This window comes from Nicotiana tabacum, chromosome 15, assembly GCF_000715075.1.
Source record: "Nicotiana tabacum cultivar K326 chromosome 15, ASM71507v2, whole genome shotgun sequence".
NCBI lineage: Eukaryota > Viridiplantae > Streptophyta > Magnoliopsida > Solanales > Solanaceae > Nicotiana > Nicotiana tabacum.
In genome coordinates this window covers 119,354,490-119,426,578 of record NC_134094.1, presented here as the reverse complement: position 1 = coordinate 119,426,578, position 72,089 = coordinate 119,354,490, and the positions used below count along the sequence as shown (strand labels likewise).

At 37.6% G+C, this 72,089-nt stretch overlaps 5 protein-coding genes and 1 non-coding gene across 7 annotated transcripts; 4 read left to right on the top strand and 2 right to left on the bottom strand.

The window, feature by feature from the left end:
• The first annotated feature begins 23,092 nt into the window (after window positions 1-23,092).
• Window positions 23,093-23,527, top strand: LOC142169824 (uncharacterized). Its single transcript, XM_075231745.1, has one exon. It carries the CDS (start codon window positions 23,093-23,095, stop codon window positions 23,525-23,527), a length of 435 nt encoding a protein of 144 aa, XP_075087846.1.
• A 3,909-nt stretch (window positions 23,528-27,436) lies between these two features.
• LOC107821662 (aquaporin TIP2-1-like) lies at window positions 27,437-29,699 on the top strand. The gene is made up of 3 exons (XM_016648096.2): window positions 27,437-27,721; window positions 28,147-28,397; window positions 29,086-29,699. Exons 1-3 carry the CDS (start codon window positions 27,595-27,597, stop codon window positions 29,452-29,454), a joined length of 747 nt encoding a protein of 248 aa, XP_016503582.1. The 5' UTR covers window positions 27,437-27,594; the 3' UTR covers window positions 29,455-29,699.
• A 1,836-nt stretch (window positions 29,700-31,535) lies between these two features.
• On the bottom strand, window positions 31,536-31,609 carry TRNAN-GUU (transfer RNA asparagine (anticodon GUU)). The gene has a single exon. It is a non-coding gene; the product is annotated as a tRNA-Asn (tRNA).
• A 1,153-nt stretch (window positions 31,610-32,762) lies between these two features.
• Window positions 32,763-38,865, top strand: LOC107821661 (tRNAse Z TRZ4, mitochondrial). Of its 2 annotated transcripts, XM_016648094.2 has the most exons (12): window positions 32,763-33,171; window positions 34,283-34,372; window positions 35,394-35,438; window positions 35,539-35,593; window positions 35,731-35,774; window positions 35,882-36,376; window positions 36,472-36,740; window positions 36,845-36,992; window positions 37,097-37,147; window positions 37,419-37,768; window positions 37,859-38,378; window positions 38,478-38,865. In XM_016648094.2, exons 1-12 carry the CDS (start codon window positions 33,049-33,051, stop codon window positions 38,790-38,792), a joined length of 2,505 nt encoding a protein of 834 aa, XP_016503580.1. In that variant the 5' UTR covers window positions 32,763-33,048; the 3' UTR covers window positions 38,793-38,865. The 2 variants fall into 2 exon arrangements, with proteins under 2 accessions (XP_016503580.1, XP_016503581.1); XM_016648095.2 differs by lacking the exons at window positions 32,763-33,171; window positions 34,283-34,372; window positions 35,394-35,438 and having other exon boundaries at window positions 35,541-35,593; window positions 35,869-36,376.
• A 725-nt stretch (window positions 38,866-39,590) lies between these two features.
• On the bottom strand, window positions 39,591-44,263 carry LOC107821659 (uncharacterized). Its single transcript, XM_016648093.2, has 4 exons — window positions 44,106-44,263; window positions 41,993-42,081; window positions 41,739-41,836; window positions 39,591-40,015 (listed from the first exon to the last, which is right to left on the bottom strand). Exons 1-4 carry the CDS (start codon window positions 44,113-44,115, stop codon window positions 39,913-39,915), a joined length of 300 nt encoding a protein of 99 aa, XP_016503579.1. The 5' UTR covers window positions 44,116-44,263; the 3' UTR covers window positions 39,591-39,912.
• Window positions 44,264-63,654: 19,391 nt separating this feature from the next.
• On the top strand, window positions 63,655-64,835 carry LOC107821658 (dehydration-responsive element-binding protein 3). Its single transcript, XM_016648092.2, has one exon. The coding sequence runs from the start codon at window positions 63,917-63,919 to the stop codon at window positions 64,646-64,648; it is 732 nt and encodes a 243-aa protein (XP_016503578.1). The 5' UTR covers window positions 63,655-63,916; the 3' UTR covers window positions 64,649-64,835.
• Window positions 64,836-72,089: the final 7,254 nt, after the last annotated feature.

Below are 72,089 nucleotides of genomic sequence, written 5' to 3'. Positions count from 1 at the left end.
TGTAACTTTTGTCGGGTTCCGAGACGTGGGTCCCATAGGCGATTTTTGGGTTAAATTTAAGATGTTTGTAGAAAATTTGTATTCTTTTATGGAATTTATTCCTACAATTTGTATTGATTGAATCGAATTAATTATGCCTAGATTCGAGCAGATCGGAGTCGAAAAATCGAGGAAAGGGCATACTACTTGACTGATTGAGCAAAGTTTGAGATAAGTGTCTTGCCTAACCTCGAGTGAGGGAATTACCCCTTAGGCATCGAGTCTGATGTGCCATATTGTGTAATTGAAAACCATGTACGTGAGGTGACGAGTACGTACTTGGTTTATATGTGCAAATTATATCGGTTGAAATTCGTAGACGCTCTTAAGTATTAAGTTGGAAAATTGTTGTAACTTATTAAATCCCTTATTTGTCATGCCTCATTCCTTGTTTGCCGAGGTTGTTTTTATATGATAATTTGGTGTGATTTCTACTTGACTTTTATGTGAACTCTGTGTTTGTTTGAGTTGCCATTTTTATGGAAAACACTTTCATTATTGATTTTACCTACAGATAATTTAAATGAAAAATTTAATTAATAAGATGAATTACTTTTCAGTTCACGTTGTTGAAAATTTGGTATTGAATTATAAAGGTCGTGAATCATATTGAGGCAAAGTGCCAAATTGTGAAATATTATTCGGTTGAGTTGTTCACTCCCGAACATTTTGTTAAGATATTGTGCACATTATGATCGAGTCGTGGCTCCTTATTGTGGAAAAATAATATGTTATAATATTTGAGCACTTGATGTGGAATTTGTGATATGTTGTAATATTTGAGGACTTGATGTGCAATTTATGATATGTTGTAATATTTGATGGGCAAATTGTGATATGTTGTAATATTTGAGCACTTGATGTGCAATTTGTGATATGTGGTAATATTTGGGTACTTGAGGTGCAAGTTGTATTATGCTGTGATATTTGGGCACTTAAGGTGCGATTTGTGAAATATTGTGATATTGATACGCATGCGGTGAGATAAGGGTGGCTTGAAATACGTGGCTAGTAGGGGAACTACTAGAAGTCATGCGGTGTGATAAGGGTGGCTAAAACGCGGGATGCTATTTCGGGAAAAAAATTATTTCTTTAAAATTTAATGTGAAGGCTCCCGCAGTGATATAAGGAAATGAAAGATTGTGAATTTATTTATGATTTAGGACTACGAGGCGGTACCTCGGGAGTACCCTTTTGTTGATATTTCTCTATGGTTATACTTGCCTTTGGTTATTTTGTTTTTGCGTAGTTTGTAAATTCTTGTGTTCTCCATGATGTATTATTTCACTTAATATTAAGTGATTTATATTTCTTGATGTATTGTGTTGACCTTGACGTTTCGTACGAGACTTTGAGGATTTGTATTTTTGGGTTGTACTTATTTTGATGATTGAGTTGTTTTAAGTGAAAGAAACATTGTAGTATGTTTTAATTTAATAAATTTATATCCAAATCAGTAGTTCATCTGATGTTTTATTTTAATAAAAATGTCATTTTCTTCACTCAAACGATTTCTAAAATAAACTTACCCTTTTGTTGATTTCTTACTTGATTTAAAGATTTTTACCTTACTTTATTGAAAATAAATTGATCCTGCATTTCTTATATGCAATGATGATAATAATATTGGCACGTGAACTGTTCGTGCAGCTGTGATATGAAAAGTGGGCATGAGGTGCCGGAAAAATATGATGATTTATTTATGGGCATGAAGTGCCATGGAAATATGAAAATGGGCTCAGACCCGTATTTACGAAAAATATGAAAATGGACTGAGACCCGTATTTTTATAATTATGAAATGAGGTGTCACATGGTGACTATTTAATTGAAAAAATTATATTCAAAATATTTATTTAGAAGGAATTTGATTCAAAAAGAATTATATTTGTAGAGATTTAGTGAAAATATTTTATATTCGAAAGATGTTTATTTGAGAAAATTATATTTGAAAAAGAGTTTTATTTGTAAGAATTATACGTGAAACTTATTTAATTGAAGAACTTGATTTAACTGGGTGTAATTGTATTTATCAATTGTTGAGCAATATTAATGGTGATTTTATTGTCTTACTGTGCATATCACTGGTTGTTTTATGTTGCCCTTATTGTTATTTGTTTCCTATTATTTTGTATATCATATTGCACATGTTATTAGACTAGTGAGTATCTTGACTGTACCTCGTCTCTACTCCATTGAGGTTAGTCTTGATACCTACTGGGTACCGACCGTGGGGTACTCATACTATACTTCTGCACATTTTTGTGCAGAGCCAGGTATTGGAGATATCGGACTTGGGCAGAGTTTAAGCGGGATCATAAGAATTCAAGGTAGAGTTGCTTGGTCATCGTAGTTCCTTGGAGTCTTTTTATTTCATTGTACTGTTAATTTTTAATCAAACGGTATTGTATATTCGGTCCTCGTGATTATCCCATGTATTCAGTTAGAGTTCGTGACTCAGTACTACCAGTCTTGGGAGGTTGTTACATTCATATTTGTTTCTCTATTAGTATTGATTACCTTTTTAATTTAAAAAAAATGGCTTGAAATGTACTTATAATCGGCTTACCTAGTCTTAGAGACTAGGTGCCATCACGATGCCTGTGGTGGGATTTTGGTTCGTGACACGCGTGGAGCTGTGATATAGCAACAAGTGGTATTCTCAATTAATAGAATTAATTGAGCGAGGAAGGCACGGGAGAAACACCCACGAGACAGTACATAGAAGAGAACCGGACCTGACAGTTGTGAAAGAAGAATCGAGGACAGAATGAATAAGGATAAAAAATAAGGGAAGATACATGAACCAAAAGTAAATAAGGAAGGAGAATCGGAACAATTATAAGGCATTTATAGCGATATATATGCTAGTTACGACTATCTGTGGTAATGGGAAACTAATACAATTAATGCCCATAAATAATTCAAATTATGAGAGAAAACCGTTATGATTGTACACTCCTATATAAGGATACATAATTTTATTTGTAAGGAGAGATTCCAAGTACTATTGAAATACATTCTATACTTCTCTGCTTTATCGACGTTTTCAGCCTTGATTTTAGACATTGACTATCGTCTCATTCCTTATTTCTCTTTGTCAATTTTCTCTACCGCTTTTATTATTTTCCTAAATATTATTGTGAAAGTGAAGTATAACTTGGTTATCCGTAACTCGTTTTCTTCTAAACATAGACTTTGACTAAGAAATCTATTTTTTTGGTTAAACAAATTGGTTCCGTTACAGGGAAACTGATAATCTTTTCACTTTCCAAATTCTTTTTCTCACAACCGACTATGTCAACTGTTAACGAAAATAACCAGCTGAACCCAGAGGAAGGAGCAACTCCACCACTTCTCTCTCCACAAGGATCTCCTGAACAGTTCCGTGAGGGGTCACCTCAAAGATCTACTTCACACGCGAATGATCAACAAGGAGACGAACAGATTGTCGAACAAGACGCTTTAAGCAATTGATTACATAACACGTGAACAGTGCTCTTCAAGCCTTTGTTAGGGGATTGCCAACTGCGCCACAAACTCCCCCACCAGCCAATACCGCAACCTTGGAAAACCCACGCTCGGGGCTTGACAATTCTGGGAGTGGAGGAACTTCCAATGAATCTCGTGATGGAAGGTCAAGTACGCCAAATAGTTCTGATTTACAAAGTTTGGTACTAACTTTGTAGAAACAGTTGAAAGAGCAAAATGATCGCATAGAGCAAATACCCGGCGTACCTCCTGTGATTAAAGGGGTAGATATTGATAAATATTCACAACAACCCTGGAATCCAAGTGCAACACCTTTGTCGATTCCAAAAAAGTTTAAAATGCCTCATATTCCAAAATATGATGGAACAACTGACCCTCGAGATCACGTAATCGCATTCACAACTGGCGTGAAGGGCAATGATTTAACCAAGTAGGAAATCGAATTAGTTTTGGTTAATAAGATTGGTGAAACACTCATGAAAGGAGCATTAATGTGATAATCTCTTTTACCTGAAAATTCTATTGATTCTTTTGCTGAGCTTGCAGATTCATTCATAAAAGCACATTCGGGAGCTCAGAAAGTTGAAAAACGGATGGAAGACACCTTTAAGGTAAAATAAGAAAACACAGAATTACTCAGGGAGTTTGTGGATAGATTCCAACGGGAGAGGATGATATTACTACGAGTACCTTACAACTGGGCAGCCATGGCATTCGCTAGGAATCTAAACGAGAAAAGTTCAGAAGCCATGAGGAGACTACATGAAAGTTTGCAAGAATTTCCAGCAATAACTTGGAATAACGTGTACAACAGATATAGCACGAAGCTGCGGATAGAAGAAGATACGGTTGCACAGCCAATGGTTGATAAAAGAGCAGGATCGAGACGTTCAGAATCAGAAAAAAGGATTGGAAAAATTTGGTACGAGCCTTACATGGGTCTTACAGGTCGAGATTCTTAGTCCAAATAAGAAAACATACGATCTGAATCGAGATCAAGTAAAAAAGAAGCGAGTTCTTCATCTAGATTCAGAAATGAACGGGATGTACGAGGCAACGACTCCAATACACATGCGAGGGTTGGAGATTACAGTTTTAATGTTAGTACCTCCGAGTTGGTAGTTGTTTTAAGAGGTATAGGATATAAGGTACGGTGGCCTAAAGAAATGAGGCCAGATCCGAGCAAAAGAAATCCAGATTTCTAGTGTGAATTTCACAACGATAATGGCCATAGAACAACAGATTGCAGGTTACTACAGGGAGAAGTCGAGCATTTGTTGAAGCAAGGTTATCTAACTGACCTGTTGAGCGAGAAAGGTAGACAATCATATATGAAGAACAGACAAAAATCCCTGAAACCCCCATCTCCAAAAAGAACAGTTAATGTAATAACCAGGGGAGATGAGGTCAATGGTGTGACATATACAACTTCAAAAAAGACGTCAAAAGTCACAGTCACTAATGGGAAGCGAGTTCGCCAAGTATTGGATAGAAATAGTATAACATTTGATGACGAAGAAGCGGACGACTTGATGATTCCTCATAATGACGCACATGTAATATCTCTACTTATACACGATACTAACGTAAAACTAGTTTTGATTGATCCAGGTAGTTCCGTGAATATAATTTTACTAAGGGTGGTGAATGAAATTGTCACGACCCAAAATCCCACCACAGGCGTCGTGATGGCACATAGTCTCTAAGACTAAGTAAGCCGATTATAATTACTAAGAATACTCCCCCATCACTTCTGGGATCAAACTTACCTAGGGAGTATTTTCCATTGTTGTGCACAAAGCACTTGCATCCGAATGCCCTAAGATGGAATATATTTGGTTTTCTCCCTTAAGTTACTCATAGGGAGTCTTCTCAACAAGAGATCTAAGCATGCACCTATTTATGATGTAGCATGTAATGTTCACACCTATTTCCATTTTGGGGTAATTTACTAGCAAGTAGCATAGTCCTATCCATTTTCTCCATTGTCCTATTCTTTCTTTCAACTACTCCATTTTGTTATGGAGTCCTAGAAGTAGAAAAATTATGATATATGCCATGCTCATCACAAAATTCAGCAAATTTAGCATTTTCAAATTCAGTACCATGATCAGACCTAATTGATGCAAGTTGATTACCTAGTTGTTTCTGAGTTTTTCTAACAAATAAAGTGAACATATCAAATGCTTCATCTTAAGATGTTAAAAATAGTGTTCAAGTAAACCTAGAGTAATCATCAACAAGCACCATAACATATCTTTTACCACTTCTGCTCAATGTTCTCATTGGTCCACAAAGATCCATATGGACCAGTTCCATCGTCCTGGTAGTACTTACCATTTTCTTGCTTTTAAAAGAGGATCTTACATGCTTCCCCATTGCACAAGCCTCACAAACTTTATCTTCCTTGAACTTAATATTAGGCATCCTTATCATTGAGTCCTTGGAGACTAGTTTGTTGAGTTGGCTTAGACTGGCATGTCCAAGTCTCTTGTGCCAAAGGAGGGATCATTATCCAACACGCTTAAGCAAGTGAGTTCATTATCTGAAAGTGTAGACAGATCCACAACATATATATTGTTCACTCTTTGTCCTTGCAAAACTATCTTGTCAGTTGTAAGATTAATCACAAAGCATTTTGTAGAGGTGAAGGCTACCATGTTACCTCTATCACACAATTGTGATACACTTATTAGACTATACTTCAGTCTATCTGTCAAGAGGATATTCTCAATATAATGAGAATCAGTCTTGCCTACCTTTCCAACTCCAATGATCTCACCTTTCTTTCCATTTCCAAAGGAGACATTACCTCCTTTAAGGTCCTCAAGTGAAAGGAATTGGTTCTTGCTTCCTGTCATGTGTTTTGAGCAGCCATTATCCATGTACCATATTTGGATGCTCCCCTTCACTTGGACCTACAAAAAGAAATCAGGGATTAGTCTTAGGAACCCAAACTAATTTGGATCATTTCTATAGGCATAAGGTTAAATCACATTCTTTTTATCCTAACTTGGCAGCCTATTTTTCCCTAGAATAAATTTTTTGTTCTTTGACTTGCCTTCTCTTTTGCAATGCATTCACTTTTATAGTGACCATTGTTATCACAGTGTGTGCAAATCTTATTCTCAGGGAGTGTGAGGTACTTTCTTTTGGGATCCCACTTAGGTGCAGAGTTCCCAAAGCCAAGTCCTCTTCTGTTGCTACTATGATGTTCTTGTAGCCATGAAAGTGCATCAGAGGATCTGTTCCATTTATAAGTTCTGTCTAGCTCATGCTTGACCTTGTTCAGATCCTCCGTTAGGACTCTTACCTGTTCATCCCTCTTATATAGCTCATCTTTTACCTTTCCTAAATCTTTTTCTAGTGTGAGTTGTGTGACACTAGCTATTTCTTTACTTGTTCCTAACTTCAATTTCAGATTATCAGATCTAAGTTCTAAGACAGTTGTGTCAAGCGCATGAACCTGGTTCTTCAAAATAATATTTTCTTTTTCAGTTTCACAAGCCCTAATTTCCAGGTTTTTGCACTTTACTTTTAAAAATTTACACTCTTTTGACAATTGTTCTTTTTCAGAACTTATATTCTTAGATTCATCAATTAAAGTTAGCAATAGTTCTGGTAGTCTATCTTTAGAAAGGAACTTAATTTTATCCTTTTGGTCCAGAAGACTTATCTCAGATTCTTCATCAGGTTCATCTTCTGATTCTTGAATTACTATAAGAGCTCGTTCAGTATCAGCATCATCATCAATGTCCTCATCAGAACATTTTTCCCAGGCAGTAACCATTGCTTTGGATGGACCTTTGTTGTATTTCTTCTTATCATGAACATGTTTCTTCTTTTAGATCTTTCCTTAATCCACTCGACTTCCCACATAGGACAATTCTTGATCATGTGGTTCTTTTACCACATTTGAAAAATTCATTAGTCATCTGCAAGTGATCTATTCTCCTCTCATTCCATAAGCAATAGTAGTGATCATTGGATAGTGGTGGCCTAGTGGTGGATTGCTCTTTACAATTTTCAGGTAGTGCACTCATATTGATCTATTCCTAAGGTATTAGCCTTTTCAAGGATAACCTTCTCTGATACTAATTGATATTTTGTACTTCAATACTACATAAGAGGGGGGGATGATTTGTGTGGTGCCTGATTTTCAAGTGCACTAGATTATCGAAGGACCTAGTTCTTCTATGCGTTCCTTACACTACAATTGCGAAATAAATAATGCAGAAACTAAAGAACACAAGGATTTTTACGTGGAAAATACCCGGTTCAAAAGGTAAAAAAATTACGACCTACTACCCAGTAGGATTTTTCCCAAACACTTCACTACAAATCTGAGACAACAACAAAGTTTACAAACTCTTGCAAACCTAAGAATTACCTCTAACCCTTGTAGCAACCACCCAAGGTTGTTGCGACTACTTCAAGTTAACTCTAACTTGAAAGATATAACTCAGGTACCTAGTACAATCTGCTTCTTGGAAAGCTGAAAGTTATAACTCAAAATGCCTACTATAATTTGAAATAGAAATAAATAAAGACACATAAAACTTTTTATGGAGTTGGTTCTTCAATCTGGTTTATGTAGCTTCAGGATCACACTCTTAAATTTCACAAGAATTGCTCACAAAATGCCTTGCTATTTTGCTCTCAATTCGTGCTTAACTTTAGTATGTGTGCATCACCTGTAAAAGAGAACAAAACTGATATTTATAGAGTTAGTAGAATAAGGATTAACTAGAAGTCTAATGCTTTACTCTTTCTTGGTGGAAGAATTCTAGTTATTTTCAACTTCTAACTCTTTCCTTATCTTGGATAGAATTCTCTTCAAGTAAGGAGTCCTGCTCCTTATCAAATATGCAACATTTTCGTTCAGAGATTATCAGAAATAACCACTTATACTTATCTCTTTCACGTACATGCCTTTTGCTTGATTATGCCCGTCACATGTGTACACTGTCTATGGACCTGGTTCATGCATGTGTTCCTTTGTCAATCATCAAAACCAAAACTGTTCAGGACAACAAATTTTCTATTTTTGATGATGACAAACTCAATGCTTTTCATAAGCATGGAACGTGTTTCAACTCAGCTCAACATCAACACAATGTTAGAATACTTTTCATTTAAAGTCACAAATCATCAAAGACCAGGTTCATTAGGTTATAAACATCACAGTCCAAAGCAAAAACACACCTTATATGCTGGAAGTTCATACACAGGTGCTCCAATCTCCAATATATTATGCTGAAACTTTCCATGTACTATGCATATTATGCTGGAAGTTCATACACACATGCACCAATCTCCAGTATATTATGCTGAAACTTTCCGTTTTGCAGCAAAATAGAGATTATTTTTTAATAATTTTGCAAACGTTGGTTATTTTTCAATTACTAGTCCGAAAACTGGCTACCCGTGCTATTTTCACATGTTGGTCCCATTATATCTTGACCCGAATAGTTCAGTTGTACATCCATTTCAAAGAGAGGTTAAGCGCCGCAAACGGACTGTCCAGTTTGTTCGCAGCCCAGGTACTAGGATCTTGTTTCTGGCTATATCCCCACCGACAATCCCATGTAATGATGTAAACCCAGCCATTTGAATCTTTAAGGAATTTCAGTTTTGTGATAAAGATTTATGTTGTATATATATCAGCGGAGCAAAATAATTTTTCAAATGTCAACATAATTGGCCGGCATTAATATGTAACGTGTTTTCTTCCACTTCTATTTTTCATGCTATTGGACCACATTTACTGTAGACGATTATTTGTTGTTAGTATTTAAGTAACATGATAAACTATTAATATAAAAATATTAAATCCGATAGGTAAATAAGGATCTTCTTTTTTCTAGGACAAGGAGCCATCCTCTGTATATTTCCCGCTTAATGTGGCAACAATGAAAATTTTGTTAGCTGCTTAGTTTGTTATTTAAAAACGTAGTCGCAAGTGGCGGAGTCATGAATTTTAGTAAGGGATTCCAAAATATAAAAGAAGCAAAACTATGAAGAAACCAAGTAGATTCAATAAAATATTTTTGACCTAGTATAATTTTTTGGCGAATATGAATCCCTTCTATCCTTGGCGCCGCCCATGGACGTGGCAACGACTTACGGACACAGTAGCATCAAGGTATATTTATAACTTTAGTATCCCAATTTTTCCTTTGGTCAAGATTATTGATTCGCTCCAAAAGAGAAATACCAGAGAAAATCTAAACTTAAACGCTAGAGATCTACACAATCAAAGAATTCAAAGATATTGTAGTAGTTGAAGAGACTGATGATTGATGCTGCAGTACACGAAAATGGTTTTGTACACATAGAAGTCCATTTCGTGCGTGTGAAACTACTTGTTTCATCAATGTAGCTCGTTCTAACCATTTAGTGATTTCTATGATTACAACTTAGAAAATGATGTACCCAAGTTAAGTTTTTCAATGCTGAAAGATCACCAGTGACGGTGTGAAACCAGAATTTTAAATATGGTTCTTAATTCTAGAAGATGTAGCTTATTGGTTCTTAATAAATTATATATACATATTCGGTAAATTTCTAAATACAAATATAGGATTTTGGACAAAGCTAATGAGCTATGCTGAATCCGTAACTAAAACTCTAGCTCCGTCGTCAATAATACATTATCCTAAATTTGAAACTATGGTGACAGATGACCGCCTAATGGAGGATATGGTCGGTCCGAGAAGTGAACTGCATTGCTATTAGGATTGTGTTTACCCGTACAATGGTACAGTAAATTTATACGTGATTTCTAGAAAAGTGAACTAATTTGATCCTGAAATAATGCAATAATTGAAGAAATGTACAATACTTTGCCTTAAAACGTAGATGAAACAACAGAGATGACAATTCCGGAATAAGGTTTCTGGGCACAACAATGATGAGATCAAAAAGCGAAAAAGTAAGATTGTATTAAGCTTTGTATAGAATGTAGTGTAAGTTTAGCTAGAAAATTCGTATACTTTATAATGATAATTGGGCTCACTATTTATAGTTGTGTCTAGGGAAGGAGGTCCAAGGATCGTGCCCTCATTTAATGTCAATTATGAGGGTCATTGATAAATATGTAACGGTGAACATAAATGTTAAATTCTCTGTAACGGGTTGTCGCTCATAATGCTGCAGAATATTCCTTATTAAATGCTACCGGGCACAGAGCATTTAATACACATTTATGAACGTTATCCCTTCTGGTGACAAGCGGAATGGTTGCGTTCGGTCTTCGGCTATCCCCGTCTTGGGTTCCACATGTCTTTTCTTTAGATGACCACGTGTCATATCATATTTCACCCTATACCGATAGTCCCCCTGCGTTCCGGTGACATAACTTTGTGTTACCGGAAAGTTGGTAGAAATACTCTTTTGGCGGGAATTACTATAACTCCCTCTGAAGGCTTCTGACGGTTGATTAGATGTATGTCTCTCCGTATTTAATGCCCCGAACATGCGTTATCCCACGATTCAGCAAAACTTTTGCCGATTGTCGAGGTAATCATGGCCATGAATTTAGCCGCCAAAATTTTACTTATACGCATCACTCATTTCCTTTGCACTTCATAATTTCTCGAGCTTCTCATTTGCATCTTTGTTCTCCATCCTTTCTCTAATTCTCTTCAAACAAAAACCTTTTACTTCTTCTTATTCAATGTCTTCTTCCTCCAAGCATGCCGGTTCTTCAAAGAACAATAACAAAATCGAGGAATCTGCTCCTCCAACGGTGGGTTCCATCATCCCAAGAAGACTCAGTACCACAAAGGACTTTGAAGAGAAATTCCCTACTGCTAACCCTCGTACATGGGATGTTAGTAGGTACCCTTCTTCCATTCGTTCTTCCAGTATTCCTGTTGTAAAAGAAGTTTGTCGCTGCCATGAATTGGATATTATTGCTCTTGATCTATCGGAGCGAGTGACCCTTCCCAAGGAAGGCTTTACCTACTTTTACACGTATCCCTTTACTTTGGGTGCGTTTTCTTTAAGTGGAGAGCTTGATTCCATGATTGTGGAGTTTTGCCTTCGCTACCAGGTGTGTTTGGCATAGGTAAGTCCTTCAGTATGGAGGACAATCGCTTGCCTTCGACGCTTGTGCCAGGAGATTGGAGAAGAGCTAACATTCGCTCGTATGATGAATCTCTACTCTCCCAAAATTTTCCGTGGGGGTATGATAAACCTCTGCAAACGTGGTTACTATGCTCTGTTGACTAGCATAGATGATGATAACGACCGTGGGTGGACGGAATGGTTTGTTGCAGTTGCCACCAATAATATCATTCCGACAATAGCTTCATCCTTTCCGGCTGCTTGGAACCGCACTCGTAAGATCTTTATTTAATATATTTTCTTTCACTAAATATTCTTCTATGGCCGTATCGACTCTTCACCCTTCGCATGTTTCAGCAACTCGATGGATCCCACCAGTGGTGGAAAGCTTGGACCGGTGGGTTCAGAAGATCTTGGACGTCATAACGCCCGAAACTTGCTTGTGGAAAGAACTGGCCCTTAAATACGGGTGGAAGGCCAAAAATTATGGTAATTTTAACTTACCTTGCTTCCATTTTTTTTGTATATGGAGAACTTGGTCAAACCCTTCTGACTTATTCACGAAATTAGGTCTACCTGTGGGCTCTGTTGTTGTCCCTAAGGAGGACGTCTTGGCTGACCCTGCTGATGCAGCGAGGATGCTTCATTAGGCACTTACTCGAACGTGTATCTCTGGGCCTATTTCGGGCGCTAACACTTCTTTATGGAGTCCCCGGCCAAAGGATAAACAACCGAAGAGAAGACGTTCCTCCGCAGCTGGGGAAAAGAATAAGAGGGCAAAAACCGATGCCCCTGAGTCATCTCCGGTGGCGATGGTGACTGGTCCTCCTTCCAGGTCGGCCATAGACATCGTGATGATTGATGATGATGATGAAGCTAGTGATGAGGGAGCTTTTCTACATATAAGGCGACGATCCCCATCATCTCAATAGGATGCTTGACCTGTTGATGTAGTTACACCAATCGTGGATGATGTCTCGACACTTTGGGGAGAATTTGATTTGGTGGATAATGCCAACTCCCGTTTTCGGGCCCCAAGTGTTGTGTCTGGTACTGCGGGGATGAGTACCGGGCCCATGTCATCTTTGGTTGGCGATCATCCATCCACCAGCACTGCATTTGATGCAACTACTTCTCACCCTTTGACTACATCAACTTCATCTCCACCTTCACCAACACCAGCAACTGCTACATCATCTCTGACGGCCGCACCTAACCATGGAGAGGGTGTTCCTCTTCCCCAGACCCCAATTCATGATAATTTGGGGGAAAATTATGCTGCCCCTTCTGAAGATCCACAAAGAAGGAGGAATGTTACCCTTTCAGTCTCTACCAAGTAACCTACTCTCCTGGCCGGTAGAGCTTGCTAACTATCTGAAGCCTTTGGCTTCAGAAAAAGATTGGGAAAAAATTCAAGCACTTTCGAGGGAGTGTTTGTTGAACAATGCCATGCACAATACCGCAGCGGTGCGTTCCTTTCTTACTTTGTTATTTCTTCTACTTTTGTATGAATGTATTCTATGTTTTACTTCTTCTTGTTTTGTAGGCCAACTTTCTTACTTCTAAGGGACTTCAAAGGTTGACTCGTGAGAAGGAGGAATTTACTTCTGAACGGAATCAGCTTTTAGTGGAGCGGGACGAAACTGTTCTCCGCCTCTGGGAACTAGAAACCAAAGCTACTGAGGCCGTTGTTTTGGAGGGTCGTTTGTAGCAAAGCAAGCAAGAAGTGGTAACCTTTAGCCAAGAAATTACCCCACTGAGGGTTAGATTTGATGATTCCAAGGCCATATGGGCTGAAGTCCAGGACGTCGTTCTTGCTGCAACCGAGGCGAGGTTGCTACTGCCAAAACAATGACTGACTTAGAAGCAGCCTTGAACTCCAAAATCGAAGAGTTTGCTACTGTGGGGGCTAAACATGCCCAGTTAGAAGAGAAGTACAAGATAACTACCAAGCACAATATGCTCTTAAGTTCTACCGTCTGTGACCTTGATGTTAGCCTTAGATCTGCTAGGTCCGCTTAGGAAAGCCTTTCTGTCGAGGTTATCCAACTCAAAGTATAACTTAAGCGCCGAGCGGCTTCCCTCGTTGTTGAAAAAACTTATGCCATGTACAACATGAGGAGAAACACATTGGAATAGGCCAAAGCTGGTATCATTGACTTTGATGCCGAAATTGCTAAGGCCCGAGAGCTTGAGTTGGCTGCTAAAAATAGACTCCCATCGCAGTTTGATGCTCCTAGTTCTTCTGGTTTCGGTTCTGAGTTTTCGGGAACAGAAGAGGGATCGGAGGGTGACGATGCTAAAGACCAGATTGGGGAAAACATCGAGCCATCAGTGGACCCACCTACTTCTCCCGGGGATGCGGACACTTCTCTTCCTCCTAGTTCCGGAGACACTGCAGTTTAGATTTTCTTTTCTTTTTCCCATTTTTTACTTTTACCGTTTTGGCACGTTCTTGTAAATAAAGACATATTTTTGTTTAAGTAATGTTTGAGTATTACTTTCGTTTGAACATCCATGCAAGTCTTTAACCTTTGCATTTGCTTAAGAATTCTGCGCACGTTTTTCTGTTTGCGCTTTACTATGTGTAGTTTCGGATGTATTTTCCTCGAAGCACATTGGTTCCCAGCATTATCCCTTTTACGTGAGGGTTTCTATAAGTATTTGTTTAAGTTTACTTTTTGCGTCCTTTCGTGTATGTCTTCGGGTGCATTTTTCTGTCACGATCCAAAATCTCACTTGTCGTGATGGCGCCTATCTCCATACTAGGCAAGCCGACAATCTTAATAAACTCCCATATCTTTTATTTTTAAAAACAAAGTGATTAAATTCAGCGAAAGAAAATTCAAAAATATATATATAAACACTCACAAAACCCGGTGTCACTAAGTACATGAGCATCTAAATGAATACAAAGTCTAACTGGTAAAAATCACTATCTGAAATATAGAACAGTACAATAACTAAACATGAAGGGAATCAAGTCTGCGGTCTTCAAGCAGCTACCTTGAGAGTCTCCAACGGAAAGAACTCTGAATTCTAACAATCGTCGTATCCGGGAGCACCTGGATCTGCACACGAGGTGCAGAGTGTAGTATGAGTACAACTAACTCAATAAGTAACAAGACTAACCTCTGGGCTAAAAGAAATGATGAGCTCCGCAGGTACAGTCCAGTATAACTAATGGTACAGAAATGTAGGCATGCTTTCAAGTTCAACCGTCAAACTCAGTATAAGTGAAATAGATCAATATTGTATGATATGAGGAATATGACATCTCAGTAGAAAGACCTCATGTAAATACTGGTCACAAATTATCCAGTCACTCGGTACGGTTTATGGCCAATCCAGCCCAGAGTGTTCCAGCCCGTATATTAATACACATCGACTGATAGTCAGTCACCCAGTACCGTATAAGGCCAATCCAGCCTTGGGATAATTTTATCCCCAAATATAACTAATATAGACAAGATCCATGTCCAGGTAAACTAATTACAATACAAATAAGTAAGGCAAGTTCATGCCCTGGGAAATCCATCCTGAATATATATAATTAGTAAGTAAGGCAAGTACATGCCCTGGGAAGTCCATCACGAATATATATAATCATCTACGCTCACTGGGGGGTGTACAGACTCCGGAGGGGCTCCTTCAGCCCAAGCGTAATACAAAGCCAATGTGGCCTACTGCAAGCGAGCAATCCCGATCTGTATAATAACAAAGCCTATAAGGCCTGTTACAGGCGGGCAGCCCGGATCCATAAAATAGTAAAGCCAATAAGGCCTGTTGCAGGTGAGCAGCCACGATCCGGAACAATAATAATGTATAAAGCCATTCTGGCATGCTGCAGGTGGGCAGCCCCGATCCATATAATAATGATGTATAAAGCCATTATGGCATGCTGCATTGCGTAGCTCAATCCCATCACAAGACACTATGTGGCCCAAGAATGACACTAAATCAAGCTAGAATTCACACTTAGAAAATTTTGCATACAATTTCTTCTCCCTCAAAGTCTGAAGCACGGTCCTCAGGTGCTGCTCATGATCTTCCCAAGACCGGGAATATACCAGGATGTCGTCAATAAACACAATGAAGAAGGAATCAAGATAAGGACGGAATACACTATGCATCAAATGCATAAAGGTTGCTGGTGCATTGGTCAGCCCAAATGACATGACAAGAAACTCATAGTGACCATATCGTGTCCTGAAAGCAGTCTTCGGAATATCCGGTTCCCGAATCTTCAACTGATGATAGCCAGAACACAAGTCAATCTTGGAAAACACCCTGGCACCCTGTAACTGGTCAAATAAGTCATCAATACGAGGCAATGGATACATGTTCTTCACTGTAACCTTGTTCAACTGCCGATAATCAATACACATACGCATAGAATCATCCTTCTTCTTCACAAATAAGACAGGAGCACCCCAAGGTGACATACTGGGCCGAATAAAACCCTTATCAAGAAACTCCTGGAACTGCTCATTCAACTCCTTTAATTCAGGAGGAGCCATACGATATGGAGGAATAGAGATGGGCTGAGTGCCCGGCAACAAATCAATGCCAAAATCAATATCTCTATCGGGCGACATGCCTGGAAGATCAGCTGTAAACACATCTGGGAAGTCCCTCGCTACTAGAACTAACTCAACTATAGGGGTATCAATACTGACATCTCTCACATATTCCAAATATGCATCACACCCCTTCTCAACCATTCGATGAGCCTTAAGAAATGAAATGACTCTGCGGGGAGTATACTCTAAGGTACCTCTCCACTCTAATCTCGGCAAGCCTGGCATAGCCAGCGTCACGATCTTAGCGTGACAATCAAGAATAGCTTAATGAGGCAACAACCAGTCTATGCCCAAGATAACATCAAAATCTACCATACTGAGTAATAACAAATTGGCTCTGGTCTCAAAACAACTAAGAGCAATCAAACATGACCGATATACGCGGTCCACAATGAGAGAATCTCCCACATGAGTAGATATATAAATAGGGGAACTCAAAGAATCCCGAGATATCCCCAAATGTGGAGCAAAATAAGAAGACACATATGAATACGTAGAGTGTGGGTCAAATAATACTGATGCATCCCTATGACAGGCAGGGACGATACCTATGATGACTGAATTTGAAGAAACGGCCTCTGAACGTGCTGGAAGGGCATAGTACCTGGCCTGGCCTCCCCCTCTAGGGCGACCTCGACCTCCCCGACCTCCACCTCAAGTTGGCTGAGGAGGTGGGGTGGCAGCTGGTGCTGGAAGAATGGCCGGAGGACCCGGTGGAGCACGTGGAGGCTGATAAGTCTGTGGAGGTGCACCCCTCCTGGCTCTGGGGATATCTCTAACCAGGTAACAAATGTCACCACACTCAAAACAACCTCTCGGAGGATGCGGCGGCTGAGACTGACTCGGACCTGGCCTGCTGGACTGGCCGGTAATAGCACCTCGAGTAGGAGGCATACTGGATACTGGCGGTTCATAATAGGGCTCCTGAGGTCTAGGAGGAGCTGGGACACCGCTGGCTACTGGAAGAGCTGAATGAATAGGGCGACTCGTAAAACCCCTACCATAGCGTGCTGCTGGTGCACGAGCTCCTGAATAATGACCAGTCTCTCGAGACCACTTGGCCTCTCTCTCCTCTCTGTCCCAGGCGAACATGCCCTCCACTCTCTTGGCAATGCTCATTGCCTACTGATAAGTGATGCCCATCTCCAACTCCATGGCCATACTAGTCTGAATACTGGAGTGGAGGCCCTCAATGAAGCGACAAACCCTCTCTCTGACTGTAGCAACCAGAGCCGGTGCATGGCGAGCTAACCCACTGAAATGGACTGCATACTCCGACACAGTCATAGCACCCTGACACAACTGCTCAAACTCTGCGCGCCAAGCATCCCTAAGGCTCTGAGAAATATACTCACGCAAGAACATCTCTGAAAACTGAGTCCAAGTGAGTGAGGTTGCCTCGTCCGGACTACTCAGCTCATAGGCACGCCGCCACTGATATGCTGCTCCCCTCAGTTGGAAAGCGGTGAAAGAAACCCCACTCGTCTCCACAATGCCCATAGTACGGAAAATACGATGACACTCCTCAAGAAAACCCAGAGCATCATCTGAAGCTAGTCCGCTGAAAGTAGGTGGGTGGTACTTCTTGTACCTCTCAAGTCTGAGTTGCTCTGCCTCAGAAGCAGCTACCCTGATCTCATGCTGAACCGGAGCCACTGGGGGAATAGGAATATATTCTGGGGCCTGATTAACCTGAACCCTCTGCTCAGGAGTGCGGCCTGCGGGAGTCTGTGCCCCTCCCTCGGCCTGAGATGTAGCGGGAGCTATCGAAAATAGTCCAGCTTGAGCCAGAGTGCTGAACATGCTCAAGAACTGAACTAAAGTCTCCTGGAGGGCTGGAGTAGCAATAGGGATCTCCAGCGCTGGCCCTCCAGCTAAGCTGCTGGGGGCTCATCTGACACAGCTCTCGCAGGTGCTCGGGCTGCACCACGTGGTCATCCTCTACCCCGACCCCGGCCTTTGGCGGCTCTGGCAGGGGGCTCGGGTGCCTGATCGTCGGTCCTCCCATTGTGGGTCCTCACCATCTGTGAGAAAGAACAGAATAGAATCTTAGAATTTTTTTGGTGTCAATAACTCATGCGACAAGGAAATCAAAGAAATATGATTGTTCTTAACAGTTACATAGCCTCCCGAAGATAAGTACGGACGTCTCCGCACCGATCCGCGAGACTCTAATAAACCAATTTGGGACTCGCGACTCCTATGAACCTAGTGATCTGATACCAACTTGTCACGACCCAAATTAACCCTCTGTAAGGTGTCGTGATGGCACCTAGTCTTTACAACTTAGTAAGCCTAATATTATGAAAAATATTTAAAAAAATATAACATTTTAAAGATAAACAACATATTATAAATAGCCAAGAGTAGCACCACTCGGCATATACAAAATAATTTCCCAAGACCCGGAATATCACTAAGTCACAAGCTGCTATAATCTAAGTAGCTCTATACAAAAGTCTGAAGATAATAAAGAAAATCTCTAGGCGAGGGAGTAGAAGGGGACTCCGAAGATCTGCGGACGCAAGCAGTAGTACCTTGAAGTCTCCTAAAATCAGCAGCACGCACTAACCCCGAGGTTGATAGCTCGCACCTGGATCTGCACACGAAAACATGTGCAAGGAAGGGCATGAGTACACCACAATGGTACCCAGTAAGTGCCAAGCCTAGCCTCGGTCGAGTAGTATCGAGGTCAGGTCAAGGCCTTACCGGAGTAGATATAATAATTTAAACAGTAAAAGATATAAGTAAAATTTATGGTGACACAGTTAAAGAGATTTTAGAAAATTTAACAGTTAAGTGAGCCCTCGGCTCAAAATAAGGTAAACATAGTGGGAAATCTCTTGGGATACTGTACCGTAGTTCCGAATAAATATGCAGTGCAGGGGAGGATCTCCTGGAATACGTCTGTAGTCCTAAAGTAAATATGCGGTGCTGGAGGATCTCCCGGAATACGTCTGTAGTCCCAAAGTAAATATGCAGTGCTGGGGGATCTCCCGGAATACGTCTGTAGTCCCAAAATAAATATGCAACACAAGATGAAATGGCAGGTATGGCATCGAGTTATATAGTTTAGACTGAACACAGATAAGTAAAATAGGGATTTAGCTAAGCATGACACACAGAATGTCAAATAGGCCGTAAAAACACGTAAGCATGCCTTTCTAGTCTAAACTACACAACTAAACATATTAGTACACTTTAATAAGAGAAGCAATTTATGAGTTAAAAGGATAAACAGGATTTTTGCAATAATAGCCTGTGTATGTACTCGTCACCTCACGTTCGATTGCGCCCACACACCAAATAATATCAAGATATCATAAGGGGGAAGTCCCCAACACAAGGTTAGGCAAGCCACTTACCTCGAACCGTTCAAATCAACTCGATATCACATTCTTGCCACGAGTATCCGACTCCAAATTGCCCGAATCTGTTCAAAACAGTACAATACCATCAATACGCGCTAATGGAATGAATCCCACAAGAAAAACTACAAAATTAGGCCAAAATCCGAAATTGGCTCAAACCCGGCCCCGGGCCCACATCTCGAAACCCGACAAAATTCACGAAACTAGAAAGTTCATTCACTCACGAGTCTAACCATATTAAATTTACTAAAATCCGACACCAAATGGTCCTCCAATCCATAATTCAAACTTCCAAATCTCTAGCCTCCAACTTCCAATTTCCACCTTAAATACACATTAACTAGATGGGAAAATACATGGCAAGGCAAGATTATTGACCAAAAATAAGCACAAGGAACTTACCTCAAGAAATGCCTCAAAATTATCTCAAAAATTTCCTTAACCCGAGTTTGCAAAGCCAAAAAAGATAAAAATCGTGAAGCCCTTTGGTTTTAATCACTGCACAGGTATTTTCGCACCTGCGGAACCTGGGCTCGCACTTGTGGGTGCGCTTGTGCAGAGAACGTGCGCATCTTCGCAATTCACTTTCCCCCCTCTACCTTCGCACCTGCGATAAAAGGGCCGCACTTGCACGCGCGCGCCTGCGGACATCCCTTCCGCTTCTGCTCATCTTGCGCATTTGCGAACAGCCTTGAGCATTTGCGGGCATCGCATATGCGGAACTTCCTCGCACCTGCGACCCCAAGCCAACTCCAGCTCTTCTCGAATCTGCGCCTCCATCTTCGCGTGTGCGGCTCGCGCACCTGTGGTCTCTTTTCCGCAGGTGCAAAACACCAGAACCAGCAAAGACACCAAATTTTTCCTAAGTCCAAATTTCTTCCCGTTAAGCGTCTGAAATACACCCGAGGCCCCCCGGGACCTCAACCAAACATACCAACCACTCCTAAAATACCCTACGAACTTAGTTGAGCCTTTAAACCACGTCGAACAACACCCAAATCATGAATTAAGCACGGATTCAAGCCTAAGAATTTAAAATTTTCCAAATTCTACAAATGACGCTGAACCGCATCAAATCAAGTCCGAATGACCTTAAATTTTACACACAGGTCACAAATGACACTACGAACCTACAGCCACTTTCGGAATTCAATTCCGAGCTCAATATCAAAATTTTCACTATCGGCTGAAATCGCCGAAAAACTAACTTTCGCCAATTCAAGTCTAAATCTACTACAGACCTCCAAAACACATTCCGGACGCGCTCCTAATCCCAAAATCACTCAACGGAGCTAACGGAGTCTACAGAATTCTATTCCGTATCCGTCTTCACACAGTTCCGACTACGGTCCAAACTCTAAGGCTTAAACTCATAACTAGGGACTAAGTGTCCCATAACTCCCCGAATTCCATAACCAAACACTCCGGCAAATCCCAAAAGCAGAAAAAAAATATGGGGAAAGTAGATATTAGGGGATCGGGGCTCTAATTCTCAAAACGACCTGCCGGGTCATTATAAAAAATCACTCAGAGTTTCATCATCCTCGATGTTAAACTCAGCATAACAAGCAACCCCTTTGCGGAGTGACAGAATACGGATATCTTCTTGTTACTTTAAGGTTCACCGAACGTTTGCTTGCACTCATTTTTTTTTACATAATAACGATACTAATCTATCATACTCCATTGTAAGTGGAATTTAACATGACACTATGGAGATAAACTATAGCTTACTGAGTTATTCGCCACCACAACCTCACCCCCCCCCCCCCACACACACACACAATATAATGAAACCCTAATTCTTCACTCTTCAGACATTATGACAAAATGCAAAACAACTTAACGAAGAAAAATTTAACAAGACTTGAGAATTTTTCTAAATGGATTTTTATAAAATCCTTAACATTTTTAAATAAGGCAATGCCCAATCCGAGGGGTCGAATATTTTGAGGTATAGCGCCTTAAATAAGGGTGCTATACCCATTTAAATTATTGTTATATCAGTTAAGCGCAGAATAATTATTGGTGGGCCCACAAAATATGTATAGCGCCTTAATAAATGGCGCTATACCTGGCCGTCTTTTCATATTCAAATATAGCGCCCTTTAAAAGGGCGCTATATGTATTTTGGTCATTAACTTTTTTTCTATCTATTTTTGTGCCTTGAGTCCAAAAATGCATTATGTTGGTTCCGGACTCCACTCAACGTTCGAAAGAATAGTGCTTAGGTAAATAAATTTTGTGACTTTGATCTCGTTAGCATCTCTTTTATTTAGAGTTCATTTCTTCTTCTTCTTCTGGAAATTACATTTACTAATGTGAATTGTTCTTTCAATCAAAAGCTATTTATCATATATGTACTTGGTTATTTTAATAATGCAATTGTTTACTACAAGAAAAATTTATGGAAAATGTTATTAGTAATACTACAATTATGTTCTAGGTCTAAAGCAATTGAGTATGATTAGTTATAAGTGATCTTGAGTTTATCAGTAGTTATCTTTAAAATGTTCTAAATATGCATAGGTGTGAAGATTAACCTTCTATTTTATATATTTCATATATTTTCTGACCTTTAGTTGTAGATTATAGTATCCGTTAGTTCCTTTATTTTATTTCTTCACCAGTTTTGCGACCTTTAGTGGTAGATTATATTTCGGTAATTCTTTTATTTCTGTCGCTTGTTTTCGGGATAGTGTTGTGTAGTGACTCCTAGATTATAGTGGCTTTGGTGAACGATGGTAGGGTAAGGTCTTGTCCTCGGGGGTGTCAGCGCGGGGGAAGGGGTGCGGGGAGTAAGGGGGTAAGAGGACTAAGGGAGATACTAGGCTGAGAGTGGGGTCTTGGAACATAGGAACTTTGACTGAAAAATATGTAGAGTTAGCGAATATTCTCGAGAAAAGGAAGATTAATATAGCTTGTGTACAGGAGACTAGGTGAGTAGGAGATAAGGCGCAGGATGTGGGCAGTTTCAAACTTTGGTATTCTGGGAGTGTGGGGGAAGAAACGGGGTAGGTATCTTGGTTGACAAGGACCTCCGTGAACTAGTGGTGGAGGTTAGGAGAGTGAATGACAGGTTGATGACTATTAAGCTAGTTGTTGGAGGTTTTACTTTGAACATAATCAGTGTGTACGCACCCCAAGCAAGCTTGGATGAGGAAGTCAAGAGGCGTTTCTGGGAGGATTTGGATGAGATGGTGTATGGTATCCCGCATACCGAGAATCTTTTCATATGAGGAGATTTTAATGGCCACATTGGAGCGACGTCTAGGGGGTATGATGATGTGCATGGTGGCTTTGGGTTTGGAGATAGAAACGGAGGAGGAACGTCTCTGTTGGACTTTGCTAGAACATTTGATTTGGTGATAGCAAACTCGAGTTTCCTGAAGAAGAAGGAGCACTTGGTCTCCTTACGGAGTTTGGTGGCCGAGACTCAAATTGATTATTTACTCTGCAGGAAGTCTGATAGAGGTCTTTACAGGGATTGCAAGTCATCCCGAGTGAGAACATCTAAACCCTTCATAGGCTCCTGGTCATGGACCTTGAGATCACAAGGAAGAGGAGGAAGAGGGCGATGTATAGCCAATATAGGATAAAGTGGGGAGCCTTGACGGAAGCTAAAGCGCAGGAGTTAGGGGTCAAGCTGGTGACTATGGGGGCTTGGAGGAGTAGTGGTGACACAAACGCTATGTGGAACACGACTGTGCAATGCATTAGGGAAGCCGCGAGAGAGGTATTAGGGGTCTCAAAGGGTTACTCTGGGGGTCATAAGGGAGACTGGTGGTGGAATAGAGAGGTTCAAGAAAAAGTAAAAACCAAGAAAGCAACGTATCTGAAGCTAGTGGAAAGTGTAGACGAGGAGGAGAAGAGGGCAAATGGGGAGCATTATAAGTTTGCTAAGAAAGAGGCAAAACTAGCAGTTACGGAGACTGCAGATTTTAGTCGTATGTATGAGGAACTCGAGGGCTGAGGTGGGGATAAGAGGTTGTTCAGGTTAGCCAAGGCACGAGAAAGGAAGGCGCGTGACTTGGACCAAGTGAAGAACATCAAGGATGAAGAAGGTAGAGTTTTGTTGGATGAGGGACTTATCCATCGGAGATGGTAGACCTACTTATAAAGTCTCTTGAACGAGGAGGGGGACATGAGCATTGTACTGGGTGATTTGGAACTCTTCGGGAGTCGTTGTGACTTTAGGTATTATAGGCGGATTAGAGTTGATGAAGTTGAGGGGGCTATACGTAAGATGAGCAGGGGCAAAGTGACTGGGCCGGATGAAATCCCAGTGGAGTTTTGGAAGAGCACGGGCAAGGCAGGCTTGGAGTAGCTCACTAGGTTATTTAATGTCATTTTTAGAATGAATAAGATGCTCAAAGAGTAGAGGTGGAGAACGATGGTTACTGTATACAAAAACAAGGGTGATATCCGAAATTGCAATAACTATCGGGGTATCAAGCTGCTTAGCCATACTATGAAAGTCTGGGAGAGAGTGGTAGAGCTAAGGGTGAGGAGGAGTGTGTCTATTTCCGAGAACCAGCTCGGGTTTATGCCAGGGCGTTCGACTACAGAAGCCATCCACCTTGTTAGGAGATTGATGGAGCAGTATAGGGAGAGAAATAAGGACTTACATATGGTGTTCATCAAATTAGAAAAGGCATACGATAAAGTTTCGAGAGAGGTTTTGTGGAGATGTTTGGAGGCTAGAGGTTTATCGGTTGCCTACGCTAGGTTGATTAGGGACATGTATAATGGAGTAAAAACCCGAGTGAAGACGGTGCGTGGGCACTCGGACCATTTTCCGATTATGATGGGGTTGCATTAGGGGTCGACACTCGGCCCTTTTTTGTTTGCTCTAGTGATGGACGTACTGACGTGCCACATCCAAGGGGAGGTGTCGTGATGCATGCTATTTGCAGATGATATTGTATTGATTGATGAGACGTGAGACAGTGTGAATGCGCAATTAGAGGTATGGAGGCAGACCTTGTAATCTAAAGGTTTCAAGTTGAGCAGGACCAAGATAGAATACTTGGAGTGTAAGTTCAGTGGAGAGACTCAAGGGGGGAAGGGGAGTTGAGGCTATACTCGCAGGTCATCCCTAGGAGAGGGAGTTTTAAGTACCTTGGGTCTATTATTCAGGGGGATGGGGAGATTGATGAAGATGTCACCCATCATATTGGGGTGCGATGGATGAAATGGAGACTCACTTCCGGTGTTTTGTGTGACAAAAAGGTGCTATCAAAACTTAAGGGTAAGTTTTACAGAATGGTGGTTAGACCAACGATGTTGTATGGGACTGAGTATTGGCCAGTCAAGATCGCTCATGTCCAGAAGATGAAGGTAGCAGAGATGAGGATGTTGAGATGAATGTGCGGGCATACCATGTTAGATAGGATCAGAAATGAGGTTATTCGCGATAAGGTGGGTGTGGCCGTTATTGAGGACAATATGCGGAAAACGCAGCTTAGGTGGTTTGGTCATCTGAGGAGGAGAACACATACGCCCCGGTAAGGAGGTGTGAGAGGTTGACATTGGAGGGCCTACTGAGACGTAGAGGTAGGCCAAAGAAGAGGTGGGGAGAGGTGATTACGCAAGATATGGCGCAGCTTCAGCTGACCGAGGACATGACCCTTGATAAGAAGGTATGGAGGTCAAGGATTAGGGTAGTAGAGTAGGTAGTCTAGAGTGTTCATAACAGTAGTATTGGCACGCAGTCTCGCAATCTGTTGGTAGTACGTTTTTTATGACTAACCGTTGTTTTCTTTCATTATTGATCACCTTACTGTCTTGTTATTTTTATTCTGCTTTTATATATCTTTTTGCTATTGTCTCTTCTTGTCTATATTTTCATTAATGTGGTGCTTATATTTTCCTAAGCTGAGGGTCTATTGGAAATAACCTATATATCCTCACAAGGTAGGGGTAAGGTCTGCGTACACACTACCCTCCCCAGACTCTATGATGTGGGATAATACTGGGTATGTTATTGTTATTGTAAATAGTTGGAATTCCTAACCTCAAGAATAGAGCAAAAGGGCCATTATCAATTAAAACAATATAATAGACTTTCCATTTGTCCACACATGAAAATCATTCATGAATAGCTCAAAGGTCTCGATAGAACAAAAGAATAAAAGTCGAATACCCAAACCCTTAAAATCACAAAAAGAGAAATTGCAACGAGTTTAGGTAATCAATAATGGAAACTCATACCATTATCATCACCTCTGTTTTAAAAGGTGTTTCTGGGGCGAGCCCCGGGGCGAGGCGTACCAAAAATGCTCCGGGGCGATGGTGTGGGGCGAAAGTCTCAAGAGGCGTACGCCCAGCAATTTGGGGCGTACGCCCGGACGTTCGGGGCGCGTTTTTTAGTAAGGAGTAAGCCCCAGAGACTTTTTCAAATTAAAATAAAATTTGTTGAATTAGCCCTTCATATAATACCAAAATTCTCAAAAGTCAGTTTGGTAATTACTCAAAAGGTTTAAAAAGGAACTCAAAAGTATTAAATTTAAAAGTAAAGACCTTTTTTATTGATTTAAGCCCTAATTCATGGGTTTTCCAAATTTTTATCTTGTCTGCTAGTCTGCTAATATCTCTCAAAAGCAACGAATATTTAATTTTTTTTATAAATACAAAGAGAACTACATTTTTCTTCATAGCAGCAAATTCAAAGTTCAAATTGCAGGTTAATCATCCTTTTGTTTCTCCATATAGAAAACTTTATTCTTTTAGACTCAAATTACTTGTGCTTGTAAGTAAGGTATAATAGATTGTTTTGATTAGTTTTTTGTGGGGATGGAGCGCACATATATATAGTTTTCTTCAATTTTTATGTAATTTTACATGTTTATAAATATTAACTGTCATTATATTATTTTATAAAATATTAAAAATTAAATACATATGGAGCTTACGTCCCGCTGAGACATATATAAAATGCCCCGCTTTACACCCTCGCCTTTTAAAACACTGATCATCACTATAAGAATATACAGAACAAAACCTAAATATTCTTTCATTAAAAATCAGTTTGAAAAATGAAAGCAACTACCTAACACGACCTGAGCTCCCTAAAGATTATTCCTTATCTCCATCCAGCAGGCCACATATATCTCATTATTATTAAACCCTAATTTTCCAATATATTAAACAGATATACAGAATTCTAATTAAGTCCACCTCAATTCTTATCCACACATTTTAAATAAATCCAACAAAACGGATCAAACAACCCCATTCTATTTGTCCATGGTCGGCCAGTTCACTTTGTGTGGACCAAACCCCATTAGTGTTTCCCTCGTATTCGCATTTTGAGTTTATGAATTTTCTATTCTAAGAAAAAGCTGCTTATTAGATTTTGAATAATAAGAATTAACTTACATAGTCACTTATTCAAACATTTAAACTTATAATAATCATCGAATATATAATATATTTATAATTCATGTATAATCCACGTATATTCTATGTATACCACCTAGGAAAAGTAAACAACCGATTATTTATGTAAAAATCTCGACCGTTTGTGTTAAGATCTCTTTGAATAAATTATTTATATATATTATATTAATTTTATAATACGAATATAAATTTAGGACTAAAATTATTGGATTTGGTGAAGGAACTGTAGCTCCGTTTGCACTTATCAACTCCATTTTCTAATTATTATTTTATTCACAAGGGACCTCCCATGACCTACCACAATGTCTTAGTAACGGTCGGCGCACATGGATAGATTGTTGACTATCTTCTAGACATTTCCATAAAGAGCATGTTATTGACAGCTAGGAATGTAAGAAAAAGAATTGATTGGATGTGTATGGCCACATATACACTATTCCCCTTATCTTCTTTGTAAGGAGGAAGATACCCATACAGTGAAAAACACATTATGTGCATTAATTAACTTAACAATATAATATCTGTGTGTTACTATTATATATAACTGACAAAGAAAGGACTCTTCTTGTCATCAGAAAACATTGTCTCTGTTTCTATTTTCCTCTAATTCTTAGGATCAATTTAATTAGTTTTCTGAAAATGCCTGCCATAGCTTTTGGTCGTTTCGATGATTCATTTAGCTTAGGGTCTATTAAGGCCTACATTGCTGAATTCATCTCTACATTGCTCTTTGTCTTCGCTGGAGTTGGTTCAGCCATTGCTTACAGTTAATAACACTTCCTCTTTTTTCCTTATACTATATAATTACAACATGCACTCGAATAATTTTATTCTCATTTACGTACCATACTTATAAGTAACTAAATGAATTTGCTACTTACAGTTTCATAATGAAAAAGTTAACCGCAACTGACAGTAATGCATGAATTAATTTACGTACGTAGCTAGTAATCCATGCAAGTAAGTGGAACAACTCGTCTTAAGCAGATCTAGAGTACTGTGTTCAACAGGTTCAACTAAATCCACCACTTTCGGTTAAATCATCATTTATACAATTTAGTTTAAATATATACCGCCGATTACATATATTCTGAACTCGTTGGCTCTAAATTCTAAATTTACCTTTGTGTTCTATTTAGTTTCCGTTGGATTATATATGATTCTAAACTTACTATTGCATTGGATATGCAGACAAGTTGACAGCAGATGCTGCTCTTGATCCGTCGGGGCTTGTAGCGGTTGCAGTTTGCCATGGGTTCGCTCTGTTCGTGGCAGTTTCAGTCGGGGCTAACATCTCCGGTGGTCACGTCAACCCTGCCGTTACTTTCGGATTAGCTCTTGGTGGCCAAATTACTCTTCTTACTGGCCTCTTCTACTGGATTGCTCAACTTTTGGGCGCCACTGTTGCCTCTTACCTCCTCAAAGTTGTCACCGGAGGATTGGTAAGTCCCTATCTCTCAAACGAAAATTAAGTTATATACATTGTCTGGTATAATTTTTTTTATATTGTCGGTATAATTTAAGTTGTTACATGCTATGTCTTACTAATTAACCATGTATATAATTAGTGTAGACACTAACTTACAATTGGATTTTTATGTATTCTAATAATATAAATATTTTTTACATCATAAATACATTAAATTTTATCGAGCTTTCTTATGAAAGTGGAAGCATCCTTCCTAGACTTCTCAATCTACATAAAACAATTTAATTCCCATGGCTATACCTGGGAGCGGATTCAGGATTTAAAAGTTGGATTCAACCAAAATTTGTTTTGTATATAAGATGTCCATTACGTAATATATCACTATTTTTTAAAGACATATATATGTATGTATAAAAAATTTGTCAAACTTTATAGGTGTTGGTGACCCGTCTCGGTCTAACATAGGTCCGCCTCTGGCTATACCAAAGGCGAATCTAGGATTAAAGCCGGTACTTTCAGAATGAGCATGATCTTATTATATTTTTATACATTTTATTTTATATTCTTGCATATGTTTATATAGTTCCAGCTGAAAATAGTAAATCTATATATAGAACTGATTCTAGATCTGCCTCTAACTATAATTCAGTTTTTAGCCATATTTTGACATCTAACTTATTTTCTTTTGTTTTTTTCCTTAGGCTGTTCCAATCCACAGTGTAGCAGCTGGAGTAGGAGCTGTTGAAGGAGTAGTGATGGAAATTATCATCACATTTGCATTGGTTTACACAGTGTACGCCACAGCAGCTGACCCAAAGAAGGGTTCATTGGGCACCATTGCACCCATTGCCATTGGTTTCATTGTTGGTGCCAACATCTTGGCTGCTGGCCCGTTCTCTGGTGGTTCAATGAACCCAGCTCGGTCCTTTGGACCTGCAGTGGCTAGTGGTAACTTCGCCGGTCACTGGATTTACTGGGTTGGACCCCTTGTTGGTGGTGGTTTGGCTGGTCTTATTTACAGTAATGTGTTCATGAACCATGACCATGCCCCTCTATCCACCGATTTTTAAGTTTTAATTAATTTCTATGTTGTTAGAATTTGATTATTGTGTTTGAAAATGTATTTTGCATTATTTTCTTTGTAATAAAAGGAAGAAAAAAGCAATATTTTGCTCTTTCTTTCTTTTGTAGTAGTACCTTTTGTTTTTTGTTTTTTGTTTTTTGTCTCTTTGTAGCTTTTGGTTTGCAGCTGTACACATTTGGTGACATGTTGTTGTCGAATTGATTTTATGGATTTGGTGAGATCGAAGGGCCATCATATTCATTGATGTTGTTGTGCTTTTATCTTTTTGAAATTTCATTGTTCCCCTTTCGCTCTCGTTGGTGGTGGATATTGTGGTTTTCCTTCCTGCCGAATATATATTTGATTTTAAATTGAAAATTAAAAATAATTTTTGGACATATATTTTATTTGAAAAAATTTAAAAGTTTTGTGAGTGCAATAGTAAATTTTATCCAAAAACTGTCATAAACCAGATTTTTGAAAATTTGAAAAAAAAAAAATTATTTTTAAAAATGATCATATTCCATGAACAAATAATATTTCAAAAAAAAACTGAAAAAAAATTGCCAAAATCTATATCAAAACGGGAGTTTTATCTCTCGTCTCAAAAAGATAAAGTAAATTATCACCACCTCCTCGTTGATTTGGCAATGAAAAGCTAAATGAATGATTAAATTAAGCCGACAAAAAAATAAAAATGCTCACATTTAAAAAGACAGTGCAATCTCATCATGGTTTTTGGATGTAAGACTAGCTACTACTATCATTTTTATCACTAATTACCTTTCACGTGCATCTACTGTTTAATTCGTTAGAGATTAAAATGTCAGTCCAAGTACTAATTACAATTTATATTAGATCAGCAAGTGTAAGTCCAATTAATTTCACCAAAGGCTCCTTTTTCTTCCTTCCATTCCTTTTTAAACTAGCCAAACACTGCCAATAAAGAAAATGGAAAAAAGGAAAAAATAAATAAAAACTGTTGACTTATGGATTAATGATTGATTATCTTGCCAAGAATGCCTTGTCCTAAAGAATATCTCTGTTGTCCCTCATCTTGATGAAAGATGTAGTTTATGGTGCCACGTGTTATTGACGAGTTAAAAATATTTTGTTATTGTTTTGCATCACTTTAATAGGTGTACCTGAGATGTACAACTATTAGTTCCCGCTAATTTGTTCTATTCGAATAGTGGGTTGATCTAGTGGTGAACACCCTTCACTTTCATTTAAAAAGTTGTAAGTTTGAGTCACCCCAAGAGCAAGATGGGGAGTTCTTGGAGGGAGGGAACCGAGGGTCTATCGGAAACAGGCTCGCTACCTCAGGGTAGGGGTAAGATCTGCGTACACATTATCCTTCTCAGACCCCACTAGTAAAATTATACAGGGTTACTGTTATTGTTGTTGTAATTTGTTCTAGACATCGTGTAAAAACACTTTGAACTACTATTTTAAAAACAAAATACTAGAAAGAGCTTTTTAAGATCATAGTCCATTCTGCCAAGTCTTTTATGTCCCAAAAAAACTTATAAATAGTTGTGCATGCAGCTTTGCCAAACCGGCTGAAATATAAATAATTTAATAAGATAAGTAGAATAAAGCTGACGCGAATTTTTTTTTTCAATCCGATAGAACTTGTGAACAGTTATGCCAAAGTTATGCATACCAGTCGTAACTTGTGAACTAGGCAAGTTTTATTCATCCAAATTTATAATTTGCCTTTAACATAACTTGTGACTAAGTTGTACCAAAGTTCATGTCAGCCATAACTTGTGAACAAAGAAGGTTTTACCTATTTGAATCCAATAAATTTTTTGAACAATTTGTACCAAAGTATGTAACACCAAGCAAGTTGTGAAATTGTAATTTTTTTGCCATACATAAGTCATAACTTGTGAAAAAGTTATGACCCACCAAATTGTTGCAAAAATATCTTAAACGGAAATAAAATTGTTGGGATACCATTAGTTCAATGTTTGGGCCGCTTAAGCCTGTATAAGGTAGTGGCACCCTGAGGAGGAAGCATCTAAGGGAAATGATGTTTGGGCCATGAAAGTTATGTAAACTACAAAAAAAAAAAAAAAAAGCCGCTAGAAGGAGGGGTTGAACCTCCGACCTTGTGGTTAACAGCCACACGCTCTAACCAACTGAGCTATTCCAGCTTCTTGTGAATGCCCGTCAGACGTATTTTATTTAAATGTTGCACGTCTTTTCTTCAACTTTAATACTTCTTGTTTTTAGTAAAACTTATATTTAGAATTAAAATGCTAAGAGAAATTGTATAAGTAGAAGAATACTCTAGTTGACAAACTCAATTAGGTAAAAAGAGTTAATTCAATTACCGTTAATAGTTTCTATATCAGTTACCTCGGTTGAAAAAGTTTTTCAAAAATAAATCAATAAAGCTCGACATGATAATAGAAGAGATATTAAAGTTAGACATTGGCAATAATTAAAACTAATTATAACTTCTTTAGATTTCGATAAATTATAAGAGTAAAAAAAAAATAAATTAAAACCTCACTTTTTATTTTTCGACTTAGGCCCATATTATGTCGAGTAGCCCCTGGGCTAAATCAACAAAAATAGGTATGACATTTGTCAATACATCAACTTAATCAAAATGGCTATTGTCGGGGGCGACTCAAGCACATACAAGGCCTAAAGTCAAAGTTTAATATGAGGCCTAAATTTCTAAAAGAAAGTTATAAGATATGTTTTTATTTGAAGTCGATTTTATCTAATAATGCTTGCTCGGTTGATAATACCTCCAACTTATTTAATCTTTCTTGAGATATTATTGATCTTGGATAAGATTTTACAAAGCAATAGAAGTATAGAACTATTGGAAGTTTAAAAGTATTGCTGAATACTTGAACTAGTGAAATCTTGAAGAAAGAAGGTGGGTAATGAACTATTGGAGAAAGAAGTGAGTAAGAATATCAAAAAGAAACATAAAAAAATATTTAGGGCTTTCTAAAATATGAAGAGATTGGAAGAAAAGAAAGATTGACTTGGACAAATTAAGAAAGATGGAACAATTTTTGTAATGAAAAGTAAAAAATAGAAAACTAAAAGGTATGAAAACTATTCATCTACACATTTTTAAGTAAGTAAAATAATTATTTTATTTATATATCTAGAAAGTTTCTTTCCTTTATATTAAAAACTTTAGTTTTGTATTTAAAATATTAAATATTATTTTTAAAAATACCTATGAACCTATTATTTTTAAAATATGGGCCCATAAATTTGGGGGCCCAAGGCACAAGCCTTGGCCCATATAAAGTTGGAGCCGGCCCTGGCTTTGTAATCGCACCTCTAGTACTAGTTTCACTGTATGTGACATTATTACTCTTTTGAAAGTCAAATAAAATTTTATACCATATATTTTTAAATATTTTAAGTTATTAACTATTACTATCACTTATAATATTTTTTATATAGATTTATTTCAAAAAGTTTGAAAATTTTCACATAGTAGTTCATTATAAAAAGTGAAGGTAAGTATTTTTGTTTTTAATCTAAAAAGTAAAACTTACTTTTTGAGTTCTGCAGTTGCATAGCAGTTCCCAAAACATAGGGAGGTCGCCACTTGCCAATGGGGAAGAAGAAGAACAAAAGAAGGGCCGAGGGTAAAGATAATAACGATAGGCCGAAGAAGAACCCTAAACCCAAAGACCAAAACAAGTCCAGTGGTGGTAATGGAAAGGCATACGTACAGGTACTGAAGGGCTTCAGAATATGATGCTCAAAATCATCTAGTTTTTGCTTTCAATCTTAACGTTGTTTTGTAATTTAAAAAGCTCACCTTTTTTTCTTCTTTTGCCTCCTATTATCCCTCTTTTACTATATTAAACTAATTGGGTGTTACTCAAAATAGTTCTCCATTACAATTTGTATGAAATTGGTATTTTGAAGTTCTTTTTCTAATAAAGTTTTCTGCGTTCTAATTCTATTAGAGTATTAGAGTTGTAGGTTAGGAGTTAGTTGAGTTACTTCGTAACATTGTGGGACTAGCGAATAGGGGTTTTGTCTGACATAGCTACTAGGTAGTGACAATGTTGTGTCTTACTATTTCGCTTTTTAGTGTAGGTCCTATTTACCATGGTGTTCTTATTTTTACTATGATTGCTGTGGTGATACTAATATTGTCTCCTTGTTGTTGTTGTTGTTGTTGCGTTCTGTTAGTTTTGTGTTTTAACATTATTATTATGTCTTGTATTCCTTATTTGTGTCAAAAGATTCAGTGATTCATAAGAGCATAAACCCTGGCAATCAAAATATAGTACTCCCTTTCGTCCCAATTTATTTGGAGCGTTCGAATTTCGAGAGTCAAACGAGTTTTTCTTTGATGGTTATTTTTTCGTATGCCTTTTAGATATCTTTAGTTGTTAATTATTGTGACTTACACTACTTTTTGCGTAGTTTTCAAATATATAAAATTTGTTTTAAGAAACTTAAAGATTCTATGTCCGAATTCACGGTCAAAATTAAGAAGTTTGACTCTCGAAGCTCGAGCCCCGCCACATAAATTGGGACAGAGGGAGTACTGACAATTATACGCAAGTGGTATTTTGGTGAACTTTTTTTTTTGCCCTGAGAAAAGGCAAAGCACAAAGGTTTCTCCTTTCTATTAATTTTGCATGATAGCATTCTATGATTCTGTCAGAATATTCACGGAGAGAATTAACCTATCACTTTGCACAGTAAAGGCATATGTGCTTATAAAAGCATACGTGTACATTAATCTAATCGAATTTGTCATTTGACTCCCTTGCTTTTTCACACCTCAGAAAAAATTAGCTTATTTTGATTCTTTGAATTTCTCACAGATCCTGGGAAATGGCATGGATACTCAAGATACATCACCCTCTGTCCTCCTCTTTTTTGACAACCGGAGATTTTTATTTAATGTTGGAGAAGTAAGTATTTTTCAAGTTTCCAGATGTAAATCTATGTTGCGCGGACTCTCCAAAATAGTTGTCGCATCTGTGTCGGATCCTCCAAAAATACACTATTTTTGAAGGATCCGACACGCACCCATCGATATTTTTGGAGAGTCCGAACAACATAGATGTAAATAACTCTTAGCGGGTCATTTAGTTCGCGGACTAGTTATGCAACAGTAATATGTGTGTGGACTATTATATTGTGAATTGTTATGCGATGAATAATAATGAGGGAATTAGTAGTCAAAGATTGAGCTAACCAAGTAAGCTTAATCCTGTTATTGCTAAAAACATAATCTTATTCCACATTCTATCTTGTATAAAATAATTCATAAATTTCCATATAAGTTGCATCTGTATTAGTTATGCAGAATTTTATTACGGTAACCTACTGGTTGTATTACTAATGCGGAATTTTTTATCGGACACCAAACATTGTAGTATTAATTATGCAGTGCTTAACTATGATTAGTTTTTCTTATACAACAAAACAGGCGAGCCCCAAGTGTCTAATTGTTCCTGCTGATACTAAAAGGATAGCTTAGTTCTATTGTGATTCCATTTTGTTAGTTTGGCAATACATCTCATGTCTATTTAATTGAGTGTTAGGGTCATTGTCTTGATTGGGTTTGTGAAATATATAGACTAACATGCCCTAAAAAAGGAGATACCTTGTTTGCATTTTAGGTATAGTATATACCACTGTTCCTTTTCAAGTCATTATCCGTGATCTTACCTATTGTCGATTTTCCAGAATAAACGTTTAGTAGATGAGTGAGGACGCATGATGATCCAATAATGTCTTTACCATTGTTCTAGTAGGTTTCCTCTTCATAGAAATGTTCTACAGACTACTTTCCACCTTTGTCCTTCTTGCTCTTTGTTGGTTCTTGTTTCCTTTGTTAAAAAGGGATTTATGAAGATAAATTGGAAAAACAAAAAATGTATATTTGAACTTATTTCTCAGCATGTTTTTATGTTCTTCTGCTCCCAGGGATTGCAACGCTTCTTAACAGAGAATAAACTTACATTGTCAAAGGTATTCAGATACAGAATCTAACTGTTCTAAACCTAGTCTATAGTGTATGTTACTGTGTTCTTGATCTAGGGGAATATACATAAAAGTCTTTTTTTTTCAGATTGATGACATACTTTTATCACGTGTCTGCTCAGAAACCGCTGGTGGACTCCCAGGTTGGTTATTATTGAGCACAATATGAACATTGTTAACTTTTTGAGAGCCTGGATTGAATTAAGCCTCGAGAAGATTCTGCCTTATTTATTGCAGTTGATTAAGAACCACCAAAGAAATTCAATCGTTTTACTTGCAGGTCTCTTATTGACTTTGGCTGGGATGGGAAAAGAACGGATGTCTGTGAGTGTCACATTAGCTTATTTTGCTTGCTATATATTCATCACAAAATTTCTTGAACTATAAATGGTGCTTGAAATCTTGATACAAATTGCAGCATCTGTTTGCAGGTCAATGTATGGGGTCCTCCTGATCTCGATCAGTTGGTTGAAGCAATGAAATCGTTCGTCCCTAATGCTGCCATGGTTCATACGCATAGTGTTCTCTCAACGCATGGATCAAATGAAGTTGCTAGTGCTGATTCAATGAAGTTTGATCATCTTTATGTTCCCATTGTTGATGAAGTTGTCAAAATATGTGCTATTCCCTTGCGACCACGTTGCTCGAAAGTGTGTGACCCAATGAAGGAAGGATCCTCCAAGCTAAATGCTCCACTAGTTGACGACTACCATTTTGCAGAAGACCTTCAAGCTCAAATGAAGAATTCCACAGCTGAAGATGCATTAGATCCAGGTGATATTTCGGTGGTTTATATTTGTGAGTTTCCGGAGATTAAAGGGAAGCTCGATCGAGATAAGGCTGCTGAGCTTGGGTTGGAAAGTGGGCCAAAATATGGTGAATTGAAACGTGGGAATCCAGTGAAGTCAGATCACCTAGATAGAACAGTGAGTTAGAAGAATTCTTTTCAAACTTTACCAAGGAATTTATAGTCTATCTCATGAAGTTCTCAATTCTTTGCTTGCATGGTTATGCTGTGCAGATTCACCCTTGTGATGTTATGGAGCCTTCCTTTCCCGGTCCTATTGTGCTCCTCGTTGACTGCCCAACACTCTCTCATTTGCAAGAGCTGTCATCTTTGCAGTCTCTTACTCTGTATTACTCAAATACATCCGAACAACCTGTTGAAATGTGCAAAAAAGTAAATTGTTTAATACACCTTAGCCCTGCATCTGTAACAAATACAACTGCATATGAGCAATGGATGACCAGATTTGGTGAAGCCCAGCACATAATGGCAGGACACGAGCCGTAAGTAACCTTTTTCTTTTCAAATGCACATCTAGCTTTGTCCAATAAATTTATGTTTTCCTGTTTATGTAGTCACATGTTGATTATTCGTTAGGCATCTGCAGGAAGAATATTGAGATTCCAATTCTGAAGTCCAGTTCAAGAATTGCTGCAAAACTTAACTACCTGTGCCCTCAATTCTTTCCTGCTCCTGGTTTTTTGACCCTTAAGCAGTTGAAGAGCTTACCATCAGTCTCAAGGTTCCCGAGGGAGGTATACCTTATTAAAATTCTGTTTGAATGAACAATAAATTAACTGTGGATAATGACTTGATCTCGGGTGTAATAGAGCAGTTACTTTAATTTTGTTCTTTTCAGTTGTCTCTTCCAACCTCATGTCGATTCATTTATGCGGAGAACCTCCTCAAGGTGAGAGAATCGATATAGTTTGGTTAAAATAGCTCTGGCCCGAAATTAGTACCTGGAATTATTGATGCTCTATATAAATAAAAAAATTCCTTACCTATCCAAAAAAAAAAAAATTGATTAAGAAAGTACATACCAAGTTTTAAGTCATTTGCTTAGGAATGTACATATATAGATATGTTTTCTATAAAATCCATCGCAATCTATCTTATGCAAGTTATTTTCACTTTAATGCTTGGTTTATTTTGAAAATGAACTTTGTTTTCTGGAACAGTTTAATCTTCTTCCATATAAAGACCTTGGATTAGACAATTCTGGTGTTGCTGATACTTTTTCTCGGACAGAAATCATAGATGAACTAACTTCGGAAATTCCAGAAATTGTAAGTGCTTCTGAACATATTATCCAACTGTGGCATGGGAACAATGGAACAAATGGAGGCACTCCATTACCTAGCTGTTTGGAAGGTATAACAAGAGAGGATATGGAGATTGTTCTTCTTGGAACTGGTTCATCGCAGCCTTCAAAATACCGAAATGTTAGTTCTATATTTATTAATCTTTTCTCAAAGGGAGGTATTCTGTTAGATTGTGGTGAAGGAACACTGGGACAGCTAAAAAGAAGGTAACGTGGAGTTCGTTAATATACACTTATCATAACCCTATGGTTTTAGCCTAAGCTTAATGTGGGATATAATGTGCTCTTTTCAAACAGATTTGGTGTTGAAGGTGCTGATGAAGCTGTGAAGGGTTTAAGGTGTATTTGGATTTCTCATATTCACGCGGATCATCATGCGGGTCTTGCAAGAATTCTTACTCTGAGACGTGATTTACTCAATGAAACTCCCCATGAACCTTTAATTGTTGTAGGTCCTCAGCAACTTGAGATATTTCTTGATAGGTACCAAATGCTCGAGGATCTAGATATGCAGTTCCTCGATAGTAGGGATACTACAAAATCTTCATGGGAGGCTTTTGAGTTGAACGAAGACAATGATGCTAATGGGAGTGCGAGCAGACTAAAGAACACGCTCAGAGAATCAGGACTGATATCATTGAATAGTGTTCCCGTTATTCATTGTCCGCAAGCTTATGGAATCGTCCTGAAGGCTGCTGATAAGACTAATGTTATTGGGAAGATGATACCAGGTTGGAAGATTGTTTACTCTGGTGACACTAGGCCTTGTCCGGAACTGGTTGAAGCCTCTCGTGGAGCAACAGTTTTCATACATGAGGCATGTAACTAAATGATGTTGAAATATTTTCTGTCGATAACAATTCTTCTATCCCAAAATTAATTTACAGTTTTGATTATTCTGGGCCATTTGCTGCAGGCTACGTTTGAAGATGGTATGGTGGAAGAAGCTATAGCGAAAAATCACAGCACAATGGGGGAAGCTGTTGATGCAGGGGACGCTGCTGGAGCATATCGCGTCATCCTCACTCACTTCAGCCAAAGATACCCTAAAATTCCAGTATTTGATGAATCATACATGAATAAAGCGTGCGTAGCTTTTGATCTGATGAGCGTTAACTTAGCTGACCTGCCCATGCTTCCAAGAGTTCTTCCATATCTTAAACTCCTGTTTCGTGATGAAATAGTTGTTCATGAATCTGATGATGTCAATTCTGCTATAGCGGAGGTTTAGATAGCACTATTTATGGCAACCATTTTTTAACCATTTATATATATATACAGGAGCGCCTTCATAGACTTTTCAATTTTTTCCAGTGCAAGTTGCCTTTTTCTTTTCCAGTATAAGTTACTTGACTTCCTTTGTTGTGGTAGTGAAGTTTTGATTATTTATGAAGTTGTTGAAATTTGTCCTTCAATACTGTTGATTTTAATGGAGAAGTTAAGAGTCAATCACAAAGTAATAAATCAATAAATTAGGTGAGTGGAGCAAAAAATTTATAGAAATTGAGCTCATGACCGCAAATTTTCTCCCTTAAATACTTAGTTCTTGTTTGATGAAACTTAACCTTCTTACTGGAAATGGTCTTTTAAAGAGAATGGTACTGTGACTTTCACGAGCTCAATTCACAATAAATTACAGACATTAAAAATGCCAACAGGTTAATTACAGTCAATTGATTTCTCGCACTTCTTAGCTCCCAATACTCTTTCAGGACTATATTGTAGAGTTGAACTTTTGGTAGCGGAATAAGTGATTTTATTCAACCTTGTAATTAATTAGTCCATGACCAATACCCCTTTGATCTAACTAGTGTCTAACTGAAACATACTTAAGTTAAATATCGATGATCAAAATGAAAATTGTGCACAAGTAAATTCACTTAATAAAGTTCAAAGTTGCTCTCTCGAAAGCTTGGCAGGAATCTGTTACAAACTTGCAGCTGCTTGCACTGGTGGTGTTGGAATTTCCTAATATTCCAGGTTGATCAAGAGAAGGAAAGAATGCAAGGCATTGCAGATGTAAAAGAGATTAGGAAGAAACATAATGATCATTAGCCTGAATGTGCATACATTTCCTCGTTTTATCGTTTTCCTTCTCCTTCTCTATTGCTATACATTTTTGCCTTCAGGTACACATAATCACAAGAAGAAAAGGAAAAAGGAGGTAACAAAATGAAGTATGTGAGATAATGAGCAATGATTTGGGGTAGAAAAGAATACACATGGAAAAAGATGATCTCCTGTATGCAACTGTGAAAGTTGTCAAAGTGACAATAGTAAAGCTTCTACCCAGGCTTCTGAAAAAATCCCAGAAAATACTTAACAAGTTTAAGGATTATTTTCTTCATTCTTCATTTTTCTATTGTTCCATTGGTCATTTCATCTGAAGAATCTTCTGCATCATAGTTCTTGCCAAAGCCAAGTTCTGACATGTCTTGCTTTGCCATCAGGTTCCTGCAAAATGCTCATAAAATAAACATTCTCTTACTGCCTAAATTCCTATGATAATAAAATGATAATAGCTCTAAACGTAGAGGAAAAGATAAACTTCTTTTTCCCACAAGAGGAACTAATACTTATAAGGAAATAACAAAGACACATTTGATGAAACAATTTCACCAGAAAGGCATTACTGTGCATTTACTTAACTATGAATGCCAATATATTGTAGGAACTGAAGTTCTATTTAGACAGGTGTATGAATTTCCCTTTAAAGAAAAGATTCGAAGCTCTGCTGAGATAAAAGGTCCCGAAGAAACATAGTATACAGGAAAAAGGAAAAAATGAGAAAGAACGAAAGTTTCTTCTCCTAACTTCATAAATGCAGGAAATAAGTTTGCTCTTATGTGATCTCTTTTCACTCTGCTCGGGAAAGTATCCTATTACTCTAGCATACATTGTTTGAGTCCACAAAGAGGTGAAATTAAGTGAGAGAGAATTGAAGCGGTTTGAAGATACGGGAAGCTTTTGTTCCTGTTCCTAATCCTAGATAGTTTCATAGGTTCAGTATATAACTAATTGATCTAGATCAAAAGAATTATCCTTTTTGTTTCTGTATTTCCACTAGTCAAAGAAGAGAAAGTTAAATCCTTTGCTTCTAGTATTTTTTCACAAGGTAGTGTATATTGTAGTGTGCCAACAAAATGCTGGAAGAGAAATACAAGCAAAAGCTGCAAAACATTACAAAGAATGTAATGCAAAAGGAAAATCAAGCATGGCTTCAGGCTCTAACACATTTGCCATTGCCATGTTGCACCAAAAACTAAGCAAGAATATACAATTCTGTTTGATCTTAAGTATACTGTAATTCTTGACTTCAAAAGTTCTAGCATTCCTTTCCCTCAATATTCTGGATCGTCTTCAAAAACCCTTTGCTTCTACTTTCTGTGTTTCTTTCTAAATGCTAGGATGTTTTAGGCTTTTCTAGGAACAATTGGTGCTGGCATACATTACTTATCATCCAGAATATACCAAAAGTTGGCAAAAAGGATACTCATGCAAAAGGTAACTGGTCTGTTTACCCTCTCTCAAATATGCAGGGGATTACTTATAAGACATTAAATCAAGCAACAATATTGCATTTGTTCATCTACTTTGGTACAGATGCATTCCTGAGATATTTGATGGAACATGCAGCAGGGAAAACCAGAATAAATTATGAATTTGCACCAATAGGTAACATTTGATAGAAAGATGTGACCTGATTTCAAGTGATCTGTCATCACCCTCCACAAGGGGCATAATCCTTTCTTTTTTTTTTGGGATAAGGACAAGAGGCATAATGATACTAATCAATTGAAGAGATCAAATCAACATTGGTAATTGATCATACTCGACAACATTAGGTAACTTTTAATTCCAGTACCCACAGAAAAGGAAGGAAAAAAAAAGAGGAAACGAAGAAGCTTATAGGCATATTCTTTACAGTTTTGAACATATTGAAATGTAGAGAATGACATCAATTAAGATTTATGTCTAAAAGTAATAACAGACAAGCCTTGGCCAGACCTCTCATTCTAGGAAATTGTATGAACTCATGAACAAAGTAAGCCGCTTCACACTGCAGTGGCAAGAAGATGAGTACTTTGTTGACTATAGGAAGCTACACCTTAAATATAGTTCACATGCTATAAACTAAACAGTGAAAGCGTTGGCCAAATCATACCAATGGACTTACTTCTCCATACGGCACTCCAGGTACTTCTTAGAGAGGTGTCGACAGTTGTCAGATTTATGCCCAGAGGATTTAAGACAATTGAGGTACTCTTTCTTCTCCTAAAATAGACCAAAAGGAATAGTAAGTAAGAAGAAAGAATGAACCTTGCAAAGGATAAATATGCTCCATCAACAACCATCCGTTATCTTAAAAGAACGGGAGAAAAAGGAAACACCAAAACCAACAAACTATGAGATCTGTGAAAAGGATTATACCAGGTCACATAAATGCATATGGTCCAGCGGAAAAACTCCTTTTTCAGGCGGCACTGGTCTCAGTCCTCTATTTCCACCAAATGCTCCCCCTTCAAACAAACAAGCGTAGTATAACAAGAAATAGAAATAGGTAACCCAGAAAAAGAGAAGATAACTTAGAGAGAGGACGAAGATAAAGGACAAAAGCAAATTAACTGTTCGTTTTATCAAGGATAATTTAATTATCCATGATTCTGTAAATAGCATATGAGAGTAAAGCCATTCCAGTCTGTCACAAAGTACAAATATCCCCCAGTTACATAAAACAAACACTAAGCGCGGAAATAATTATCAATTGCATATCTATGGTTAAGATCATAAAAGTACAAATAAGAACATGCAATGCTGATACCCATGAACTCAAGCCATTAATTTTCATGTTCCAAGCTATATTCTAATGGCATGGGAGACAAGGGCTGACCTACATTAGAGGTAGGGGGTCACCGGAACCCGTTGGCCTCGGCAAAATCACTGTATGTATGTCTTGTGTATATAAGTATATACATCGAGGACCACTTAAACATATTACTGGTGCCCCCAAAAATCACAAAAGGCCGCATCGTAATGTTGGTTGAGTGTACCGCGGAAGCCCCCTACTCGCGCTTTGTTGTTTGGAATACAAACCCAACTCCTGCATTTTAGGTTTCCGTTTTACTGTACTGGTCTCAATGATTGTTTATACTTAGTAGTCAACTGGTTTATTAAATTTTATCTTTTTTAAATTCTTGAGGATGTTGAGATGGATGTGTGGGCATACAAGGAAGAACATGATTAGGAATGAAGTTATTAGGGGCAAGTTAGGAGTGGCATCTGTGGAGGACAAGTAGCGGGAATCTAGGTTGAGATGGTTCGGGCATGTGAAGAGGAGAGACATAGATGCACCGGTCGGGAGGTGTGAGGGGTTGTCCATGGAGGGTCTGCGGAAGGGAAGGGGAAGGCCTAAAAAGTATTGGGGAGAGGTTATTAGGCATGACATGTCATTGCTTGAGCTTACAGAGGATATGACCCATGATAGGAAGATGTGGAGGTCGAGGATTAGGGTTGTAGGTTGACAGTCACTAGTGTGTTCCTCCTAGGCCTACCACTAGTACTAAGACTATTTTTGTATTATCTTAGTCGTGGTTCTTTATTATTACATGTTGTGTTTGTTGTTGTTGTTGTTCACGCCCATCACCATAATGCATTGTTGTCACCTTTGTTTACTACTTGGTTGCTTTATCTTATCTCTACTGTTCCTTGAGTCGAGGGTCTATCGGAAACCCCTCTATCTTTATAAAGTAGGGGTAAGGTCTGCGTAGGCACTACCCTCCCCAGACCTTATTTATGGGATTACACTGGATTTGTTGTTTTGTTTTGTTTTTTAAAATTCAATCGTCGTTTAATACTTGTACATAATAATCAACTTAATTAATGCTATTCTTTTTCAAGTCCCTCCCTCAAAATCAAATGCTCCAAAACCTTGCCCCTCTCTCTGCAAATAGAAATTACGAACCCTTCTCCCTCCCTTCAACAATCACTTCGACAAAGTAGCATCATATTTTTAAAGAGTTGTAAGCTAAATTTTGTTGCTAGTAAGCGACATATTAAAAGATAGTGTGCCCCCGTCATTGAAATCCTCGGTTCGCCTCTGATGGGAGAGACACTAAAATTAACCTTTGTGGGTAAAAATTTGGTGATCTTCTAGTAGATGGTTGATCATTTGCCTAAACATTGTACCTTGATCAAATTGTTTCATGAGGTCAAAGTATGAGTTTTAAAGTACAAAGTAAAATCAAAAAGTTAAAATAACAGCTCCTGTGCAATCCCATATACAATTATTCCATTTCAAATCAAGTAAACACTGAATATGTATAATCAGCTTCCTCCAGACTAATCTATCAGTTAAATAAATCATCTGTATCTATTTTTAACCTTAAAAAGTTACATAGACAGAACCATAATCTAAATTATCTAAAGAAAAAAAAATTATGCTTCTTTAAGATTTATTTTAAGTTAAAGAATCTACTATTGTGACTTATATTTACAAAATTGAGAGCATAAACCGTAAAGAAATGACACAAAAAAGTAAATTTACCTGCACTCATTCCCGGAGACGTTGATTGTCGTAACCTTCCTTTTGCAGTTCCCAAGCTTCGTTTCGCCGGTAGTCTGATAGTGGACCGAACAAAGAAGATTTACCGACTGGACTTCAGTTGAAAAGCCCAATCCTTGAAAGATAAAAATGGGCTGGACTGAAAGGAGTTGGGTTAGAAGTTATAGACCCCTTTTTTCAAAAACAAAAAATATGCTTTTTGCAATGGTCTTTAATTTTTAGTCCAAGCTCGCCCGTGAGCAGAATTTAAGGTCAAAAGTTAAAAGTGTTAAGTAAGTGAGGGACAACACTTGTTAAAATTGAATTTCTACGTATGGAACAAGCGGGGACAAAAATTCAAGTTCATCCAATTAGAGGGCTATTTCATCTTTAGTTTCATATATATCAGTTTTAGACTCGGCTTTTAGATTTAGTTTCAGTTATCGGTTGTTGGCTCAGTTTTCAATTTTAGTTTCGATTTCATCTTTCAGTTATAAGTTTTAAATTCAGGTTTCAAAATCAGTCACAGCGTATTAGTATTTATTATGTGAATTGCATGCTCTACTTGTTATATTTTATTATATGTATATACACTCTCGACTAGTTTTGTTCTCCATTTATGGGGTTGTCAATTTGACTTTATGGATATATTTTAATGGTACTTATCAAGTTTGGATATGCCACGCCGTGTGACGTAAAAATAGTACGGGCTAGTCAGTTTTCCGATTGGTAATTCAAAAATAGTCAGCTTTTGCAAAGTCATTAAAAAATAGCCATTATTTTTGTTGCAACACAGATCGGTCCAGCAAAATATACTGGAGATTGGTTCACCTATATGAACTTCCAGCATATTATGCTGGAACTCCAACATGCGGAAAGTTCCAGCATAATACACTCGAGATTGGAGCATATGTGTATAAACTTCTAGCATATTATGCTGGACCAGTATATTATACAGGAACTCCAGTATATTATGCTGGAATATTTTCTGGATTTTGAACAGTATTTTCGATCAGATTTATCTTTACATGAAAAGTAGCTAAATTTCGATTACTTTTGAAACAGTGGCTATTTTTCAATTACCACTTGTAAATCTTGTTATTTTTGAATTTCTCCTAAAAAATAATAAATTGGGATGGGCCTAACTCTGATACCATAATAACAAAATAGAGTTTTGTCTAACTCAACTCCAAAAATTAGTTCATAAGATGAGAATTACGTGTTTTTTTTTTTTTTTTTTGTCAAACGTATTTTTTTCTCAAAATTAAGATATTTGCCAAGCTTGTTGAAGGAAAAAAAGTGCTTTTGAGTAGAAGCAGAAGCACTAGCAGCTTTTAAGAAGCAGAAAAAAGTAACTTATTCCGAGAAGCACTTTTTTGAAAATTACTTTTGAGAAAAATACGCTTAGAAGTACTTTTTAAAAGCTTGGTCAAACACTAATTGTTCCTCAAAAGTGTTTTTCAAATTAATTAGCCAAAAATAAATTATTTCTCCCAAAAAGTACTTTTTTGAAAAATATTTTTTTTAAAAGTACTTTTCAAAATAAGAAGATTTTAGAAGTTTGGCCAAACAAGCTATTAGTTACGGGACTCGTTGATTTATCTCCAATGGTAGCACTTCTTTTCATACACTTTTATTATTCCCGAAAAAATGCCCCAAAATTTTATGTATTCAAACATAAATTAGAGGCTCGTGACCTGATAATGCGTTTTAGCTACAAGCTATTATTGATTTCGTATTCAGCTTTCTAGCTACTATTATCTAAAGACCTTGTTATTAATTGAGTATGGCGTATGGTTCAGAGCTTTAGTTAGTTAGAACGGGGTTAACTTGACGAGCTAGTTCAGGTTGGATGCCACTCACGTCCCAACTCAGTTTGGGGCATGACAATCGATCTCTGCTCTAGTTAACTAAGATATATCAATCAGTGGTAATATTAGAGCACAAGTACTGGATTAATCTAAATGTAGTGTTTTCGACACATGTGCAATATAAATATATATGTAAAAGTTTTACCAAAATTTTAACAATTTAAATTAAAAATCATAGTTTCAGAAATATAATGAGTTTGATTGTAATAGCGTAAATAATGAATTCATCGAATTAAAATCTTGGATGAGCCTCGCATATCAATGTCAACACCTACAAACACGACATTACGAGTCAATTCCTTGGATGGTCATCCAAGTTATAGGAATATCCTATCAAAATCACTTTTATTTTATTAGGGATAAAAAGATCACACAACATTTGCCTTTTGACTCAAAAAAAAAAACATATATTTAATATATCATGTCATATTAAAATCCTATTTTTTAATAATAAAACGCATTTAATGCATGACCCAAGTACCCATAAAATCCACTCAACAAGAAATTAGGTGGTCTATCTTAAAAGTTCCTAACCTACTCATATTCCCACATATTCCTTCATGAAATCAGACGAGATAAAATATAAAATTCTAGGGATCTAAAGTAGAATTCAGATATGAACTTTTCAAAGAAATGCATTCCTCCCGTTCTTCGAGCAGTAATTTAAAAATTTATAGAGAGAATTATCCCCTCAACCGCTACATACCTTTGATGTCAACCAAAAGGACTGCCACGAGGTAAAATCCAAAGGTCTTTAAGTTTTTCTGTCTTTAAAGTGTAGAAGATAAAATAGTTTCGAATACCTAACGAGATATTAAAGTAATTTTCTTAAAAGTTAGGTTTTTTTTACTTATTTGTGTTTGAATCGAGTTTTTCTATTTGTGTCTATGGTTTGTGTGTTTTTCTGTATATTTACTTATATATGTCTCCGCAAACGAAATGCTTTGTTGTTTTAATTTTTATTCAAAGAAATTTCAGTACAAAACTTCATGGAAGAAAAGTTCTCTGGAATACTTTTTTTTGGAGTACTTTTTTAGATTTTTTTTGGCTCGCAAGACTACTTAAAATAAGATGCAATTTTTCTGAAAAAAATAAAAAAGAAAGCCGATGCATGTGATTTTCGTCTCTAATTACATACTTATATATATTTTATCAATATCATCTGTCTATTGTAAGTATCTTATTGGACCATTGGCCAAAAGTTAACATTAATATATTGATTAATATATTGACCACTTAACATGGACCATTGGCCAAAAGTTAAGAAACAATAGTCATAATCGTGTTAGATTTGCTTGTAGTTTGAAAACAAAGAGTTCTTCACATTAATATATTGATAGTAAACTCATTTTCTTGTTACGGGTTAGACGTGTACTTGGATCATGTATTAAATGAGCTTTATCATTTAAAAATAAGATTTTAATATGACATGGGATGTTAAATATGTATTTGTTTTTTTTTGAGTCTAAATGCAATTGTTGGGTAATTGTTTTGTCTTAAGTAAAACATAAGTGACTTTGGCACCATATTTCAATAACTTGTGACTACCCAAGAAATTGACTCCAACATTACATAGCGGCAATACACCTCTGTCCCTCATATTTTTTTATTCTAAATAGATCCAAAATGAGATTTTCTAAATGCAAAAACTTTAACTATTTTACAACAATTTTTGCTATTATACTGTGCAAAGTATCATTAACTTTTATAATACAAAAGTTATAAAGTTAGTTTAAATAAATTAGTTGTTTAAATAAATCTAACTCTTAGTTTAAAAAATGCAGCTCATCACTGGTATGTATAGTATTTGTTTAAAATTTTTATTTTATTTTAAAGCAAAAATTGTGTAGGGGTAAAATTGGGGGCAAAAGTTTTCCGCGGTTTCTCAATGAGAGAACGAAGGGGAAGCACGGCTCGATGTAATTATGATCGAGGCCAAGAACCCCTTGTATCGAGCCCAGGAAGAATGAACGATGTATCTGAGATCGGACACGGCAAAGCGACGTACCCCGAACCAAGTATGACTTCTGGACCTCGGGAGACGCGGTAAACAGTTATGCATGACAGATATGGGGGCATAATATTTGCCCTCAGCCAGATTTTACGGCACGAATCCAGTTCGGTTTTAATTATAGATCAACAATTACCGATTTTTTTTTTTTTTAATCTTTTTTAGACTTGTGCTGGGACTGAAATTCCCCTACTATATAAAGGGGAATTTTTTCTTTAGTTTGACACATTATAACCCGCATTTCAAAGTAATAAAAGTTTGCTTTTATCTTCTAAATATTGTTCAAGGCAGTACTCATTTGTTCTTCTCTTCACTCGCGACCGAGCTTGTACCGAGGGTCCAATCGAGGACGAGTTTCACTGTTCAATCTAAGATCAGGCTTGGACATTACATTGCGCTTGGTTTGATCGTCTATTTTGTCTTCAATTTATTTATCTATTATTCTTAAATATTCGTGTTGAATTAAACCACGTATCTTTTAAACCGCGTACAAATTTAATTGTTACTCATTTTTGGGGTAAACAGTTTGGCGTCCACTGTGGGGCTAAGGATAATAGTGGTGATTTGGTATGAATCTCCATAACACACCCTATTTTATGCTTGTTCTTTGAAATCTTAATTCCAGGTCAGCCTAAGAATGTCAACCGAGAGAGATGTTTCACCCGGTCCTATCTCCATGGCCGTTTATGAATTGAGAAATGGATATCATCGGTCCCCTGCTATGGGCGCCCGGTAAGTCCCAATATATACTACTCATGATTGATTATTTTTCAAAATAGGTCGAAGCTCAGGCGTTCGAGAAGGTCCGGGAGAAGGAAGTCATCGACTTCATCTGGGATCAATAATATATCGATTTGGGATTTCGATCGAGATCGTTTGTGACCACGAAAAACAATTCGTCGGCAACAAGGTAAATAAATTCTTCGAAGACCATAAGATCAATAAGATATTATCAACTCCTTACCACCCTCGTGGGAACAGACAAGCAAAATCGACGAACAAAACAATACTCCAAAATCTGAAAAAGAGATTGATCGATCCAAAGGGAAAGTGTAAGGGAATCTTGCCCAAAGTCTTGTGGGCATACCGTACGACTTCGAAGTCGAGTACCGGAGTGACCCAATTCTCTCTAGTCTATGGAGCGGAAGCCTTAATACCAGTCGAGGTAGAGAAACCGAGCCTCAGGTTCCAATACACTACTGAAGTGTCAAATGGAGAGGCCATGACCACGAGCCTGGAATTATTGGATGAAAGGCGGGAAGACGCCCTGCTCTGGTTGACCGCTCAGAAGCAGCGAGTAGGGAGGTACTACAACCGAAGAGCCAACCTTCGACATTTTTAAATCGGGGACTTGGTATTGAGAAAAGTAACGCTACACACTAGGAACCTGTCACAACTTAAAATCTTACCCGTCGTGATGACGCCTATCTTGATACTAGGCAAGCCAATAATCTCAATAAACCATATATCTTTTAAATTTGAAAACACAATAATTAAATTCAGCGGAAGAAATCTCACAAGTACAAATATAAACACTCCCAAAAATCGGTGTTACTGAGTACATGAGCATCTAATATGAATACAAGCCCGGAAAATACGGTCTATAATAGTCTGAGACCAAATACAGTAAACAAGGAGATAGGGAAGGAAAGACAAGGTCTGCGAAATACGGCAGCTACCTATGAATTTCCGAAAAATCAACTGTGCGAAAGAATCAACCCCCACTATGTCCGAAAACACCTGGATTTGCACACGAAGTGCATGGTGTAGTATGAGTACAACTAACTCAGTAAGTAACAATACTAAATAAAGAACTGAAAGTATTGACGAGCTTCACAGCTGAGTCCAATTACAGTAATTTCAAACATAATAAGGAAGGCATGCTTTCAAGTTCAACATTTAAGGCCAAAACAATAATTTTATGTTAAGTTCAACTGAAACATAAGATAATATCATCTCAGAAATTTTCAAAACAGTGATATATGACAGCTGAAGTGCAACAGTAATGAAATCAAATGCATCCTCTCAGGACAACAGTCACTTAGCCATTCCATTAACTCAACACTCAACACTCAGTAGGTACATGCGCTCACTAGGGGTGTGTACAGACTCCAGAGGGGCTCCTTCAGCCCAAGCGCTATAATCTGCACGGACAACTCACGTGATATAGTATCAATATCTGGATTCGCACAGACAACTCACGTGTTGCACGGACAACTCACGTGCTATAATATAATATCTGAATCTGACGGTCAACTCACGTGTTGCACGGTCAACTCACGTGCTATAATATAATATCTCACAATCACGCCCTCGGCCTCACTCAGTCATAAATCTCTCTAGTCTCTCGGGCTCTAAATAATCATGAAAAATTAGCCCAAACAATAATGATATGATGCATCAATAATGAACAATAGAGATTGAGATAAAATAAACAAGTAAACTGTGACTGAGTACAAAATAATAATTTAGCACATAATTCAACATGTACACGACCTCTGTGGGTCCTTACAGTACCAACACATAATCTAAACATGATTTGTGGTTCAATTTCTCTACTACATGGAAAATGTACAGATAACAACAAATTATTCAACTACAAAATTCCATGAAATTTGACCAAGTCACAATTCCTACGGTGCAAGCCCACACGTCCGTCACCTAGCATTTGCGTCACCTCAAAAACAATCATATAACACATAATTCGGAGTTTCATACCCTCAGGACCAAATTTAGAACTGTTACTTACCTCAAACCATGTAATTCTTTATTCCGCTATGCCTTTGCCTCGTGAATTGGCCTACAAACACCTCGAATCTACCCGCAAATAATTTGATTCAGTCAATAAAATTTATTGGGATTAATTGCATAAGAAAATACTAATTTTTCAGTAAAATTTGAAATTTAGCTAAAAAATCGCCCGTGGGGCCCACGTCTCGGAACTCGACAAAAGTTACAAAATCCGAAAGCCCATTCAACCATGAGTCTAATCATACCAATTTTACCAAAATCCGACCTCAACTCGACCTCCAAATCTTCAAATCTTATTTTCAAATCACCTGATTTACACCTCAAAAACATGTAATCTAGTCGGATTATTCGATGATAATTCAATATTATGGAGTAGAAATGATCACAAGTGACTTACCTAAATATTTTTCGTAATTTCTGGCTCAAAAATCGCCTCACCCGCTTTTGGAAATGTCAAAAATGACAAAATTTCTCGGACCCTTCTGTTTTGTACATTGCCCAGTGCTTTCGCACTTGCGGCCATATTTCCGCATCTACGGTCCCGCTTCTGCGGTGAAAATACCGCATCTGCGGAAGTCACTTAGCCCCGCTTCCTCCACTTCTGCGAGCCTTGGACCGCATCTGCGCCTTCGCATGTGCGGAAAATTCCATCGCACATGCGCCTGTCCTCCCGCTTCTGCGCAAGCGCTTCTGTGCCCACAAGTACGCATCTGCGGCCCTTGCCCAAATCTTCCTGGCCACTTTAGCGGCTCCCTCCCCAGTTCTGCAGGCTCACACCTGCGGTTCCCACTCCGCAGGTGCGATTACACCAGCAGCCGCAAAACTTCAACTACTTCTTCAACTTACTTCCAAGTCCGTTAACCACCCGAATTTAACCCGAGGCCCCCGGGACCTCAACCAAACATACCAACAAGTTTTATAACCCGATACGAACTTAGTCGGACCCTCAAATTACCTCAAACAACATCAAAACAGGAATTCCACACGGATTCAAGCCAACTGAACTTTGAAACTTTCAACTTTTACAAACGACGCCGGAACCTATCAAATCATGTCCGATTGACCTCAAATTTTGTACACAAGTCATAAATGACATAAAGGACCTATTCAAATTTCCAGAATTGGATTCCGACCCCGGTATCAAAATGTCAACCCCCCGATCAAACTTTCCAAAAATTCGACTTTCGCCATTTCAAGCCTAATTCCACTACGGACCTCCAAATTATTTTTCGGACACGCTTCTAAGTCCAAAATCATCATACGGAGCTATTGGAATCATCCGAATTCAAATCCGAGGTCATTTACACATAAGTCAATATCCTGTCAACTTTTTCAACATAAGTTTTTAATTATGAGACTAAGTGTCTCATTTTACTCTGAAATCCTTCCGAACCCGAACCAATTAACCCGGTAAGTTATAAAATAAATATAAAGCATAACTTGAGTAGTAAATGGGGGAACGAGATTATAATAGTCAAAACGATCGGCCGGGTCGTTACAGAACCTAAATGACGGGAAACTAGGTCCGAATTAGGAAGGACCATATAGAGTTGACGGAATAACCAGCAAAGGCTCGTATAAACTCGAGTCAGGAAACGGTATACAACTACCGAATAACTGAAATGTGGCACACTTAAAGTGGTACTACTGCTAAGGTATGAACTCAATTCTCTTTTTAATTTTGTTATATTACGGACCAACTTATGGAGGTATTCAGCCAATGGCAAATTTGATTATTAGGTGAAAGCACATGTTGTACTCTTTTTCACTTGAACCGTTTTTATCCCAAAGTGAGTTTTTCGGCAAGGTTTTTAACGAGGCAACAGTAAAACGTGCTACCTTAGTTTTGAAGACCGACCTTAAACAAGAATTATTGATCGTTTTCACCAAACCAACAGTATCCGAGCCCTCACAAGTTTGACCTCAAATACTGGGGGTCATTACCCCTAGGTTAAGATCTTCAGAAATGGCAAATTTTACATGTCAAAAGCCAAGGCTTGCTGGTTAGGATTCATTGTAAGGGTCAAACGGTCAAACAAATCGTACCCATGTAGCCTACTCTAGCCACGGCACAAGGCTTATGCGCCTCCGGTTATGTACTTTACATATAAAGCAATAAAAGAAATTTTTACTTCCTCCATACTTTATTACTACACATTTTGCTTCGTCGATGCTTCACAACGGATCCTAAATCCTGAAGCCCACGGGCTACCCCGACTCGGGGACTATCACCCGATAAAAAATCGGATGAATCGGATGGCTGACTTAAATTAGCTCGGAGACGTCCGAAGTCTGTACTCATAAAGTAAGGCCCCTTACATGTAATCAAAACCTATTAAAGGGTTAGCCTCTATAAAAATATCGTCGTATATGACTAAAACACTTAAGTATCTTAAAGACCTTAGATTTTATCGAAATGTTGAAGCCACGAGTAATCCAGAGTTGCCATCGAAATCGAGCCTTATTCGGACTTCCGGAGAACGGATGCTCCAAATTACATTTGATTCTATTCTAAGGCATTAGGGATGATACACAAATAAAAGATTGTAAATAGATGCTCAAAAGTAAAAACATGGTATTTCCAAAGGGAAAATTTTATATCATTTCAAATATATATATATAAAAAGGCACGCTAAAATAGCCTCAGAATAAACAAAAAAGAAAACATACAAAAAGGAAACCAAAAAAGAGCTAAGGCATATCCACCTCATCTTCACTAGAGCTCGACTCGGCACCAGAACCATCAGAACCTTTGGAGCATTCGGGACCTTCGGGCTCATAAAGTTCTTTCGCCTCGACCTCAAGCCTTTTGGCCTCTTCAATATCGACCGACAGGTTGAAACCCCGAGCATGAATCTCCTCGAGCCCCCCTCCCCCCGGGATAACTGCTTTACATACTCGATTTTTGTTCTTAAACGGGCCTCCTCTATCTCCACATATGCTTTATACTGGGCCAGCATTTGTTCAACCTCGGAGGAATCAACCAAGATTTTTTCTAATTTGGACTTCAGTGCAGTGTATTCCCATCCAAGATCGTCCTATTCGGAAATGACTGAATCCAATTGTGCCCAGAGTTTATTGTGTAACCGAGTCACTTGTCAGCTTTGTCTTTTGCCACCCGGATCTAGTCCTTGATTGATGCTAGATCCTATTTTGTAGCCTCCTTTTCTGAGGCCAGCAAGTCCATCCCACTCTTCAGTGCCTCGGTCATAGTTAGGACCTCGTTCATCTCGGCCCGGAACTGGTCAATCAAGTCTATCTTCTCTTGGACCTGCGAGGTTGCATCGTTAGTCATCACGAGTAGCTTTTCGTTTTTAGCCTCAAATATCCTTACCTTCTCGACCAAATCGGCATGATCCCGTTTTACGGACGAGGCCTCCTCCTGTGCCTTTTCCAATTTGGCTCAGAGAATTGGGAGGTCTTTGAGAGCCTCGTCTTGTTGTTCGCTGAGTGTCCTGTGCATGTACTTTCTTCTGGGCCTGCTCTTTGAGCTCGAACTCGAGCTGGCTGACTTCCATTCGAGACCGAAGGAAGATTTCATGATAGAGCACCGAAGCCTGCAAAATAAAATGATAAGACCATTAGACCATGCTGAAACTATGTAAGATTCCCAAAAGGCACAAGAAAAAGGGAGCTTACCCGGTTCAGTCCATGTTGTGCCTCACTGAAGAAGCTCGATGTACCTACTTCATTCATTTTTGCCTGGTCCTCCTCGGTCACTGGGCAGAGAAGATAGCTGGCCATACCCACCGGAGCAGACGTCATCCGAGCGTCCGCCGGTATAGTAAGCATGTCCGTTCTTTTACGGTTGGGATCCACACTTAGAGTAGGGAACTGCCTTACCAACTTCGGGCTCGAGCTCGGCTCGCCTGCTCCCGACGGCATGTCCTTTTTTGGGATCTCCAAGTGACCAAGCCTGGAGTAATCCTCCAATGCTCCCATGTCCATACCATCGAAAAATATGTTGAGGGCCTCATCTGCGCCCCGTGCCGTCTCACTTGATTTTTCTTTGTCGGCTTGAGCCCCTTCGAACATAGACTTTGTGTGAGATGGTGACTCAGCGATGTCGATGACACCATACATTTCCCTCAGAGCAGGGATAGCCTCTCGGGAGGATGTAGCCTCTGGTTCTCCATCCGGTATCTGAGTTGAAGAAAGATCGGCCCATCGGCGCTATCTCCGGTAGCCGCATGTTGCTCCTTATTAGTGATCGACCCACGGACGCCGAATTCCAGGTCGTTATCTTCAGGGTAATCCCTAAACCAGAAGAGAGATTTGGAGCCCAGTGCCTTGGCACGAGTACTCCTCTTGGTGATTTTTTGGGCCTGAATTGCTACCCTCTTCCTCAAGATTTCCTCTTTTTCTTTTCTCCTCCCATGCGGCAAGCCCCGGGCTATCCCGGAGCAGAAGGTTCAGCGAGTGAGGACGGAGCCACATCCCCATCCAATGGCCGAAGCTCAATGGTCTTGGGCAAATATAAAAAAAAATACTTAGTAGGAACGAATGCCAGGTGTGCGAGTGGAATTGTTCGAAAAAAGAACTCACCATGGGAACGGGCCTCCCACACGCCCTTTGAAAGACTGCGCTATTCACGCTCAAAATATGACATCTGTTTGCAGATCTCCTCGATCCACTCCTTGAAGCGGGGGACTGCATTGGGAACTCGGGCGACCGCTGCACAACGATAGGCACAAGCAATTAGAAAAAGAACGAAGAAAGCAACAATATACTAAGGGAGGAAAGAAAACTTACGGGCCAAGTTCCACTTTTCAGGAAACGGTAAAAAATCAGGAGGGACGAGATCTTCGGTCTTCACCCAAACGAACCTCCCCTGCCAACCCCAATCTCGATCTTCATCGATGCTCGAGAATGGAGCTTTGCTCGCTCCGCGGACGAGCTTGATAAAAACCCCTCGGATAACTCGGGGATTGTAGAGACGAAGCAGGTGGTCGAGGGTAAACCGAGGTACTTCGGTGCTGTTGACGAAATAATGGAGGAGGATTACGATCCTCCAAAGGGACGTGTGAATTTGCCCAAGGCAGATCTTGTACCTCTTGTAGAAGTTGAGGATTATAGGGTCTATCGGGGGAAGCGTAAAGGGGTAAGTGTAAACACTTAGGTACCCCTCCACGTGGGTAGTAATGTTCTCATTGGGCCCGGGGACAACCACATCCTTACCCTCCAGTTACAGTCCACCCCGGCTGTGAGGAGTATATCTTCGGTAATGGAGGACATGTACCTCCATACCACATCGCCTCAGTCTAGCTTACTAGAAGCCTTCTCAACTTTGAAGTCATTTTCAATTGAACAACCCCCAGGAACGAAACTCTTCAAAGGAGGTTCCGGGACCACCTCAAGAACGGTCACCTCGGCATCTGTGTCGGGGTTGAAAGTTGAAGGGGCGGTTTGTTGGGGTACGAATTTGATAGTTTTTGCCATCGAATTATGAAAAATATGAAGGTTTGAAGAAATATATGAAGGCTTGAAGAAAAATATGAAGGTTTGAAAATGAGGATGAAGATTTGAAAATAAAGATGAAGATATGAAGATCTAGAAAGCAATGTATACAAATTTGAAGGGGTTAGAGTTAAGTGGAGAATTCGAGGGTAAATCAAAGAGTTATGGAATCGAAAGTAAAAAATGGGCCGGAGCTTGTATAGAGGAAGGATAATCAATGCATGACATTTCTCATTCGAGAACAGTCAACCGTTGGCTAACACATGCCCGAAATTAGAACGATGCGGCTGATGGGATATTCTGCGGACTCATCGGCTCGGTTGAAGGAACCGGTCGCTTCTCGTCGCTTCGATAAATCTACTCTCCAAAAAATGAGGGGACAATCTATGTACGGATAAAATTGGGGGTAAATTTGTCTCCGATTTTCCGATGAGAGAACGAAGGAGAAGCACGGCATAATTATAATCGAGGCCAAGAACCCCTGGTATCGAGACCCAGGAAGAATGAACGATGTATCTGAGATCGTATATGGCAAAGCGACGTACCCCGGACCAAGTATGACTTCTGCACCTCGGGAGATGCGGTAAACAGTTATGCATGACGGATAGAGGGCTGTAATATTCGCCCTCAGCCGAATTTTACCGCGCGAACCCCGTTCGGTATCAATTATAGATCAACAGTTACCGAAAAGAAGATTTTTACCTTTTTTAGACTTGTGCTAGGGTTGAAATTCTCCTACTACATAAGGGAAAATTTTTCTTTAGTTGGACACATTGTAACACACATTTCAAAGTAATAAAAGTTTACTTTTATTTTTTAGCTATTGTTCAAGGCAGTATTCATTTGTTCTTTTCTTCACTCGCGACTGAGCATGTACTGGGGGTTCAATCGAGGACGAGTTTCACTGTTCAATCTAAGATTAGGCTTGGTCATTACATTACGCTTGGTTTGATCGTTTATTTTGTCTTCAATTCATTTATCTGTTATTCTTAATTATTCGTATTGAATTAAATCGCACAAATTTAATTGTTACTTTTTTGGGTTAACAAAAACAACACCTGTCTCTTTTTTGTACTATCATATAGAAATAGATTGAGAATGCGTCAATCAATTACTGTCTAGCGAAACCGATATTAAAATGTAAAGAGGTTATTCTTTTATAAGGTAAGTGATGCTAACTACTCTAAAATTAATCAGTTTGAGAATCGTTAAATTTTTTCGGTGTAACCAGTAGGGATGACAATGGGGCGGTGCGGGTACGGGGCGTGGCAGGTTTAGACATATGCGGGGCGGTGGGGATTTATACATATGCGGGTGCGGGGCGGGTTAAACTAAAAAAAAAAAAAAAATTCGCAAGTGCTGTGCGGGTGCGGGTGTGAGTTTAAATACTCATTTTTCACACAACTGAAAAAGGGGTAGAAAATATTTAATTTTAACAAATCTAATCTCATACACTATAAATTAATGTTCTTCCATTATGACAAAAATAATTAGGTCACTTGACGAATAAGTATAATACAAATCTCTACGGTAACTATATGAAAACAGAAACTAAAAACTTGAACAATTACAGAAAATGAAAAAATTACTCGCTACTTCTGATTGAAATAAATTAAGATGGTAAAGTATTTATTCTGATTATGCGTGTGTACATGCTGATTCCGCGTTCATTGATCGCAAAAATAAAATAAGACAAATTAAAAAGGAAAAAAACGTTGCGGGGCGGGACGAGTGGACGCGGGTGTGGTGCGGGGCGGGTGGATGCGGGTTAAAAGAGCTATGCGGGACGGGACGGATTGAAATTTTACGGGTTAAGAGAGAACCCGCCCCGCACTCGCACCGCCCCGCACCGCTTGCCATCCCTAGTAACCAACAGTATATATTGATTTATTTTAAAATTTAGATACCTTTGGAATAGATTTAGTAATACCAACTCTATTTGGTCTCCACCTTATAGAAATCATGAGAGAAATAAAAGAAACAAAGAATGATTTATAGTCTGTTTAGTCAAGTTTCTCCAATCTTAAAAGTAATTTTTTTCTTTCAAAAAAGTAATTTTTTCAAAGTTGAAGTGTTTGGTCAAGATTATTGTCACGACCCAAAATCCTAACCTGTCGTGATGACGCCTATCTCGATACTATGCAAGCCGATAACCTCAATAAATCATAATTTCTTTTAAGTTTGACAATATAATATTTTAACACAATTCACAAGTCTCACAAATACAGATACACACACTCTCAAAACCTGGTGTCAATGAGTACATGAGCATATATACATTACAAGTCTGAAAAATATGGTCTATAATAATCTGAGACCAAATACAATAAACAAAAAGGATAGGGAAGGAGAGACAAGGTCTGCGAAATATGGCAGCTACCTCTGAATCTCCGGAAAATCGACTGTGTGAAAGAATCAACACCCACTGTATCCGGGATCACCTGGATCTGCACACAAAATGCAGGGTGTAATATGAGTACAACCAACTTAGTAAGTAACAATAATAAATAAAGAACTGAAAGTAGTGACGAGCTTCTCAGCTAAGTCCAAATACAGTACTTTCCAATATAAATGAGTACGCATACTCTCAAGTTCAACATTTAAGATTTCACTGAATTTTCATATCAAGTTTGACTGAAACAGAAAATAATATTTTTTTAAAATTTCCAAAAATAGTGATATATGACAGCTGAAATGCAGCAAATAATGAAATCAATGCATCATCTCAGAGTAACAGTCACTCAGTCCTCCCATTCACTCCAACCTCACAGTCACTCATCACTCGGTACTCGCACTCGGCACTCACACTCAGTAGGTACATGCGCTCATCAGGGGTGTGTACAGACTCCGGAGGGGCTTCTTCAGCCCAAGCGCTATATCAAGCCAATCATGGCATAAATCAATGAAACATGCTGGGGAGTGCAGCCCGATCCATAAATATTCTTACAATTAGGCCTTCGGCCTCACTCAATCATCAACCTCTCCAGTCTTTCGGGCTCTCAAAAATCATGATAAGTAGCCCAACAACAATGATATGATGCATCAATAATGAATAAGAGAGACTGAGGTAAAAATGTGCAAATAGAATTGTGACTGAGTGCAAAACAGTAATTTAGCACATAATTTCACAAGTACACGACCTCTGTGGGTCCCAACAGTATAGACATATGATTTAAACATGATTTATAGATCAATTTCTCTAATACGGGAAAAAATGTACGATATCAACACATTTTTCAACTACACAGTTCCATGGAATTGACCAAGTCATAATTCCTACGGTGCACGCCCACACGCCTGTCACCTAGCATGCCGTCACCTCAAAACCAATCACATAATACATATTCTTGGGTTTCATACCCTCATGACCAAATTTAGAACTATTACTTACCTCAAACTGTGTAATTCTTTATTCCTCTATGCCATTGCCACGAGAATTGATCTCCGAAATCCTCTTATCTAGCCACAATTAATTCGATTCAGTCAATACCAATTATTGTAATTAATTCCACAAGGAAATACTAATTTTGTAATAAAAATCCGAAATTCACTCAAAAATCGTCTGTGGGGCCCACGTCTCAGAATTCGACGAAACCTATAAAATACGACAACCCATTCAATTATAAGTCCACCCATACCAATTTTATCAAATTCCGATAACAACTTGGTCTCCAAATCTAAACTTTTTGTTTTTGAAAGATTTTGCAAAACTTCCAATTTCTTCCATTTAAATCCAAATTAAATGATGAATATATCCATGGATTTATGAAATATAATCACTTTTGAATATAGGACACTTACCCAAGTTGAAATCTTGAAGAAATCCTCAAAATCGCCCAAGAACCGTGCTCCAAAAATTCAAAACGAAATGAATGAAATGACCATTTTTGGTCCTTAAGTTTCTGCCCAAAAAATACTATTTTGGTCGCTAAAAGCCCAATCCCGTCACTAAAAGTGTCAAATCTGGTCGCTAAAGGTGCGCACCAGAACTGTTTACACTATCAGTTTTATTTTTACTAAAAAGGCTCTAACTCCATCATACGAACTCGGAATTCAACGATTCTTATTCTTATGAGTCACAAATAATAATACGAACCTACTCGTTCAATTAAAACTCAATTCGGAGTTCATTTGCTCAATGCGATACCAATTTCGCTCGTTAAACATTTAATTCATGTTTCGCGCTAAAAACCCAACCGCGACTTGATGGAATTAGACCAAACTTTTCAGATCACTCCTATAATTCATTATCAAAATCTCGAATATCTCGAAATCAAATTTCGATCTCTAGAAGTAAAAATGGATTTTTGGATCATTACATGCGTATGCTGAAAACATCAAACTCTTCTAAAACTCTTCCCCGACAATCTGTAGTATATCAACCATAACTTCTTGTATTCAACTCCAACTACCAAACGGTTTAAATTTCTGCAAACTAGATATAAAGGGCAATAACTTTCATGTTTTGCTCATCGCCCAGCTCCTTATAGATTGCGAGATATAAGCTCCCAAAATCGGCTCCACGCATCAGAAATTTTTGGCGAAATAGAAATTTCTGGCAAAACTGCTTTACCAGTTTTCATTCAGTCGACCATAACTTTCTTTACAAATGTCCAAATGATGAATGATTTAACTTTCTGGAAACTAGAATCAAAGAGCTACAACTTTTATGTTTCGAAACTTTTCAGATTCCTTATAGATTTCAAGATATAAGCTTCCAAAATCAGCTATGCGATTGTACCAGTTGCTGGCCAAAAACAACTTCTGCAGCATAAAGATTCCAGCAGCTCCTTTTGTCCGAAATCCATTCCGTTAACAGTCTGAAATCCACCCGAGACCCTTGGGACCTTTACCAAATATACCAACATGTCCCAAAACACAATACGAACTTAGTTGAGGTTTCAAACCATGCCAAACAACCCCGAAATTACGAATCGTGCATCGAATCGAAATATGAGTTTTCAAATCTTCCAACTTCTATATTTTGCGCCGAAACGTATTAAATCAATTCCGATTGACATCAAATTTTGCACACAAGTCATAAATGACATAACAGACCTATTAAAAGTTTCAGAATCGGATTTTGACCCCGATATTAAAAAATCAACCCTCCGGTCAAACTTCCCAAAAATCCGACTTTCGCTATTTCAAGCCTAATTCCACTACGGACCTCCCAAAATTTTTTCGGACACGCTCCTAAGTCCAAAATCACCATACAGAGCTATTGAAATCATCAAAATTCAAATCCGAGGTCGTTTACACATAAGTCAATATTCGATCAACTTTTTCAACTTAAGTTTTCAATTATGAGACTAAGTGTTTCATTTCACTGCGAAGTCCTTACGAACCCGAACCAACTAACCCGGTAAGTCATAAAATAACTGTAAAGAATAACTTGAGCAGTAAATGGGAGAATGGGGTTATAATACTCAAAACAACCGGACGGGTCGTTACAATTATGGAAGAAAAAAAAAGTATTTTTAGGAGAAACAAAAGCAATTATGGAGAAACAGAAAAAAATAATTTCTCCAAAAGCACTTTTTTGAAAAGCACTTTTGAGAAAAATAGACTTAGAAGCAGTTTTTAAAAGGTTGGCAAAATACTAATTGATGCTCAGAAGTATTTTTTAAATTAATTAGCCAAACACAAATTGCTTCTTACCAAAATTACTTAGAGCATAAGGAAATTAGAAATTGGGAGACGGTTATAAAAGTAATTTGGATTATATCAGTAGAATATAGACTCGCCACGTGGATTATTTTATGATGACAAGTGCCATTAGAGTTACTACGACAATGAAGAATGACATGTACAAAAGATGTGAATAACACTCTCAGAATAGTCACGCATATACCGTGCATGTTAGCTTCGAAGTTAAACATAAGAGTATAGCTACGAGACTGCTAATCACAATCATTAATAGGTTCGAATATGGAAAGGATCAGTCAATCCCTGATTACACGTGATTTATCATCATTATCTCAACCGTTACAAATCAGTCACATAACAAATATTTAATGCAATAAATGACAGTAACTGCAAGAGCTAAGCAAGGCAAACTATAAGGAATGATAATATTATTTTAACCCCCCTTCCTTATCTTGTATCCATCGAAAAATTATTGAGTTATACTATCAATTACAGAATTCGATTATAGTTCTCTATTGTTGGAAGATTGTTACTTTCATACGAAGAAAGGATGCAATCATTAATAAGATTTATTTTTCATTTATTATCTCAATTTATTTTCTTATTATTATTTGTTCCTATTTCGTATCAGTTATACTTGAAAAAGTGAATTAAATCGGTTGTTAAAAATTTGAATTATTTATTTAATTATTTTGATCTCAAAAATAATTTTTGGGTTAAACACCGATAGACCATGAACATACACCTCATGTGTTTTTATGGAAAATTTTATGGTCTTTTCTAGTCTAGAAGAAAAAAGAGGTTGCGAACGTACACCTAATATAACAGACAAAATAGGGGCACTATGCAATCTCTAACGAACGCATGACTAAAAAATACGTGGATGATTATGATATTGATCAAAGAACACCTACAGTAACACGTATATATTCAAAAGAAAAAAAGGGAACAACTAATTAATTAGCTTTTGATAGATGATGGTGGGATCACATTTGATTTTAGAATTATTATAATCGATGTGAAATATTATTATACTAATTACTCTCTGAATGTCGGAACACACGATGATCAGAGACGGAGGTAGAATTTGAAGTGTGTGGGTCCTAAATTTTAAAATAAAACCCTACCTTCAGCGGGAATCAAACCCCCATCTTTCCTAGCAAACCCACATACCTTACCGTTGAACCAAGACCCCTTTTGTTATTGGGTTCGGCAGTGTATACTTATATAGATTTAGTAAATATTTCAATACAAATACAGAGTTTCGAAAAAAGTCACTGGATTCACCCGAACTCGCACCCACTATTGTAGCTCCGCCCATGACAATGACGGTACATAAAATTTTGTGCAAATAAATAGACATAGGAGTATTATGAGAGTAAAAGCACGAAGGGTGATATCGTGCCATTTAATAATTTTAATGCTTTACTTGATTTTAAATTATGTTTTATTGTATATTATTTTCAAATAATATCAATTTATCTATATACTTCTTTCATCTCAAATTATCTATCGTGTTTCTCTTTTACATGCTTCTTAAAAAAATATTAAATAGATTTTTTTTGACTATATATCTTAAGATATAATCTCTATTTATTTAATACTTACTTATAATTAAGGTATTTGTAATCTTCAAGAACAATTAATATTAAGGGTAGAATAAGAAACAAATAATTAATTTACTCTTGAACTTTTAAAATGAAAAATCATTTGAGATAATTATTTTTGAAAATCACAGTATATAATTTGAGATGGAGAAAGTATATTCTCTAAATTCTTTAAGTGGTATTTATACACAAATTTAAAATCCAGAAATTTCTGATAGGAAGTAGTATATGGTCTTTCCTTAAATAAATCTTCTTCTCTTGTTACTCTATAGAAAACACTTGTTCCTTCTGTGACACTATCTGAATCCACAGACACTTGATCTTTTTATCTCTCTTTCATTCTCATTTCACCCTACTTATGGAAAGTTCAATTACACTTTGACTTTGTCACTCCTCTTTTGGCATTCCATATATACTCACCCCCACAAGGCAATTTCCACTTCCCTCTCTACTTCGTTGCATTAATTAATGGCTGAATTTGGAGTTGAACCACCATATTCGGAGACCCGAAGCAATAGCAATTCGTCCTATTTTCCATCCTCATTCTCTTCCAATTTCACAAAGAACATGGTGTCGGACACGTCCAACAAGTCAAAAACAGAGGAACCAGAAGAGAAACGTAGGATAAAGCGAATAAGCGATCAGTACTTCAACAGTACTGAAAACAGAGCATACCCAGTTTATAGAGGAGTTCGAATGCGAAGTTGGGGCAAATGGGTGTCTGAAATTCGACAACCTCGTAAGAAATCTCGTATTTGGCTCGGCACTTATCCAACCCCAGAAATGGCTGCTAGAGCACATGATGTTGCCGCGCTTAGTATTAAAGGAGAATCAGCAATTCTTAACTTCCCTCAACTTGTTGAGTCACTTCCTCGTCCAGCTTCAGTTTCCCCTAGAGATGTTCAAGCTGCTGCTGCAAAAGCAGCTGCAATGGAAGATGTCCTAAATTCTGCTTCGTCTTCGGTCAGTACGTCGATGGAAACAACAGCAGCATCAGAAGAACTGCTAGGCCAGATTATAGAGTTACCGAGTTTGGAGGGGACTTTTGACTCGGACGAGTTGAAGTTGAGTGACTCGGCTGAGAGGTGGGTGTATCCGCCATCGCCGTGGGGGGCATTCGATGGCGAATTTTGTGGGTATTTATTTGAGCAGACTGTCATTGGAGAGAGTTTAATATCTAGCACAGATTGGAGATGTTGAAATGGATTGAATCCTGATAATGTTGATCAAAGCGCTAGCAGTGTGACCATTATAGTTTTTTTTTTCTTTGTGAGTTAAAAAAATAATTGTTTCTTTGCCTTTGGATGATACGGTATGCTCTGTTCATAATTATAATCATAATTCTTCTTCGTACACGTTTGTGAATAAAAGAACTCTCTTTTCTTTACTTTATTATAACAAGCATTAAAGTTGTTAGGCATTGTGCAATATGGACGAACCCGATATTGGGATTAAGTTTCAGTTATGTTAATACATTTAAGGTACACTAGTTTCGACTAATAAATTTTTAATCTTGTTAGATATTCATATACTGTACTATATTAATTTCTTATAAGATGAAATTAATGAGCATAAATGGAACAGACATGAACTCATGTAATTGTTGTTATTAGTCATGCATTGTGCTAAAATGTTTGTCCTAGTAAAACTTGTACCATCTTAGTTTTATCTTCAAACATAATTGCATTGCTTTTGAATTGACAGCTTAATAGTTTTGCAACATAGTGAAAGGTTAACCTCAGCATATGTTGTCTTCTCACGTCCAAAGTTTCAATGATCTTGATTGGCCACGGGTTCCTTGCGCCCCTATTTCTATAAGAGTCGATCTTTATGTAATTTTAAGCCCCTGTTGAGATACCTATGCACCATCCAAGAGTAGGATGTATCATATATTATACTTTTTTTTCATTTTAATTTATATGACATATTTTTTTATTAGTTTGTTCAAAAAAGTATAAAATATTTATATATTAAGAAATAAATTTTTTATTTTACCAATTTTATCCTTAATGATACGTTATTATAGCCACACATATTAAAGGTCCTTTAAAAGCTTTTATCCTCTAAACATTTAAAAAAAAAAATTTTTTTAAAACTTCGAACCGAATCAAACAATCTCAAGTAAATTAAAACTAGAACCATTTGCCTTTTGTGTTATCTTTTAGGTACCCACAAATTAAAGTACAGTAGCGTGGTTCTTTTGTATAAATAATGCTAATTACGTGACCTAGTCTGTAACTTGTTATTGGGGCCGTTTGTTCACTCCTCATTGGCTCTTTGCACTCAAAAGTCAAAACTTGCACCATCTTTTAATTAGATACTGCTAGTCTGCTACCATACGCGTTACAGACAGTTAAAGAGTGATGTTTACACTTGACAGTTGGTTTTTTTGGTCAGGACCCCCCATTTCTATTTTTTTTCCTTAAAATCATCCTTAAGAGAAACTACAATTGTTTCTATAAATAAACTAGAAAGAGAAGTGGGTAGGGGCTATACACAAGGATCGTGATTGGAAGTAAATTCAAATTCATATGCATTACCATGTCATTTTCGGAGTTCAATACTTGGCAGTGTTGTCAAATTTCTTTTCTTTAAAGAGGCTGGACTCACTCTTTCTTTTGGATGACTCTTTTCTTTTCTTTTTTTAAAATATGTTTCAAAAGAATGATTCCTTTTTAATTTATAAATATTTTAATTTAAAATTCTCATTTTATTCGTATTGACTAACTTTATAACTCGATAAATATTGTAACATGTTTAAGATTACAAATTTTATAGTCATACAAATATTATAGCATGTTTAATATTATAACTTTCAAGCTTCTCAACTTGTTAGTTTTATGTGAATAAATAAATAGGTAATTACTCCTACCGGCTTTTTTTCAGTTTGAATGAACCATAAATTTTAATTTTCACCATAAAGTCACACACTGACTAATAGAAAAAGCAAATGTTTATCAGTCCATTACAACCGTTGTTGATTTGAACGAGTTGAGTTTACTGGAGAGGTCTTAAGTGGGCAATAATTGTGCACTCTCCTTGACATCGCAATGTGCAGCCACGCCATTCAACATTTCGAATTGTCATTTTCTTGTCAACTTGCCTCTGATTGAAGTGGATGCTAATTAATCTAGTTATACATATGTTCCCCTCTTATTCGTCCATTTACGGCCGTTTTGTATTGTCAATTCTTAGACAACAGTTGGGTGCCAACTCATCCTCAACTTGATGTTTCCACGCATTACCCCAAATACAGGGGCGGGATGGAAGCCTGGATACCAGTACCGTCGAATACATTGTTTTTGTTTAAACAATATATATATATATATATATATATATATATATATATATATATATATATATATATATATATATATATATTTTAAATTAAAATTTTAATTATTAAAATTTGAATTTAATTATTACCATGACCTTCGCCTCTGCCCCAATATGATTTAAAATGAAAAACAAATATATTGAAAATATAAGCTAAAGACGCTTCAAAACAATTCAAGATTTTGACTTCTCTAAAAAGCTATATTATATTTTTTGTTTTTGTCTGATCCCTTCTGTGCACTTTAACATTTTTTTTTTGTGGTTCACACTATTTAATTTTTTCAGATATCAAGAAGGAATTAACTTTTTTTTCTCAAAGTTGTCCTTGAAGTAAAGAGTCTATGAGTATTTATTGTAATTTCAATTAACAAGTTAAGATTAATATGGTCAATTATATCGATAATTAATACTAAAAAGTGAATTTCTTAATATACGTGAAAATAACTTAAAAATTAATTAAAGTGGATTGGAGGAAGTATAAGACAATAGTAACATTTAACTTTCTATAAAAAGCAAAGGTTGGACCCAAACCCAGTTCTGGTTGGTATAAGGTAGGACCTAGAAGAGTAGAAGTTATCGTTCTCTAAAATTAAAAGGGCGTTGAAACGCTAAGTATCTGTGTGTGATGAGTTAATTAATGACTAATAACACTAAGGAAAAATACATAAATTATCTTTTTGTTATAAGAAATATCAAATTATGGTGGATGTTTATTCTTCCCCCATGAGCTTTATCTTAAATGCTTAATGACATATTCAATGACATATTTTTTATGTTTAATGACATATTCAATGATATATTTTCTTCACTTTTCATGCCTATATAAATGCCTTATAATAGATAGGAAAATACACATAATTGAAGAAGAATTAAGAATCTCTTCTCTCTTTCTCTATATATCTCTTAGCTTGTTTTTTCCTTTTTTTTATATTGTTACTTTGAGTTATATTTTATAATACGTTATCACCACGAAGTTCTAGCCAACTGAATTGTTATGATGCGGCCAGTGCCGGTAGCGTCATTTAATGTTAATAATATGGTAAGAATGATGACGGTATAAGGTGTACAATGCCAACATATATTCGGCCATCATGGTTAGCCTTTTCTAATTAATTTTCAAGTTTCTTTACACTTTGCTATTTATGTTTCCATACATGAACAAAATTAGTTTACGAAAAAGTTTTTCTTGAAAGTTCATCGAATCATGTAAGGATTTTTGGTGTAAAAAACGATAAATATTTTTCCTATAACAAATATTATGTTCCTATGTGTTAATATTAAAAAACACGAAGTGAAGACTTTTGAGAGAGCACATATTTTTTCTTTTTATTTTATCACATATTTCTTCCATCTTAAAGTGGGATAATTATCACAAAGGACACGTAGATTTTAATTGATTATGTGTTTTTCTATATTTGCTTGATACTTTTTATTTGATTGAGTTCAGTTAATGAAAGTTCGTATATGCAAATTAAATTCAATCGCCACCAATAGTGGAAACCTATCCCATAAGTCTAAAATAAGACATGATATTACCGTGGAAGCATGAATAGATGTGGATATGATAATGGACGGAATTATAATCGTCATCATTATGATAATTAGAACAATAATGGCTCTCAAAATAATCCTTCACTTTGTGAAAGTGATGTTTGCCATTGATATGGCATGAGATTTTGTAAAGCACGCATGGATTATTATGTTCCATTCCTGAAGTGAATGTGAAAATAATGTGATAATCATTATGAATACATATTAATTTTTGGAAGAATATGAACGTGCTAGTGGTAGTAAATATACCACATCACCTCGAGAAGGGGGTTTGAGATGAAATAAGAAAATAATGTCATTATTATGGCATGAATGGTCATTGGTCACGTACCTATTGTACGCCAAAATATTTTGGCAATGTGATTATTAAAGGACAACAATAATGCAAGAAACAGATCTTGCATCTAGTTTTGACCATGACCATAATGATATAACTTTCTCTTTAAAAGAGATATTTACCGTATAGATGTTGATGAATATATGGTAGTATAAAATTAATTGAAGGATCTGGAAGAGCTACTATAACTCTGCATAATGGAACAATACTTATCATAGAGAATGCAATGTTCTCCTCCAAGTCCAAGAGGAACTTGTTGAGTTTTAAAAATATCTGCCGAAATGGATTTCATATTGAGACAATAGATGAGAATAATCTCGAATATCTCATCGTTACCAAGAATGTCTTTGGCCAGAAAAGGGTTATTGAGATGTTCCCATCTTTATCTTGTAGCCTGTATTGGACAAGAATTAGTGCAATTGAGGCGCATTCTATCGTAAACCAAAAGGTTACTAATTGCAATACTTTTGTACTTTGGCATGATCGATTGGGACATCCCGGATCAATTATGATGAGACGAATTATAAAGAACTCAAATGGGCATCCATTAATGAATTTAAAGATTCTTTTAAATAATAAATTTTCTTGCACTTCTTGTTATCAAGGCAAGTTGATTATTAGACCATTACCAATAAAGGTTGTGATTGAGTCCCCTGCATTTTTGGAACGTATACAAGGGGATATTTGTGGACCTATTCACCCACATAGTGGGTCGTTTAGATATTTTATGGTCTTAATATATGCATCTTCTAGATGGTCTCATGCATGCCTATTGTCATCTCGCAACCTGATATTTATAAAATTAATGACACAAATAATCCGATTATGGGCACAATTTTTCGATAATCCAATTAAGTCTATTAGACTTGATAATGCCACTGAGTTTTTGTCACGACTCGAAATTCTCATCTTCGGGATTGTGATGACGTCTAATATTTTACTTGCTAGGCAAGCCAACGTTAAGATAATTTTATCCATTTTAAACAAATTAAATTAAACGGAAGTCAATTACTAAAATAAAGTGCGGAAGACCATACCTAGCGAATCATCAAAATACATTCCCGAATCTGGTGTCACAAGTGCACGAGCTACTATAATAATACAAATAAAGGTTTGAATAAAATTCAAGTTGTTTGAAAGATAATACACAACTAAGATAAGATAGAAGGGAACTTCAGAACTGCGGACGCTGTGCTGTTATACCTCAAGTCTCCTCTGGATAGCTGAATCCGAGAAAGTCTATGGTACGCCGCTGGGACCAACTCCAAAATCTCCACAAGGAGTGTAGAGTGTAGTATGAGTAACACCGATCTCATGTACTCCGTAAGTGTCGAGCCTAACCTCGATGAAATAGTGACGAGGCTATGACAAGACACGTACTTAAACAACATGTACAAGCATATACAAATACGAAGCAACAATAACACAATAATTAACAATTATAAATTTGGGAGGGAACATGCGAAGGGGGATGATATAATAATTTTAGCAAGAGAAGTATCACGTAGCAGCCAATTAATTCATCAACAATAAAATGAGCAACTGATAATATGAAAATGGCACGGCACTACCCTTCGTGCTTTTACTCTCATTCTTCCCATAAATTTATAAATAAATAATAAGATTGGCACGGCATCACCCTTCGTACTTTAACTCTCTTCTGGCACGGCATCACCCTTCGTGCTTTTACACTCTTTCTCACCATGAAAAGATAATATAAATAATATAAATGACACGGCATCACCCTTCGTGCTTTTACACTCTTCTTACCATGAAAATAATAATATAAATTCGGAAGAGTATTTAAATGCGGGGATATATACTTATCTATCAATTCAATACCAGAATACCGACTTCACCTTCCAAAATATTCAACAATAATTAAACTAGTAATAATCTCATGAAAAATAATCAAATAAAAAATAATAACTTAAGCAGGAATATCTTAATTAAATAGGCAATTATTCATAATAAACAAATTCCACCCGCATGCTCTGATTCAAGCACAACGCATAAGTACTCATCACCTCATATATACATTGTACCCGCACATTAAATCACGTAGCAAATAGACAAATAAGTCCTACTCCCTCAAGTCAATGTTAACCACAACACTTATCACGATTTTCAACCGACTCAAGATTCCCATAAATATTTGCCTCGCGAATTGGTGTCTGAATGCCTCGAATCTAGTCACAAACAATTCAATATACTCAACACGAATTATAGAAATCAATTCTATATGAAAATACTAAAGTTTCCAATTAGAATCCGAAATTTAACTCAAAAATTGCTCGTGGGGACCATGTCTCAGAACTCGACAAAAGTTCTAAAATATGAACGCTCATTCAACCACGAGTCCAACCATATAAATTTTACCAAATTCCGACATCAACTCGACCTTCAAATCCCCAAATCTTATTTTCAAATCCCTATGCTCAAATCCTCGAATTTCGCCTCAAAAATACGTAATCTAGTCGGAATAATCAATGATAATTCAATATTATTGACTAACAATGATCACAAGTGACTTACCTCAACTTTTTCCGTGAATTCTTGCTCAAAAATCGCCCCAACCCGTACTTAAAATGTCCAAAAATGAGAAAAATCTCGGAACCCCTCTGTTTTTAACACTGTCAGTGTTTTCGCATCTGCGATGCACTTGGCCGCATCTGCAGTCTCGCAGATGCGAGGGTGGAGGTCGCTTTTGCAGTTGGATCGCTTATGCGGACAATAGTCCGCTTCTGCGGACTCGCTTATGTGAATAAGCGTCCGTTTCTGCGGTCCAAGGCCCCCTTATCCCAGGCTGCAATCTGCGACCACTGCGTCGCTTCTGTGACATGCTTTCCGCTTCTGCGAGCTCGCACCCGCGGTCAAAAATCACCAGGTGCGATTATACCAGAAGGCCAAAATTTCAGATTTTTCTTAAGTCTAAGTTTTGATCTCTTAACTATCCGGAATCCATCCGAGATACCCGGGACCTCAACTAAATACACCAACGAGTCCTAAAATATCATACAAATTTAGTCTAAACTTCAAATCACATCAAACAATTCTAAAATTACTAATCATATCCCAATTCAAGCTTAAGGAATTTAAGAATTTTTAACTTCTACATTCGATGCCGAAACCTATCAAATCAAATTCGATTGACCTCAAATTTTGCACACAAGTCATAAATGATATAAAGGACCTATGAAATTTTCAGAACTAGATTCCGACCCAAATATCAATAGAAGTCAATTTGTGGTCAAACTTTAAAATCTTTAAGCCTTTAAGCTTCTAGTTTTCGTCAAATGGCGATAATTTAAGCTAGGGACTTCCGAATTTGATTCCGGTCATACACCCAAGTCCCAAATCATGATACGGACCCACCGAGACCGTCAGAATATCGATTTGGATTTGTTTTCTAAAAAT

Excerpts from the sequence above, each read along its gene's own strand:
- LOC142169824 (XM_075231745.1), top strand. The coding sequence starts at position 23,093 with ATGGACCTTGAGATCACAAGGAAGAGGAGGAAGAGGGCGATGTATAGC.
- LOC107821662 (XM_016648096.2), top strand. The coding sequence starts at position 27,595 with ATGCCTGCCATAGCTTTTGGTCGTTTCGATGATTCATTTAGCTTAGGG. Across the intron at positions 27,722-28,146 it reads TGGTTCAGCCATTGCTTACA|ACAAGTTGACAGCAGATGCT; the intron begins GTTAATAACACT and ends TTGGATATGCAG. Across the intron at positions 28,398-29,085 it reads AAGTTGTCACCGGAGGATTG|GCTGTTCCAATCCACAGTGT; the intron begins GTAAGTCCCTAT and ends TTTTTTCCTTAG.
- LOC107821661 (XM_016648094.2), top strand. The coding sequence starts at position 33,049 with ATGGGGAAGAAGAAGAACAAAAGAAGGGCCGAGGGTAAAGATAATAAC. Across the intron at positions 35,775-35,881 it reads TGGGAAAAGAACGGATGTCT|GTCAATGTATGGGGTCCTCC; the intron begins GTGAGTGTCACA and ends ATCTGTTTGCAG. Across the intron at positions 37,148-37,418 it reads ATGCGGAGAACCTCCTCAAG|TTTAATCTTCTTCCATATAA; the intron begins GTGAGAGAATCG and ends TTTCTGGAACAG.
- LOC107821659 (XM_016648093.2), bottom strand. Across the intron at positions 41,837-41,992 it reads ATATGCATTTATGTGACCTG|GAGAAGAAAGAGTACCTCAA; the intron begins GTATAATCCTTT and ends GGTCTATTTTAG. Across the intron at positions 40,016-41,738 it reads CTGGAGTGCCGTATGGAGAA|GAACCTGATGGCAAAGCAAG; the intron begins GTAAGTCCATTG and ends AGCATTTTGCAG.
- LOC107821658 (XM_016648092.2), top strand. The coding sequence starts at position 63,917 with ATGGCTGAATTTGGAGTTGAACCACCATATTCGGAGACCCGAAGCAAT.